The 72089-nt window shown below is 43.8% G+C and overlaps 2 protein-coding genes and 1 long non-coding RNA gene across 5 annotated transcripts in view; 1 reads left to right on the top strand and 2 right to left on the bottom strand.

Moving 5' to 3' along the window:
• LOC129832496 (E3 ubiquitin-protein ligase rififylin-like) overlaps nucleotides 1-10032 on the top strand; it is a 17544-nt gene extending 7512 nt beyond the window's left edge. For both annotated transcript variants that reach the window (XM_055896615.1, XM_055896614.1), the window contains 3 exons: nucleotides 4201-4414; nucleotides 6314-6337; nucleotides 6481-10032. In XM_055896615.1, the coding sequence (XP_055752590.1) occupies nucleotides 4201-4414; nucleotides 6314-6337; nucleotides 6481-6662 (420 nt within the window). In that variant the 3' untranslated portion in view covers nucleotides 6663-10032. The remainder of the gene's footprint in view (nucleotides 1-4200; nucleotides 4415-6313; nucleotides 6338-6480) is intronic.
• A 13856-nt stretch (nucleotides 10033-23888) lies between these two features.
• Nucleotides 23889-70205, bottom strand: LOC129832494 (sodium/potassium-transporting ATPase subunit beta-3-like). Of its 2 annotated transcripts, XM_055896612.1 has the most exons (7): nucleotides 69866-70205; nucleotides 37713-37841; nucleotides 28343-28441; nucleotides 27550-27737; nucleotides 26706-26756; nucleotides 24970-25056; nucleotides 23889-24695 (listed from the first exon to the last, which is right to left on the bottom strand). In XM_055896612.1, exons 1-7 carry the CDS (start codon nucleotides 69984-69986, stop codon nucleotides 24528-24530), a joined length of 843 nt encoding a protein of 280 aa, XP_055752587.1. In that variant the 5' UTR covers nucleotides 69987-70205; the 3' UTR covers nucleotides 23889-24527. The 2 variants fall into 2 exon arrangements, with proteins under 2 accessions (XP_055752587.1, XP_055752588.1); XM_055896613.1 differs by lacking the exons at nucleotides 37713-37841; nucleotides 69866-70205 and adding an exon at nucleotides 29493-29592.
• Nucleotides 62757-68038, bottom strand: LOC129832495 (uncharacterized). Its single transcript, XR_008755954.1, has 2 exons — nucleotides 64474-68038; nucleotides 62757-63638 (listed from the first exon to the last, which is right to left on the bottom strand). It is a non-coding gene; the product is annotated as an uncharacterized LOC129832495 (long non-coding RNA).
• Nucleotides 70206-72089: the final 1884 nt, after the last annotated feature.

The following is a 72089-nucleotide window of genomic DNA, read 5'->3' as shown; positions in this document are numbered from 1 at the left end:
AGCGCAGAGGGGTTTACACTTGGCTAGGAGGCTATCTCAACATTAACCATTCCTTGTAGAAGTGTTTGAACCTAAGACTGGTGGCCCCTTTATCTACAAATGTGGCTTTTCTGGCCAGAAATGTGATTTTCTGGTTGACCTAGTCCATTACTTTCTGCCCTATGCTTTCCTCTGTCAGGAATCTCGCCACTTCACAACCTAAGTATTTCACACTTCTTGGCTCCTACTCTGAGACGCTTCATGAATACAGGTCCTGAGCTCAGATGGGTCTCAGAACCTGCTTAGGTTGCTAGATCGTTTTTTTTGTTACGCGTGCCCTATACAGAATGAGAGCAAACGTTCTGTGGAACAGGCCTATGACATGTACCAGATTTGACCTCCATTGATGCTAGCGGTGTTTCCACCGTTAAGCTTTTAACTATGATGGCCATAACCTGCTTTGGCAGGAAGTTCTTAAGGCTAGCCTTCTCAGAAAAGGTAACGTTTTTTTTTACTACGACTTATGTTAAATATTAACTAAATTAAGCAAGTCGACTGTTTTAGTCTTTTTTGGTAAATCTGCACAACCTCTCTAGTTAATGGTGTGGACTGGAATTGGAGCTGTTTTTTGGGGTCATTGTAAATATCAGAAAGAGGAGTGTCGTATATATCTATTATTCTTCGCTTATGTACCAGTCTGCCATCTATTCATAGTTATTCTATCATTCTCGCCTGTTATGTTTGCGGTGATGGGGTTGGGGTTTTGAAAGGGTGTCAGAAGGCTGGGGGTTGGTTAGGTTTTGGTCAAATACGAGGTGGAGATAGACCAGGGATAATGTAGGAGGATTAGACACAATTTGACCTTTTAATTGATCGTTTTCATTTCAAATGTTGTTGGAATGTTACTGCATTGTTGATGTAAATGTTAGCCTATATGCTTACAATAACATGCAATACAAACATATTACAATTTATATTTTAAGGTATTAAGCTTTGGCACATGCCATCAGGCTATAGGATGATTCATTCAGTGTATAGGATGATTCATTCAGTGTTAAGATACAGCTGTGATGGAGTAAGGGTTCAATATGGGGTCAAGATGTGTGTTTTCACTGGCCACAGTGGCTGAAGGACAAGTGTAATTTTGAGACAACCTTTCACATCATTTTTTAATCTTGGCATGTTAGGGTTATCTAAACTCACCATATCTCTAGGCCTATATATGATATACAGTGCATTCGGGAAAGTATTCAAACCCCTTGACTTTTTTCACATTTTCCTACGTTACAGCCTTATTCTGAAATGTGTTCAATTTATATTTTTTCCTCATCAATCTACACACAATACCCCATAATGACAATGCGAAAACAGTTTTTTTATTTTTTATGTTTGCAAATATATTAAAAATAAAAAACAGAAATACCTTATTTACGAAAGTATTCAGGCCCTTTACTAAAAGACTCAAAACTGAGCTCAGGTCCATCCTGTTTCCATTGATCATCCTTGAGATGTTTCTACAACTTGATTGGAGTTCACCTGTGGTAAATTAAATTGATTGGACATGATTTTGGAAAGGCACACACCTGTCTATACAAGGTCCCAAAGTTGACAGTGCATGTCAGAGCGAAAACCAAGCCTTGAGGTTGAAGGAATTGTCCGTAGAGCTCCGAGACAGGATTGTGTCGAGGCCCAGATCTGGGGAAGGTACCAAAACATTTCTACACCATTGAACGTCCCCAAGAACACAGTGGCCATTCTTAAATGGAAGACATTTGGAACCACCAAGACCCTTCCTAGAGCTGGCCGCCCGGCCAAACTGAGCAATCGGGAGAAGGGCCTTGGTCAGGGAGGTGACCAAGAACCCGATGGTCACTGACAGACCTCCAGAGTTCCTTCCAGAAGGACAACCATCTCTGCAGAACTCCACCAATCATGCCTTTATGGTAGAGTGACCAGACGGAAGCCACTCTACAGTAAAAGGCACATGACAGCCTGCTTGGAGTTTGCCAAAAGGCACCTAAAGACTCTCAGACCATGAGAAACAAGATTCTCTGGTCTGATGAAAGCAAGATTGAACTCTTTGGCCTGAATGCCAAGCGTCACGTCTGGAGGAAACCTGGCACTACGGTGAAGCATGGTTGTGGCAGCATCATGCTGTGGGGATGTTTTTCAGCGGCAGGGACTGGGAGACTAGTCAGGATTGAGGGAAAGATGAACAGAGCAAAGTACAGAGAGATCCTTGATGAAAACCTGCTCCAGTGCGCTCAGAACCTCAGACTGGGGGCGAAGGTTCACCTTCCAACAGGACAATGACCCTAAGCACACAGCCAAGACAACGCAGGAGTGGCTTCGGGACAAGTCTCTAAATGTCCTTGAGTGGCCCAGCCAGAGCCAATAAGACTTGAGGCTGTAATTGCTGCCAAAGGTGCTTCAACAAAGTACTGAATAAAGGGTCTGAATACTTGGGATAATTTGCATTAGAATTTTTTTCATATATACATTTGCAAAAACTTCTTAAACCCTCTTTTTGCTTTGTCATCATGTGGTATTTGTGTGTAGATTGATGGGGGGGGGGGAATATTTTAATCCATTTTAGAACAAGGCTGTAACGAAATGTGGAAAAAGTCAAGAGGCTTTTTCCGAATGCTGAATGCACAGTATATCTATTTTTCAATGAGTGGTTGAAAAAAACAAATACAATCAATATAAAAAAAAAAGTATTCCTTTTGACTATCCAGGATAATAAAGGAAAAGGAGCATTCAGTATCTACATACTTGAGTTGATTTTTGAGTCAAACTGGCTCACTTTTTGGCGTAGAAGCCTACTCAATATATTTAGTTTAATCATACTGTAGGACATACGGCTAGTGACTGTTTTAGACCTTCCAGTGCCTTTGTGCTCAGACAGTCCCATTGTAAAGCAGTGTTTTGTTGTTTGACGGCTGGCTGCCAATGTCTGCATGGTGTGCCCCATTATTCACATGTCTGTCAGAATGTTCCCCTTGTAGCTGAGCAGTAATCTATTCTTATCCCCACTGATGGATATCAGCTTTGGCATGTAATGTGGTGTGTTGTCATTCCCTGCACTGGCCGTGAAAGCCCCATGTGACTGACACAGTTCCTCTTCATGCAGTTTGGGTTGGGATAGCTAAACAAGATAGTTAGTGTTGTCACACGATGACACAAGTTGTCGACCAAGGGATAGATCTCAAAGAACCATAATCAATCTTGTGGCGTAGGTTCTAGCCCCGTATTCATAGAGCGTCTCAGAGCAGGAGTGCTGATCTAGGATCAGTTTCACCCGTCAATGTAATCTTATTCATGAGGTTCTAAAAGGGTAAAACTGGGGCCTCCTGAGGTGCGCAGCGGTCTACGGCACTGCATCGCAGTGTTTGAGGCATCACTAGAGACCCACGTTCGATCCCGGACTGTCTCGCAGCCAGCCGCGTCCTGGAGAGACATGAGGCGGCGCACAATTGGCCCAGCGTTGTCCGGGGTTCGGTGAGGGTTTGGCGGGCCAGGATGTCCTTGTCCTATCGCGCTCTAGCGACTCTTGTTGTGTGCCCGGGCGCATGCACGCTGACACGGTCGCCTGTTTTACGGTGTTTCCTCCGACACATTGGTGCGGCTGGCTTCCGGGTTAAGAGAGCAGTTTGTCAAGAAGCAGTGCGGCTTGGCAGGGTCGTGTTTCAGAGGACGCACGGCTCTCGACCTTCGCCTCTCCCGAGTAAGTACTGGAGTTGCAGCGATGGGACAAGACTATAACTACCAATTTCGATATCACGAAAAAGGGGTAAAAGGCTAAACTGATACCAGATCAGCACTTTATGAATATGGGCCCTGTTGCCAGTTAGTGGATCCCTTTAATCAATCATTCAGACATGATGTCTGTCGATGTGATTGTTCACGATTTCTGTCTGACCTTAGAAAATCAGGAATAGCCTACCATTTGTGTCATTCCGTTCTGTAACCTTTTTCACCAGATTTTCTGTTATACCAATCATCAAGTCCTGGGTCCCGTTCAGGCGGGTGCAACGTACTGAACATTGCTGTTAAAATGTAATCGAGCTGACTTGATACCATACTCTTAGTATGATACCATACGTGTTAGTTATAGATCAACGCATGTCTGTGTTACAGGCCCTTAACACAATGTATCTGAATGTTCCACAACATGTTGCCCTATTGAACGCAACCTTGATTTGTTGTGCTGATGCTCAGTCCTCAGACACAGAGGAGGTGCTGGTGCCAGGCCGCAGGGCGTCGCTGTCCGACCTGGCCATGGCAGAGGACATCGAGGCCCTCAGTGTCCGGCAGCTCAAAGAGATCCTGGCCCGTAACTTTGTCAACTACAAGGGCTGCTGCGAAAAGTGGGAGCTAATGGAGAGGGTCACCCGCCTCTACCACGACCAGAAGGACCTCCAGAATCATCTGGGTAAAGGAGGTTTTACCTGCAATATTTGTGATAAATGGTTGTTTTCCGTACCCGGCATCATAGTTGAACTGGGAATCAAACAGGACGTAACTGGGAGGGACTTAGTACGAAACGGGGAGGAACATACCTGAATTTGTCCAATAAATAACTCCTGTTTTTGTTGAAGAAAAACAATTATGTTGGAAAACGGTTTGCTACGTGAACTAATTAAATACACCCCAGATAGTAACTTGTTCTGGATAAGTGTCTGCTAAATTACTCAAATGTAAAGGACTGTAAAATGAGACACCTATTTGGACTATTTTCACTTAGCTAGGTTGAAGCCAATTGAATCCTGTGAGATATTTTACACCTGTATGACCACCAACACTTGCCCAATCGATTAGTGAATAACACCTACTGTATGTCTGAACGGCCCATTGGGCAGGATCCTGTGTCTCTAGTGTGAGACAGCTTGATGTACAAGTAGACCCCCTGAACAGGAGGCTAGTACTTCTCCCAAATGCTGAGTGCCAAGCAGAGAGTCCCAATTTTATAGCCTATGACTCGGGCGGGGATTGAACCTTCCAATCTCAGGGCGGACACTCTAACCACAAGGCCACTGAGCTGGTCGTGAATTAGTGGATATGGTAGAGGTATACCTTCCAAGTCCGAGAACATCTTGGCCACTCAGATAAACCTGATAATTAAAGGAGAAGTTAGCTTTTTTTACAACCAAATCTCTATTTTTGATATACATGTTATAGAAGGGTCCAGACACTTTTTGCGATTTCACTTGTTTTTGAGGAAACTTACCCCAACCAGCGGTTCACTTCCTCACCCTCGTTGTGCATTACGAGGGGTTCTGAAAAACGTGAACAAATGCTCCAAGAACACCCAAATACGTCCTTTTAGAAACAGCAACGTGCTCAGTATAGTGATGCAGGTCATTAGATGTCCGTTTTGTGTGACTCGAGCTGTTTCCCCTCTCCATCTGTTCCATTTTCCGTGTAGCTTGCTGCTAGAATAGACAGAGGGAGTCGCAACAAAATGGAATATAGCATTGCAGATAAAGTTCGGAATGACACAATTTTATGTGTACAACATCTAAAGACTTGCATCACTATACTGAGAGATTTTCAGTTTCTAAAAGGATGTATTTGGGTGTTTTTGGAGCTTTTGTTTGTTTTCAGAGCCCCTGTACTGCACAACGAGGATGAAGAAGTGATTTGCTGGTTGGGGTAAGTATAAAAAATAAGTGTCTGGGCCCTTCTATAACTTGCCATTTACTTTAAAAATAGAGGTTGTCCTCTAAATTTTAACAATGTACTCAAACAAGTGAACAGGGTGAGACCCTATTACAATTCAATAAGGGAGGTCTGGTTTGAGGCTGGGTTTGGGGATGTCACATCAGTCCCCGCCACGGTGAATGAATGTCAAGTAACAGTTGCTGAATCCCAAACCAGTGCCTTCCCTTAGCCCTCGATTTGCTCGTTCACGCACGCCTCGGCGAAATTCACAGGTGTCCCAAAACTGAGGGAAAAATGAGGGGGTAGGGGCTAATTATATTACATATATAATTATTAGACCCTCCGATACCCACTTCAACCGAGGCAGCAACACTGCAGGCTCCATGGCGAAGTGATATCCCAACCCGCACCGCAATATCTTTGAGGTTTGCACGACTTCATAAAAAGTAATGGAAAGACGTCTAGTGATATGTCTGATTTCAAGGCTTGACACATGCAACAAATGAAATACCTCTCAAAATTAAATGTTTTACTGTTACTAAGGTTTACATCTAGTAAAACAACTGGTCATTTCTTAATTTTAATATCTTGTTTTATTTTTTTAAAAATTAAATGAATTGCGTCATTCAAGGACATTTTTAACATGCTTTTCTTCCTTTTTTCCCTCCAGTTTCAAGTACAAAAGACGGCACAGGTGAGGTTGCTTTTCTTCCCGTGCTTCATGCAATACAAAGCTCCCCAATGATCAGCTATAGGTATTATAGCTCTCTCTGGTTAAGCTAATATTTAATGAGATTTGTGTGTAATGGTGTTTTGTCCCTTGTTTCTTTCTCCCAGACCCCAGCGGTACCCCTGGCCAGGAGGAGAACCTGTGTAAGATCTGCATGGACTCTCCCATTGACTGTGTCCTGCTGGAGTGTGGCCACATGGTCACCTGCACCAAGTGTGGCAAGCGGATGAGCGAGTGCCCCGTCTGCAGGCAGTATGTGGTGCGGGCCGTTCACGTCTTTCGATCCTGAGACCCAAGCCTTGGGAATCCCCCCACCTCCTGTAAATAAATAAGGGGATAGCTACTTGTGGCCTTACAACCCATAGACTAGACGAGGGGTATTAAACTCTTACCCTACGGGGTCCGGAGCCAGCTGGTTTTCTGTTCTACCTGATACTTAATTGCACCTACCTGGTGTTCAAGGTCTAAATCAGTCTGAGATTTAGAGGGGAACAATAAATAAAAAAAGCAGTGGAACTGGCTTTGAGATCCAGAGTTGAGTTTAAGGGGACTAGACTAATCACCTCTCCCTCCAGATCTCCACTGCTCTGATGGTCCTTGAGACCCTGAGTACTGGTTCCTCCTGCTGGAGGGACGAACAGGTGAGGTGAACCTCATTATCCCTTTGATAAACCACACAAACCCAATGACTGGACATGGGCACTTCCTACTTTTATTGACCGGACTCCTATAGCTCATATCTCCAAGCTGATAAGGATATGTCTTATTATTAGAATAAGAGAGTGCCTGTATTAAACAGGCAATACCATATTTATTTTTTCATTTGGAGACCTGCATATAAACACAATTTCAAAGATTTTGCTGAGTTACAGTTCATAAAGAAATTGGTCAACTGAAATAAATTCATTGGGCCCTAAACTATAGATTTCAAATTACTGGAAAGGGGCACAGCCATGGGTTGGCATAGGCCCACCCGATGGGGAGCAAGGCCCAGCCAATCAGAATGAGTTTGTCCCCACAAAGGGCTTTATTACAGACAGAAATACTCCTCAAATGTTAATGGCCTTTTATTGTCCCCAGCACAAGGTGCACCTGTGTATTGATCATGCTGTATAATCAGCTTCTTGATGTGCCACACCTGTCAGGTGGATGGATTAGCTTGAAAAAGGCAAAAATGCTCACCATCAGGGATGTAAACAAATGTATGCACAAAATTTGAGAACATTTCTGGGATCTTTTAATCAGCTCATGAAACATGGGACCAACACGAAACATGTTGCGCTTATATTTTTGTTCAGTGTATATATAAGCCCCAAGTGCTCTTAATAATGGATCGGATTGATGTAACTGTTAGAGTTGAACCCCCGTAAAAGGGAAAGCATTTACATTAGTGGTTGAGTTGAGAACACATCCATAGCAGAAACCCCCTGTGGTGGTATAGTGTAAAAGCCATGGGAAAACCCGTGTAGAATGGCGCTGGCTGACTCACATTCTCTCAGCTTGCCGCTTGTGACTGGGGCCTCCATCTCAAAAGTGTGTTGCTGTGTGCCAGAAATTAAACGCATGCTTGTTTCGTAACCCATAGACCCGGCATACATTGTTTATCAATGAAGCAAAGCCGGCAGATGTTCACTCAATCCCTCTGCTGTGGAATCAGGTGGACATGCCGTTTTAGTGCTTACGTTTTAGCCTGGTCCCAGATCTGTTTGCGCTGTATAGCCAACTCCTATGGCTATTGTCACGTCAAAACCGAGAGTTCCCTGAGGGAGAGGCCCTTTTTCCACTGCAAACGGCACTATCTGCCATACTTTGTAGAAAGACACCATGGGTGCCGTACACCAACACACCACAAGGAGAGATGACCGCGAAGGTGACGAGGAACAGAGAGGTCCTGACCAGCACAACAAACCACAAAGGCAGAACTACTACCAGAGGCTTCCGACCAAGGGTTTTGCATGACATCGACCATAGGATATGGCTATACAGCACAAACCGATCTGGGCACCAGGCTACCTACATGCTGACAGTGGGAAAGAATATGTGGATCAGTGGTCCTTCACTATTCCAACTATATACAAGTGCTTTATCCTTCCAATACTCAACTGTTCATTGTATTGTGTCTTTCAGCATCAACATTGACCAAAGGCCCTTACACTTGCTATTGTATTTGGATTTTTTTTAAATAAACCAAAAACCAAAAGAATGTCAGAATAGCCTGGTGTATAGGTAGATCTAGTCGTGCATAAGCATATAATTCACTAGTTGTGCGTTATATGCGTTGTCATGACACGGATACATAAAAGATGAGTTGTCGAAAGCACAAGCAGATCTTTGGCATTGCCCAAGATGAAAGTTAAAACTCTTAAAGACATCTCATCCGTTTGGCTAGCCAAGTACCTTAACTCCACAATGAGACTAGCGTTTTTGAAATGAACCTCCGACTCTTTCGAGTCGCTATGAGGTCGATCGTTTTTAAAATCATTAAACCCTTGCCGTGTACCTATGTTTGTCCTCTGTTGCATGCCTTTCATTGTTTGCTGAATACTTTTTAATAAAACCAAATACAACAACTGACTGTTTCCTTTTTGAGATTCGATTGGCACATGCGGCATCACGCTGAGTTGCCATCTTAGAGCAACAGCCATGTGGAAACAGTCGGTGGTTGTATTTGATTAACGTTTTATAAAAAAAATGTGGGATTTACACAAAGGCATGTAACAACAGACAAACAGGTACATGGTAAGGGTTAAATCATTTTCAAAATGTAAGTATTGACTGCATAGTAGGAGGTTCATTTAAACGAGTCTGCGCTCAACTGGATGAAATCATTGTGGAGTTGAGGAACTTGGCAACCGTTTGGCATGAGTCTAAAGGCTCAACAATGGTGAAAGTATCTTGAACAATCCATTGCCCATTATCAGCTATAGGTATTATAAGTCTCCGATTAATGACAGGTAGTTGGGTGTTTTTGCATACTCCAGTGCTAGACCTCCAGTCCCTCCCATCCCGGCTGAACATAATGAAAGATTGTTTGACTCTTAATAAGTGGCCTTCAAAAACCAGCACCTTTACTCGTGACAGTGAGCACACAAATAATGCAGCGTTGTGAAATCGTGTGCTTGCTCGGTTAGATGGAAAATGTGTATTGTCAAGACGATAGAGCTGTGTACATTGCACTAAGCTACATTAAAGAAATGTAGCTTGGTATTGAATAAGTAAGGAGTCTGGAATTGAGATGGCTCCAATGTGTCCCAAATTGCACCCTATCCCCCATATAGTGCACTATATAGGGTATAGGGTGCCATTTGGGACAGCTACATTGTATGATGAAAGGAAGCGTACTTGACCTATTTTTCTTTCTGATAAATGAGGCGTTTTGATATATATTTACTTGACCATTGTTAGATTTTTAGGTTGCGATTAGATTTCTAGCGACTGCGAAATAAAGAATTTAGAAATACCATTGAAATTATGGCCCTTGAATTTACCAATGTGGCTGTTGTCTTTATTTTCCACCAGATCTCTTAACAGCATTTCTAGCCAAACAGTCTATTTTCTTAACTGCTTTGATACATTTCTGAAAGACTTAAGTATAAAAACTACCTCATACTTTTGTGTGCCTTTTTCTGACATTTTTTCTGATTAAAAACATTTCCACATTGTCTTCATCTGAAGTCTATTATTTATCCAGAGAGTTTCACAGTAGATTAATTTATGAATGGTGGTAACTGGTTCATCCAGTCTGATGGCTAGGGTGTGTGCATGTAAAGGGAACTTCTCAAATTCCCATAATGATCTTGACTATAATGTAATGCTCTTTGAGAGTGTGGAGCAGGTTACTGGATGCTCCATAAGCAGTCCATCAGGTATTTAAAATGGACTCATGTCTTTCCTTAAATTATTTAGTCCCAGTGTTTCACAGTTTGAACTATCTTTTTTTTCTGGGGATACATTCAAACTAATCTTAGAGATTTAGCGTTTTTATATTTGAATATGCAATAGATTATTACAGATCTCAAGTACGTCATGCACATTAGTATGGCCCTCAAGGACATGCCAGAGTAACCATACATCATTTGATGTACTTGTATTTTGTATGATTTGACAGACAGCGACTGGTTTCATTTTCACTCATTCAAACAGTATCTGCATTTTCAACACAAAATGTCACACTCAATTTGGTCTAAACGACTAATCATTTTGTGGACAGAGGGACAAATACTAAACTTTCAATCTGCAATGAATGCAAGGTTACAGTGAGCGAACCACATCCTGGCACATTGAGAGCATTTTAGACTGTAGACTGTAGTACCACTTTGTGGTATCAATGATTTACATTTTAGTCATTTGGCATCAGGCTTATCCAGCTTATCTTTACTAACAGTTAGTGCATTCATCTTAAGGTAGCTAGGTGAGACAACCACATATCACAATCATAGTAAGTAAAGCTTTTCCTCAGCAAAGTCAGTGCCGGTAAGACAAAACAGCGCAGGAAAGGCAAAGGTTTAAGTGTTTTTGTTGCTTTTTGTTTGTTTTTGGGGGGAGGGGAAGTGCTTTAGGATCCCCATTATTTTATTAGGATCCCCATTAGCTGATGCCAATGGCGACAGCTAGACTTACTAGTTACAGGTCTGTGAGAGCCAGAAATATTGCTTGTTTGTAGGTGACCAAATACTTATTTTCCACCATAATGTGCAAATAAATTCATTAAAAATCCTACAGTGTGATTTTCTGGATTTTCTTTTCTCATTTTGTCTGTCATAGTTGAAGTGTACCTATGATGAAAATTACAGGCCTCTCTCATCTTTTTAAGTGGGAGAACTTGCACAATTGGTGGCTGACCAATCACTTTTTTGCCCCACTGTATATTACAGACAAAAGACTTTACAACTCACATACATTTAAAAGCATTAACTTGCGTGCGTGTACATACATGTCAGTACATACACACAAAAAGTAGGTCACATGGGGGAGAGGCGTTGTGCCATGAGGTTTTGCTTTGTTTGTTTTTTTTAAACCAGGTTTGCTGTTCACTTGCGCTATATGAGATGGAAGGGACTTCCACATGGCTCTGTATGGTACGTTTCCTTGAATTTGTTCTGGACCTGGGGACTGTGAAAAGACCCCTGGTGGCATGTCTAGTGGGGTGAGTGTGTGTTTCAGTGCTGTGTGTAAGTTGACTATGCAAACCATTCTTTAATTTAACATTGTTTCTTATTAAAAGACGTGATACAGTCAGTCTTTCCTCAACTCTTCGCCAAGAGACTGGCATGCATAGTACCGATATTAGCCCTCTGGCTACAATGAAAAGAAAAACGTGCTACTCTGTTCTGGGCCAGCTGCAGCTTAACTAGGTCCTTCTTTGCAGCACTTCACCATATGAATGGACACTTATCCCAAGAAATGTAACATTTAAACTAGAGTCTGCAGGACTTGGAGTGGAGTGTGGTGTAAAAAAAAAAATATTTCTTTATCACAGATAGACCTCTCCCCATCTTCACAACCATTGAATCAAAATGTTTTGACCAGGTAACAACCAAGTAATTTAGTCTCCTCAACTTGCTCAACGGCCACACCATTCATTACCAGATTCAGCTGAGGTCTAGAACTTAGGGAATGACTTGTACCAAATACAATGCTCTTAGTTTTAGAGATGTCCAACACCAGTTTATTACTGGCCACCCATTCCAAAACAGACTGCAACTCTTTGTTAAGGGTTTCAATGATTTCACTAGCTGTGGTTGCTGATGCGTATAGGGTTTGGGGCATCAGCATGCATGGACACACAGGCTTTGTTTAATGCCAGTTGCAGGTCATTGGTAAAAATAGAAAAGAGTACAGGGCAAAGAGAACTGCATGGCGTTACATTAGAAAAGCTTCCATTAAGGAAAACCTTCTGTGTTCTATTAGATAGATAGCTCTGAATCAACGATATGGCAGAGGTTGAAAAGCCAGGACACATACATTTTTTCAACAACAGGTTATATGCTCACATTGTATATAGACCTATTTTTCTACTGTATTATTGACTGTATGTTTGTTTTACTCCATGTGTAACTCTGTGTTGTTGTATGTGTCGAACTGATTTGCTTTATCTTGGCCAGGTCGCAATTGTAAATGAGAACTTGTTCTCAATTTGCCTACCTGGTTATTAAATAAAGGTGGAATAAATAAAATAAATAAATAGTCAATAATATCAAAGGCTGCACTGAAATCAAATCAATCAATCAAATGTTTTTATAAAGCCCTTTTTACAAACAGCAAGCAATTGAGATGTAGAAGCACGGTGGCTAGGAAAAACTCCCTAGAAAGGCCGGAACCTAGGAAGAAACCAGGTTCTGAGGTGTGGCCAGTCATCTTCTGGCTGTGCCGGGTGGAGATTATAACAGTACGTGGCCAAGATGTTCAAACGTTCATAGATGACCAGCAGGGTCAGATAATAATAATCACAATGGCTGTAGAGGGTGCAACAGGTCAGCACCTCTGGAGTAAATGTCAGTTGGCTTTTCATAGCCAATCATTCAGCAGGTACGGTAGAGAGAGAATCCAAAACAGCAGGTCTGGGACAAGGTAGCACGTCCAGTGAACAGGTCAGGGTTCCATAGCCGCAGGCAGAACAGTTGAAACTGGACCAGCAGCACGACCAGGTGGACTGGGGACAGCAAGGAGTCACCAGGCCAGGTAGTCCTGAGGCATGGTCCTAGGGCTTATAGATAGATAGATAGATAGAATGATAGATAGATTGAGAGATAGATAGAGAGAGAGAGAGAGAGAGAGAGAGAGAGAGAGAGAGAGAGAGAGAGAGAGAGAGAGAGCTTAAATTCACACAGGATACGAGGAGAAATACTCCAGATATAACAGACTGACCTTTGCCCCCTAACACAAACTATTGCAGCATAAATAGTCAATATGTGGGGGCACCGGTTAATTGAGGTAATATGGACATGTAGGTAGAGTTATTAAAGTGACTATGCATAGATAATAACAGAGAGGAGCAGCGGAGTAAAAGACGGGGAGTCAATGCAAATCAAATCAAATTGTATTAGTCAGATGCGCCGATTACAACAAGTGTAGACCTTACAGTGAAATGCTTACTTCCAAGCCCCTAACCAACAATGCAGTTTAAAAAATATGAATAAGAAATAAAAGTAACAAGTATTTAAAGAGCAGCAGTAAAATAACAATAGTGAGACTATATACAGGGGGGTACCGGTACAGAATCAATGTGCGGGGGCACCGGTTAGTTAAGGTAAATGAGGTAATATGTACATGTAGGTAGAGTTATTAAAGTGACTATGCATAGATAATAACAGAGAGCAGCAGTGGTGTAAAAGGGGGGACAATGCAAATAGTCTGGGCAGCCATTTGATTAGATGTTTAGGAGTCTTATGGCTTGGGGGTAGAAACTGTTTAGAAACCTCTTGGACCTAGACTTGGCGCTCCGGTACCGCTCACCGTGCTGCAGCAGAAAGAACAGTCTAAGACTATGGTGTCTGGAGTCTGACAATTTTTAGGGCCTTCCTCTGACACCACCTGGTATAGAGGTCCTGGATGGCAGGAAGCTTGGCCCCAGTGATGCACTGGTAACAGCCTTATTTGAGGTTGATATCAAGAGAAACCTTTTAAGAGGTCCTTATCTGCTACGTGTGAACATTTAAAGCAGTAAGCGTAGAAGTAGGAGAGTCATGTGCGACCATCAGCAATGCCACCATGTTCTGTTGTTCTGAATAAGGGAAGTAATAAATAACCGAACATGAGAAAACAAATCATTTGCATTATACTGAAGAGACAGAAAAGGCATAGATGTGTAGAAATAGATGTGTGGCAGAGGTGTGTAAGAGACCGTCGTTAATGGCCGATCCCTGGCACTGACCCCACTCTCAGAGGGTGTCTCAGGGGGAGTTGTGATATTTATTTTATTTTTATTTAACTAGGCAAGTCAGTTAAGAACAAGTTCTTATTTACAATAACGGCCTACACCGGCCAAACCCGGACGACGCTGAGCCAATTGTGCGCCACCCTACGGGACTCCCAATCACAGTGGGTTGTGATGCAGCCTGGATACACAGGAAAGCACATTTCCGTTTCACACCTCTCACTCGTACAAGTTACGCCTCTTATACATGCAGTGAAATACAACAAATATAAGCAACCCCTATTTGACCTTTGAGATAACGCTGTATTCTGACCTTGACTTCATTCCCTCAGATTTCCACCACATTATACGCACGAGGAAACCATGAATGTCGAGCGAACCTGTCGGTTCCAAGTGGAAAAATATTTACTCTCTTTTTTTCGATAGAAATAAAACCATTCTCCATGCTCTCAAAATCCATTTTACCTCATTTCTACCAGCATGTTACATGTGCAATAAGAGGGGGAAAAGACACTAGACCACCTTTACTCCCCCCTTAGAGACGTGTACAAAGCTCTGCATCGCCTTCCATTTGGCAAATCTGGCCGTAATTCTATCTTCCTGATTCCTGCTTACGAGCAAAAGCTAAAGCATGAAGTACCAGTGAATCACTCAATACGGAAGTGGTCAGATGACGCACATGCTAAGCTACAGAAACGTTTTGCCAGCACAGACTGGAATATGTTCCGGGACTCAGCTGATGATATTGAGAAGTATAGACATCAGTCACCGACTTCATCAATAAGTGCATCGTTGATATTGTCCTCACAGTGACCGTACGTACATACCCCAACCAGAAGCCATGGATTACAGGCAACAGGCGCTGAGCCAAAGGGTTGAGCTGCCGCTTTCAAGGAACGGGACTCTAACCTGGACGCTTATAAGAAATCCTGTTATGCCCTCAGACGAACCATCAAACAGGCAAATTGGAAATACAGGACAAAGATTGGATACCACTAAACCGGCTCCGACGCTCGTTGGATGTGGCAGGGCTTGCAAGCTATTACGGATTACAAAGGGCAGCCCAGCTGGGAGCTGCCCAGTAACACAAGCTTACCAGGCGAGCTGAATTACTTCTATACGCGCTTCGAGGCAAGCAACATTGAAGCATGCATGAGAGCATCAGCTGTTCCGGACGACTGTGTGATCATGCTCGCCGTAGCCGATGTAAGTAAGACCTTTAAACAGGTCAACATTCACAAGGCCTCAGGGAATGCACTGACCAACTGGCAAGTGTCTTCACTGACATTTTCAACCTGTCCCTGGCCGAGTCTGTAATACCTAAATGTTTCAAGCAGACCACCATAGTCCCTGTGCCCAAGAACACCAAGGTAACCTGCCTAAATGACTACCGACCCGTAGCACTCACGTCTGTAGCCATGAAGTGCTTTGAAAGGCTGGTCATGGCTCACATCAACATCATCATCCCAGAAACCTTTGACCCACTCCAATTTGCAAACCACTCCAACAGATCCACAGATGACACAATCTTTACTGCAAGGAACACCTGAGAATGCTGTTCATTGACTACAGCTCAGTGTTCAACACCATATGGTCTTCAAAGCTCATTCCTAAGCTAAGGACCCTGGGACTAAACACCTCCCTCTGCAACTGGATCCTGGACTTCCTGATGGGCTGCCCCCAGGTGGTAAGGGTAGGCAACAGCACATCTGCCTCACTGATCCCCAACACGTGGGCCCCTCAGGGGTGCGTGCTTAGTCCCCTCCTGTACTCCCTGTTCACCCATGACTGCGTGGCCATGCACGACTCCAACACCATAATTAAGTTTGTGTCACGCCTGCTTGCGCTTCCCCTCTCTGGCGCTCAAGGGCGCCAGTCTGCCCATCATTACGCACACCTGTAACCATTATTACGCGCATCAGCACTCATTGGACTCACTCCTTCACTTTGTTTATTGCCCCTCTATATCTGTCTGTTCCTCAGTTGGTTCCCCGTGTCAGCATTATTGTCGTCATGTCGTTTTGTTCCCCCCGTCCAGACGCTGTTCTTGTTTTGTTTGATGTCCGTTTTCCATTAAATGTTCACTCCCTGTACTTGCTTCTCGTCTCCAGCGTTGGTCCTTACAGAATGCTGACACCACTATTTGAACCATCAGGAAGTTTTTGTTTTTGGTGGTGACGATGGGTCCGGGTGTCGCCACCGATGGAACCGGGGGTGCCTCAGACGGCTCGTCGGGCATCCACGCCTTAGCTGGCTCGAGAGGGTTCCTTGCCTCGGTTGGCTTGGTAGCTCCCATCCCACATCATGCCTGTATTTAGAATTCATGGCACACTCAACCAGCATGGCTACCACAGCATTCTGCAGTGATACGCCATCCCATCTGGTTTGCCCTTGGTGGGACTATCATTTGTTTTTCAACAGGACAATGACCCAAAACACACCTCCAGGCTGTGTAAGGGCTATTTTACCAAGAAAGAGAGTGATGGAGTGCTGCATCAGATGACCTGGCCTCCACAATCACCTGACCTCAACCCAATGGAAATGGTTTGGGATGAGTTGGACCGCAGAGTGAAGGAAAAGCAACCAACAAGTGTTCAGCATATGTGGGAACTCCTTTAAGACTGTTGGAAAAGCATTCCAGGTGACTACCTCATGAAGCTGGTTGAGAGAATGCCAAGTGTCTGCAAAGCTTTCATCAAGGCAAATGGTTGGCTACTTTGAAGAATCTAAAATCTAAAATATATTTTGAATTGTTTAACACTTTTTTGGTTATTACATGATTCCATATGTGTTATTTCATTATTTTGATGTCTTATTTTTATTGCTATTATAAAAATAGTTAAAATAAAGAAAAATCATTGAATGAGTAGGTGTGTCCTAAATTTTGACTGGTACTGTACATGTTGGTTGTTTTGCTCATGGACTCCCACGAGCCTCACAAGACCTGTCTGAAGGTTGCCAGGTACCAGTTTGAGTTGAAGTCAGAGTTTACATACCTTTAGGTTGGAGTCATTAAAACTCGCTTTTCAACCACTCCACAAATTTCTTGTTAACAAACTATAGTTTTGGCAAGTCGGTTAGGTCATCTACTTCGTGCATGACACAAGTCATTTTTCCAGCAATTGTTTACAGACAGATTATTTCACTTATACTGTATCACAATTCCAGTGGGTCAGAAGTTTACATACACTAAGTTGACTGCGCCTTTAACCAGCATGGAAAATTCCAGAAAATTATGTCATGGCTTTAGAAGCTTCTGATAGGCTAATTGACACAATTTGAGTCAATTGGAGGTGTACCTGTGGATGTATTTCAAGGCCTACCTTCAAACTCAGTGCCTCTTTGCTTGACATCATGGGAACATCAAAAGAAATCAGCCACGAAATTGTAGACCTCCACAAGTCTGCTTCATCCTTGGGAGCAATTTCCAAATGCCTGAAGGTGCCACGTTCATCTGTACAAACAATAATACGCAAGTGTAAACACTATGGGACCAGGCAGCCGTCATACCGCTCAGGAAGGAGACGTGCTCCGTCTCCTAGAGATGGATGTACTTTGGTGCGAAAAGTGCAAATCAATCCCAGAACAACAGCAAAGGACCTTGTGAAGATGCTGGAGGAAACAGGTACAAAAGTATCTTTATCCACAGTAAAACGAGTCCTATATCGACATAACCTGAAAGGCCGCTCAGCAAGGAAGAAGCCACTGCTCCAAAACCACCATAGAAATGCCAGACTACGGTTTGCAACTGCACATGGGAACAAAGATCGTACATTTTGGAGAAATGTCCTCTGGTCTGATGGAACAAAAATGGAATTGTTTGGCCATAATGACCATCGTTATGTTTGGAGGAAAAAGGGGGATGCTTGCAAGCTGAAGAACACCAACCCAACCGTGAGGCATGGGTGTGGCAGCATCATGTTGGGCAAAAATTAACCCAATTTATTGTGAGAAAATTGTTGAAGGCTACATGAAACGTTTGACCCTGTGACGGTTTTCTTCCAGGGGTGAAGGAGAGGACCAAAGTGCAGCGCGGCTAGTGTTCAACATGTTTAATACAAGAACAAGTGAAACACTACAAACAACATACAAAATAACAAATGTGCAAAACCGATACAGACCTATCTGGTACAGAACCACCCACCAAACCCAGATCAAGCAGCGGGTTAACGGACAGCAACGACAGCGCAAGAAGGAGGAATGGACATGGGAGGATGTTTTGGACGGTAAGGGTTGCTAGACATGGGAGGAGATCCTGGCTGGAAAGGATTGCCTCCCATGGGAACAGCTGGAGGCAGCTCGGAGAGCGGAGGAAACCGGAGAGAGGAACCGGCGTTATGAGGGGACGCGTCTAGCACGGAAGCCCGAAAAGCCCGTGAGTACTACCCAAAAATTTCTTGGGGGAGGCTAAGAGGTAGTGGGCCGAGGGCAGGTAGGAGACCTGCGCCCACTTCCCAGGCTAACCGTGGAGAGCGGGAGTACGGGCAGACACCGTGTTACGCAGTAGAGCGCACGGTGTCTCCTGTACGTGTTCATAGCCCGGTGCGGGTTATTCCACCTCCCCGCACTGGTAGGGCTAGATTGGGCATTGAGCCAAATGTCATGAAGCCGGCCCTACATATCTGGCCACCAGTACGTCTCCTCGGGCCGGCTTACATGGCACCAGCCTTACGCATGGTGTCCCCGGTTCGCCTACATAGCCCGGTGCGGGTTATTCCACCTCCCCGCACTGGTCGGGCGACGGGGAGCATTCAACCAGGTAAGGTTGGGCAGGCTCAGTGCTCAAGGGAGCCATTACGCCTGCACGGTCCGGTATATCCGGCGCCACCTTCCCGCCCCAGCTCAGTACCACCAGTGCCTACACCACGCACCAGGCTTCCAGTGCGTCTCCAGAGCCCTGTTCCTCCTCCACGCACTCTCCCTGTGGTGCGTGTCTCAAGCTCAGTGCCTCCAGTTTCGGCACCACGCATCAAGCCTCCTGTGCGTCTCCAGAGCCCTGTACGCACTGTTCCTTCTCCCCGCACTCGCCCTGAGGTGCGTGCCAACAGCCCGGTACCTCCAGTTCCGGTACCACGCACCAGGCCTATAGTGCGCATCGAGAGTGCAGTGTGCCCTGTTCCTGCTCCCCGTACTAGCTTTGAGGTGCGTGTCTCCAGTCCGGTACCACCAATTCCGGCACCACGCACCAGGCCTACTGTGCGCCTCAGCAGGTCAGAGTCGGCTGTCTGCCCAACGCCGCCTGCACTGCTCGTCTGCCCAGCACCGTCTGAGCCATCTGTCTGCCCAGCGCCGTCTGAGCCATCCGTCTGCCCAGCGCCGTCTGAGCCATCCGTCTGCCCAGCGCCGTCTGAGCCATCCGTCTGCCCAGCGCTGTCTGAGCCATCCGTCTGCCCAGAGCCGTCTGAGCCATCCGTCTGCCCAGCGCCGTCTGAGCCATCCGTCTGCCCAGCACCTTCTGAGCCATCCGTCTGCCACGAGCCATTAGAGCCGTCCGTCAGTCAGGAGCCGCTAGAGCCGTCCGTCAGTCAGGAGCTTCCAGAGCCGTCCGTCAGTCAGGAGCTGCCAGAGCCGCCAGCCAGTCAGGAGCTGCCAGAGCCGCCAGCCAGTCAGGAGCTGCCAGAGCCGCTTGCCAGTCAGGAGCTGCCAGAGCCGCCAGCCAGTCAGGAGCTGCCAGAGCCGCCAGCCAGTCAGGAGCTGCCAGAGCCGCCAGCCAGTCAGGAGCTGCCAGAACCGCCAGCCAGTCATAAGCTGCCCTCCAGTCATGAGCTGCCCTCCAGTCATGAGCTGCCCTCCAGTCATGAGCTGCCCTCCAGTCATGAGCTGCCCACCAGTCATGAGCTGCCCACCAGTCATGAGCTGCCCTACAGTCATGAGCTGCCCTACAGTCATGAGCTGCCCTACAGTCATGAGCTGCCCTACAGTCATGAGCTGCCCTACAGTCCGGAGCTGCCCTACAGTCCGGAGCTGCCCTACAGTCCGGAGCTGCCACTCAGTCCGGAGCTGCCACTCAGTCCGGAGCTGCCACTCAGTCCGGAGCTGCCACTCAGTCCGGAGCTGCCACTCAGTCCGGAGCTGCCACTCAGTCCGGAGCTACCTCTTTGTCCTTAGCTACCTCTTTGTCCTTAGCTACCTCTCTGTCCTTAACTACCTCTCTGTCCTGAGTTGTCTCCTCTATTGTGGAGGGGCCTTAGTGAGGGTTCCTGGACCATGGTCGGGGGCGAGGGTCGCCACTCAAAGGACGCTAAAGAGGGGGACAAAGACAGTGGTGGAGTGGTGTCCTCGCCCACCGCCGGAGCCGCCACTGCGGACAGATGCCCACCCAGACCCTCCCCTTGAGTTTTAGGGGTGCGCCCGGAGTTCGCACCTTGAGGGGGGGTTCTGTCACGTTCCTGACCTGTTTTCGGTTGTTTTGGTATGTGTTTAATTGGTCAGGGCGTGAATTTGGGTGGGTAGTCTATGTTATGTGTTTTCAATGTTGGGTTAATGGGTTGCCTGGTATGGCTCTCAATTAGAGGCAGGTGTTTGGCGTTTCCTCTAATTGAGAGTCATATTAAGGTAGGTTGTTTCACATTGTTTGTTGTGGGTGGTTGTCTTCCGTGTCTGTGTATGTTGCGCCACACTGTTTCGGTATGTTTGTTTGTTCGGTTTTTGTGTAGTCTGTTTTTTCCCTGTTCATGCGTTCTTCGTGTTACATGTAAGTTCTTACGTTCAGGTCAGTCTACGTTGTTTTGTTATTTTGTAAATCTTTCCAAGTGTTTGTTTTCGTGTTTCGTCGTTTGTCTATTAAATCATTATGTATTCACAACCCGCTGCACGTTGGTCAAATCCTTGCTACTCCTCTTCGGATGAGGAGAAGGAGGAAGCCCGTTACAGACCCAAGTTAAACAATTTAAAGGTAATGCTACTAAATACTACTTGAGTGTATGTAAACTTCTGACCCACTGGGAATGTGATGAAATAAATGAAAGCTGAAATAAATCATTCTCTCTACTGTTATTCTGACATTTCACATTCTTAAAATAAAGTGGTGATCCTAACAGACCTAAGACAGGGAATGTTTACTAGGATTAAATGTCAGGAATTGTGAAAAACGGAGTTTAAATGTATTTGGCTAAGGTGTGTCACGTTCCTGACCTGTTTTCCTTTGTTTTGTATTCATTTTAGTTGGTCAGGGCGTGAGTTGGGTGGGTTTGTCTATGTTTGTATTTCTATGTGGGGTTTTGTGTTCGGCCTGGTGTGATTCTCAATTAGAGACAGGTGTGTATTGTTTGTCTCTGATTGAGAGTCATACAAAGGCAGCCAGGGTTTCACTGGTGTTTTGTGGGTGTTTGTTTCCTGTGTCAGTGTTTGGACCACACAGGACTGTTTAAGGTTAGTCACGTTTGTTATTTTGTAGGTTTAAGTGTTTTCTTGTTGTTTCATTAAATCATGAACACTTACCTCTCCGCATCTTGGTCTGATCCATGCTCCTCCTCGTCTGAGGAGGAGAACTACATTGACTGCCCTAACAGAAACACCCACCACAACAGGACCAAGCGGATTGAGGAAGGAAGGCAAGAACAACAGCAATGGGGAAAAGAGGAATGGACTTGGGAGGAGCATGGATCAGACCAAGATGCGGAGAGGTAAGTGTTCATGATTTAATGAAACAACAAGAAAACACTTAAACCTACAAAATAACAAACGTGACTAACCTTAAACAGTCCTGTGTGGTCCAAACACTGACACAGGAAACAAACACCCACAAAACACCAGTGAAACCCTGGCTGCCTTTGTATGACTCTCAATCAGAGACAATCAATACACACCTGTCTCTAATTGAGAATCACACCAGGCCGAACACAAAACCCCACATAGAAATACAAACATAGACAAACCCACCCAACTCACGCCCTGACCAACTAAAATGAATACAAAACAAAGGAAAACAGGTCAGGAACGTGACAAAGGTGTATGTAAACTTCCGACTTCAACTGTATGTGTTGACTGAATATAAGCAAGTTATGTCTGCTAAATAATCAAGTTGATGGCGCAGTCATATAGCCTCGGCACCTACATAAAACTGAGTGACTCACTCATTCATGGCTTTGGATCAAAATAAATAAGTACCAACATTCTTTCTGATAGTCATTTATAAATAAATGTTTTGGTTATCCTGACCTGGACACCATGTACAGTATTATAATAGGTCATTATGGGCTATTAGCAGGACAATATACCTTTACCAACACCTCTCTGTATTTTGATACTTTGTGCAAGGCAATTGATCAGAATTAAAGAAATTGTGGCTGTGGCCTCCCGAGTTGCAACAGATGCTGGTTCGATACCTGCCACCGGGAGACCCATGAGGCAGCTTTTGGTTTCTCTCCCTCTAAAAACAGAAATAAATAATTATAAATAACAAACTGGCTTTATTTACAAATTTGTGAGAATTTTCCTCGCTCACTCTAGGTTAAATTAAAACGAAATCATCTCCAAAATATTGTTATTTTTTAATCAAAGACATTATTATTAATTAATTTAGAAATATATAAAAGCCCCTTTAGATATTCTCACATATCAGATTTGCCCTAACGAAAAATGTCCCTTAGATTAATTTAGAATCCTCCAATCCTCTTATGCTCTTAGTACTGTAGCCCACTCCCGAAACGCCACATTGTACAGCGTCATATTTTCCGCTCCATCCTTACGGAAACCCTGAGGGTTTCGCTTTTTGTTTTTCTTGGAATAGAAACCCCATAACATTAATCAAATTAATTAAGCTATATTTCTTAAAATCAATCCCATATACTATATTCTTATAAAAAGGTTTAAATTCTCTAGTGATGCCAATATTGAAGACTATCAAATGCCCTCTGGTGGTCAACCTAGCTCTAACTAGCATTAATGGTAAAAATGGCTGACAATTAAATAACGTGCCATAGAATTCTGCAGCAGCCCGCAAGGTGTGTTGCAGTATGATGCACCTTTTAAAGGAGGAACCACTGTAGTTCGTCTGAGGGCATAACGGGATTTCTTATAAGCGTCCGGATTAGTGTCCCGCTCCTTGAAAGCGGCAGCTCTAGCCTTTAGCTCGATGCGGATCCATGGCTTCTGGTTGGGATATGTACGTACGGTCAACTGTGGAGACAACGTCGTCAATGCACTTATTGATGAAGCCGACGATTGAGGTTGTATACTCCTTAATGCCATTGGATGAATCACGGAACATATTAAAGTCCGTGCTAGCAAAACAGTCCTGTAGCGTAGCATCCATCATCTGACCCATTCCGTATAGAGCGAGTTACTGGTACTTCCTGCTTTAGTTTTTGCTTGTAAGCAGGAATCAGTAGGATATAATTATGGTCATGTTTTAATGGGTCAATAGACCCTCATCAGGGTTATTTCCACAGGACCACCATGTGAGGGCAGCATGTCAACACGATACTACAGAGCTTTCAACTCCACAGTCAAATGCTAGGCTCGGATTTATAGTTGCATTGTTGACAAGGGCTGACATCCGCAGCGTGTACCTTTGTGTGACCTCTACGAATGTCAGGGTAATTGCCATTAAAAGGCGTATTGCCAAAAGTGCAGTACATTTGTCATTTCATTTATCCCAACCGTGGCACTAAAAGTAAATGGACACAAACTGAGATATATCTTTAAAATCATCTTTATTTAAAATTTGTTCTCGCACCGACTATAAGGCATCTGTACAAAGCACAGTTCCCATAGGGGTGTAAAAATCTCTTCCCTTAGATGTTGGCCAGGTAGGTTGAATTATAAGCAGATATATTTCGGGGGCATTTTTGCATCCTTCATGTATTCTCTTAATCAATAATCTTAAATTACAGCTATTCATCTAGTTCTTAGTTTGATTTCTTACAGCGTTCAGACACAGTGAGCTAAAGACAAAAACAGTGTTCATAGCCATCAAGTATGTACATACAGATACAACACATCACACACAGCAGACTGCACAGCACTACGGGACACCACATCGACTCAATGCTCCAAATACAGCTATATACAGGTCCATACTATGGCACGATGTCGCTACATCACCACTAACTTTAATGGAGGTGGGGGTGAGAGGTGTGTGTATTTGTTTCAGGGGGGGGGGGGGGGGGGGGGCTCATGTTAGTTTATAAGGAGCACACAACCCTGCTACTGTAGCTTCCCCTGATCCACCGGACGGAGGGAGGGAAGTGGAGGGAGGAAGAGGTGGAGGTGGGTGAGGGCATTGCTTATACTCAAAGAGAGGCATTGTGCAACGCTGGTGGTTCTCCTGAACCACTACTTGACCACTTTGACCCTGAACGTGACGCGCCCAAGGAACTTGTCACGGTCGTCACTGTTCCGCAGGTCGGAGCCCTCGATCTTACACTCCACGGTCAGCTCGTTGTTGTAGTCCTCCTTGGTCAGCAGAAGTTTGACCGCGACCAGGGGCTGAACGTAGGTTGACTGGCAAACACACAGGGAGAGATGGAGGTGGACCACTGTTTATTCATATATGCGCACATCCACACACATAACAGTCATTGTCATGACAATACACTGGCATTAATGTCGTCTCAGGTGAGTATAATCCACTCCCATACAGTTCCTAGCATTCTCTTCTCGCCAGACTGCCTTGACAATGGTAACATTAACTGCTTGTAATTAAATTAAATTATTCTGCATTCAATCTCATGAACAGTTTCCTTCTCAATATAAATATGTAGCGTAATGTACTTACATGTACATTTTTCCCGTAATAAGGGAAGTACATCTTATCGAACCTCCCCTCGGATGGGAAGTACTGCATCTGCAGGGGGCTTTCTCTCTGTGGGAGTAAGAGGAAGAGGAGGATGGGGAGGAAGGAGGGGGTTGAGGAAGAGGAGGAGGAGGAAGAGGTGTGAGATCACAGAACTATACATATGAATGCACTTGGAACAAATGACTCAGAACAACAGACTAACTCTGAAAACAACGACATACAACAACCCTGTAGTGTACACACACACACACAGTAGCTTTACACATGTGCACACGGCATGGACCACACAACATAGTGTAAACCACCACACACTCTCACAGTACACAACAGTTACCACACATGCGCACGCACGCATAATATAGCTACCAACCACTCACACATACCCGTACAAACACACGCACGCACACACATACAATCTGCCACCAGATGGTTCTCTATGGTTATCAGAATGGTCTACGGTGGAGAGGAGAAATTCAAATTAATTCAGAGAGAACGAGAGGGGAACAGATGGGAGTTAAAACACCAGTGAAGTATTTCAAAGAGCCTCCATTTTTTGCTGAAAAGCAGAGTACAGCATCAGTGTTTCTCTGTACACCTTTAAACATTTGCAAACAGGTCACAAAGTTCAGAGTTGACAGTCTTGGCGAGGGAGGGATGAAACCCAGATCCCGCGCACAGAGAGAGAAGTTGTTCGAATGTCAGAGCCTGGGCCTGCCGAGTGGCGCAGTGGTCTAAGGCACTGCATCACAGTGCTAGCTGTGCCACTAGAGATCCTGGTTCGAGTTTAGGCTCTGTCGCAGCTGGCCGCGGCCGGGACACCCATGAGGCTGCGCACAATTGGCCCAGCATCGTCCTGGTTAGGGGAGGGTTTGGCCGGTAGGGATGTCCTCCAACACATTGGTGTGGCTGGCTTCCGGGTTAAGTGGGCATTGTGTCAGGAAGCAGTGCGTCTAGGCTGGGTCGTGTTTCGGAGTACGCACGGCTCTCGACCTTTGTCCTCTCCTGAGTCCGTACGGGAGTTGCAGCGATGAGACAAGACTGTAACTACCAAATGGATACCACGAAATTGTGGAGGAAAAAGGGGTAAAAGTCATGTCAGAGGCAGACAAACACCAGGGAAACTTTGTTAGTGGGAGCCATGGTGCAGGGGAGCATGGTTCTAAAATCAATGGAATTAACCTTTTCAGCTTACCATTCAGATATATACACCAACTGCAGTTATATACAGTCAGTGACACGAATTACTAAGAAGATCAACGCTTTAATATTGACTATTCCTCAGTCTATATTGTCTCGGAGGGGATTAGGTACTGGATATAGGGGTTAGAGTAGAAAGCTCTAAAACATGAGTGCCATGGATGCTGTTTAAAGCAGCAGAGGTCAAAGCGCCACATGACAGAGTTGGACAGAAGCAGCGCAGAAAGGTAATGGAGAAAGGCTAGCGCTAGGACCATGGGGAAACATAGGGGGCTATGACCCAATTTCTTACCCACCAGTGTACTGCTGGCCCTACAGGCAGCGTGGAGAGAAATCAAATACAGACACGTGTGTGAAAACACAGACTGAAACGTACATAATGTACATAATGCACACACACACACACACACACACACACACACAAAAAAAACAGACACAAAACCTGTCTCTAATAGTCCTAGCACACAGAGACACAACCTGGAACACACACACACACAATTAACTGTTTGTTTGCTTACCTTAGCTGTGCAGTTAATGTAGGGGTCCCCGCGCGGTTTCAGTCCAATGATCTGCAGGAGTGAGAAGAATACATTCAAATACTATTATAGCAACCTTTCTTCACATGCGTTTCATACCCATTCCACAAGCTTGTTCGTATGTTAAAAAAAAAAATGATCGAGACACCAGATTTCAGAATGGTCTCAAAAATGGAAGCACCGATTTCGAGATCAAATATGTTAAGAAGCCGCTCAGTTAGTGACACAATGAGGTCATTCGATTTGAGCCGGCCAGTCAGTAGATGGGGGGGGCACACGTGTGCTGCCTGCTTACTGAAGGGCCAGGGATTTCGACTGTCATAAACATAGTGTTCTCAGAGATGCCTCAGAATCTTCTTCGTTGCCCCTGATTGGATTCCTTAAGTTGGATTGAACTGAATACCGAATCAGGCTACACGGAGGCCAATCAATTCACTCTGACCTCTATCCCTGCAAACAGACGCTGACACAGAATGCCCTGTCGGCACAGAGGATATTCCAAATAGTGAATTAAGAAACAAGTGCAGTGGAAAGGACAGAGAATATGCACTTTTCAATATGAATTTGAACAAACTCTACTTCTGCATGAAGACGGAGAGAGGATACACTGAAAAGCTGTCCAGAGGCAATGGATGGAAGATAGGGAGGTATTCGTGTAATTATTCGCTTGTGTGATGAGTGACCTTTCCTGAGACCTGTGTTTACCTCCCAGAGCTAATGGCGTTAAGGCTTAAGCTCCAGTCTATAGGCTTTAGCTCAGTGGGCTAGTGCCGTCTGATGCATTTTCAGAAGAGCAGAACCGACAACCTCCAGACGGGACACTCACCCTGTTCATCTTGACGAGGACGCAGGGTTTGCCCTCGGCGTAGCCAAAGGTGGTGTCAGACAGGCCGGAGCACTGCCGGAGCAGACTGCGCTTGAACTGGCACACCTTCTTCTCCTCCTGGTCATCCTGCTCATAGTACTCTCCCACCATACACAGCTCGTTCTTCTCCTGCACAGTGTCGTTGTATTCTGAGGGGTCCCAACATAGGGCACAGACTCAAGTTCCACTGTATTTGACAGCCTGCTATTTACCTGGTGCAGACAGTATTCACCTAAATATTACGTTATGTCAAAATTGTAGCTAATAATTATTTCACAGCAACGTATTCATTACTTGTTTGTTTGTTTGTTTGGGATACATATGACATAATCAGTTAGCCAGTTTTGTATGTAAAACGTAGTTAGTATGCATACACCAGTGGAGGCTGCTGAGGGTAGGACGGCTCATAATAATGGTTGGAACGGAGCGAATGGAATGGCATCAAGCCACGTGTCATTCCACTCCAGGCATTACCACGAGCCCATCCTCCCCAATTGAGGGGCCACCAAACTCCTGTGGCATACGCATATTCCAGTGCCACTGCCAAGGATTACAATGCACTTTCAAGTCAGGTAGAATACTCCTTAGTCATGTACACAAAGTGTAATCAACTCTAACTACTTAATCTCTAATTTCCTTTACCGTGGTGGCCCAACACTAATACTGTATTTGTCCATTGGAGTATTTGTCCATTGCAAATGTACACATTTTCGAAAAAAATGTATGGGACTGAAAGAGGGATTCTATCACTCACGCTGAAGGAAGTTCTCCAGATGCTGGACATACTGGCCGTACTGCTTAGGGTCGGTGTGGTTGAAGACGATGTCCAAGGACCGGGGCCTGATCACCAAACCTGAGGACAGGTAGGGGCGAAACATGTCACGTCAACCGTCTGCATCTACTAATGTTATGGAGATGGTCCAGGCAACCTCGCTCACGTGACGGGTATCCTTGCATGAGACCTGAAGATTTGTGTTAGATCCCCGAGCGAATGCCTGGGCTTTAGCTCAGCAGGCTAAATCAATTCTGGGGGCACGCAAATGACCCCAATTCAAATCCAGCTTGTCACATTAATTAATGCTCTTCATATAGCAAATGACAGATATAATATTATTTTTTATCAAAATCTTATACTTACAATAAGCCACATGTGTTGCTTATTATATTCTTATGCTGCCTGACATTGTTCGAAAGGTTTGCGGGGAGAGTTGTTCAAAAAGAAAGTTCAATTAGCTAAGTTTTCAAAACCGCCAATGTTATTAACATTCGCCAGGTGAAAACCTGCTGGCAAAGAGGGTCAGCAGGTGACTGACCGTCAAGACAGGGGTTGCACTACTTTATGACCAGAGGCCTATGGGCCCTGGTCAAAAGTATTGCACTATGTCTGCAAACGGCGAGGCAGAGGAGGCCATATTATCAGGACGCTGTGATGGAATTTCACTCGTGGCTGATACGGACAAGTACGTCTTAGTTGTGACCTCAAGGTGTCAACACCCAGGACCCATTAGAAGACGTGGGGTGCCAGACGACATAATGGAAGGACTCCAAAAGAGGGGACAAAGGGAGGGGAGTGAGAGAAGAGGATAAAGGATGAGAGGAGACTGTGGGTGGAATAAATTGTCAAGAGAGGAGTGTGTGTGTGTGTGTGTGTGTGTGTGTGTGTGTGTGTGTGTGTGTGTGTGTGTGTGTGTGTGTGTGTGTGTGTAAGAGAGAGAGAAGCTTGGACATATTCATATTTTATGTGTGTGTGTGAAGAGAGAGAGAGAGAAAGAAAGGAAGATTGAGAGAGAGAGAGATAGCAAAAAAGCATGAGAGAGAGAAAGAGTAAGTGAATGGTTGAATTTCAATATGAGCACTATTCTGTTTCGGTTGAGTTTCTGTTTTGCTGCAGCGTAATAAGTCACCTGGACTGGCCACTCGGTCGCGGTACTTTGCAACGGCAATATCATGGGTTTGATTCCTGCTGGGGCCACCCTTACAAAAATGCATGACTGTGAGTCTCTTTGGAGAAAAGCATCTGCTAAATGGCATACATTATTATTATTATAATATACAGTGTTAGGACTTGTAGGCCTAAAGGAGGGGTTAGTTTCATGATGGCCTCTCTGTCAGAGCCATGGAGATGGAGAGAGGCTGTGGGGACAGAACAGATGGGTTCTATACTGGCAGACCAGCGGGAGGATACCTGCACAGCCTGGGAAACAGACTCTCTAGCTCCTACACACATGCACACACACAACTCTGCTCCATAATTCACAGGATCATATTTCGAACTGTTCTCTTTTTTTGTTACACTGGCACAGTATTTTAATTTCTAAAATGCCAACAGCAGTCAGTCAGTGTTTGATTGACTGCTGGCTCCTAACCAATTGTGCCACTGTTTGTGTTTTTTTGGCGTTATCTATAACTTATTTTGTACATCATGTTTCTGCCACCGTCTCTTATGACAAAAAAGAGCTGGATATCAGGACAGCGATTACTCACCTCGTACTGGACAAAGATTTTTCTTTAACGAGTCAGACGCGAAGGATTTACTTCAGACACCCGACAAGGCCCAAATCCCCGTCATTTGCATGAGAAAGAGATGTAGATATCGGGGACATAGGTCGGGGTGCCTTGTAAGGATCCGACGGCGAGTGGGTAATCTGCCTCTACCATCAGTCCTATTAGCCATTGTACAATCATTGGATAACAGAATAGACGAGCTACAATTTAGAATATCCTACCAATGGGACATTAAAAACTGTAATATCTTATGTTTCACCAAGTCGTGGCTGAACAACGACATGGATAACATACAGCAGGTGGGGTTTATGCTGTATCTGCAAGATAGAACAGCTGCCTCCGGTAAGACTAGGGGTGGCGGTCTGTGGAAATTTGTAAACAACAGCTGGTGCACGAATTCTACTATTAAGGAAGTCAAGAGGTTTTGCTCGCCTGAGGTAGATTATCTCATGATAAGCTGTAGACCACACTATTTACCAAGAGATTTTTAATCTATATTTTTAGTAGCGGTCTATTTACCAGCAAAAATCGATGCTGGCATTAAGACTGCACTCAATGAGTTCTATAAGGCCATAAGCAAACAGGAAAATGCTCATCCAGAGGCAGCGCTCCTAGTGGCCGGGGACTTTAATGCAGGGAAACTTAAATCTGTTTTACATCATTTCGACCAGCATGTTAAATGTGCAACCAGAGGGAGAAAAAAAAAACTTGACACCACCTTTACTCCACACTCAGAGACGCTCTCCTTCGCCCTCCATTTGGCAAATCTGACCATAATTATATCCTCCTGATTCCTGCTTACAAGCAAAAACTAAAGCAGGAAGCACCAGCGACTCTGTCAATACAAAAGTGGTCAGATAACGCAGATGCTAAGCTACAGGACTGTTTTGCTAGCACAGACTGGAATATGTTCCGGGATTCTTCTGATGACATTGAGTACACCACATCAGTCACTGGCTTCATCAATAAGTGTATCAATGACATCGTACCCACAGTGACCGTACGTACATACCGCAAGCAGAAGTCATGGATTACAGGCAACATCCGCAATGAGCTAAAGGGTAGAGCTGCCGCTTAAAAGACGCTTTTAAGAAAACCCGCTATGCCCTCCGATGAACCATCAAACAGGCAACGCGTCAATACAGGACTAAGATTAAATCTTACTACACCGGCTCCAACGCTCGATGGATGTGGCAGGGTTTGCAAACTATTACAGACTACAAAGGGAAGCACAGCCGAGAGCTGCCCAGTGACAATAGCCTACCAGACGAGCTAAATTACATCTATGCTCGCTTCGAGTCAAGTAACACTGAAACATGCATGAGAGCATCAGCTGTTCTGGACGACTGTGTGATCACACTCTCCATGTGAGTAAGATCACGCCGATGTGAGTAAGACCTTTAAACAGTTCATCATTCACAAGGCCACATGACAAGATGGATTACCAGGACGTGTACTCTGAGCATGCACTGACCAACTGGCAAGTGTCTTCACTGACATTTTCAACCTATCCCTGACTGATTCTGTAATACCAACATGTTTCAGGCAGACCACCATAGTCCCTGTGCCCAAGAACACTAAGGTAACCTGTGTAAATGACTACCGACCTGTAGCACTCACGTCTGTAGCCATGAAGTGCTTTGAAAGGCTGGTCATGGCTCACATCAATACCATTATCCCAGAAACCCTAGACTCACCCCAATTTGCATACCGCCCCAACAGATCCACAGATGATGCATTCTCTATTGCACTCTACACTGCCCTTTCCCAACTGGACAAAAGGAACACCTACGTGAGAATGCTATTCATTGACTGCAAGTCGACGTTCAACACCATAGTGCCCTCAAAGCTCATCACTAAGCTAAGGACCCTGGGACTAAACACCTCCCTCTGCAACTGGATAAAACACATCTGTATACCTGTTATCCGGTTTGGGGCGAGCGGTCGCATTTGCATTCGCTCTGCATTCGCTCTGCAGGTAGTATAACTTTTATAACTTTTCATTACATTTCATTATAGTACAACGATTTAATTTGTCCAACCTTAGCAATTTCTTCTTAACTAGCTACATAGCCGTCTGTGTATCAAAGATAACTGCGTAATTATCGTATTTCGTCGTCTCGTTGTCCACTGCTATCTGCCCAGCAGCTAGCTAACGTCCACCGTCTACCGAATAGTAGTATAACTTTTCATTACATTTCATTATAGTACAACGGTCTGATTTTCATTTTCATTACAGTACAACGGTTTGATTTGTTTGATCTTAGCTAGCTACATAGCCGTCTTTTATCAAACATAATTGCGTCGTTATTGAGGTTCGCTAGCGAGCTATTTTCGTTCGAAATTAACGCAACGTAGCCATCACTGCTAGCTAGCCAGCTTGCCACCGAAGAGCATTGTAGAAACGATTACAATACAACGGAACGACTTGTTTTGTGTAGTGTTAGCTAGCTACATAGTTTTCTTTGCTAGCTTTGTATCTAAGATAATTGTGTAACTTTGAGTAATTATCGGTTAGCTAGCCAGCTAGTTTCGCCTGCCGCGCTGCTGTCCTCCTACCTAGCCAACACTGCTAGCTAACACTGCTAGCTAGCCAACTTCTACCGAATAGCAGCACTGTAGAAACTTACATTACAACGGAACGACTTGATTAGCGTAGTGTTAGCTAGTTGTCTTTGCTGTCCTTGTATCCATGATAATTGTGTAGTTTAGAGAAATTTAGAGAAACTGTCGAGGTCACCTAGCCAGCTTCACTTTCAACAACGCAGCTACTGCTAGCCAGGCTACTTCACCAGCCAGCAGTACTATATCATTTTAGTCAATAAGATTTGTAATTTTATTGATTTTTTGCTACGTAAGCTTAACTTTCTGAACATTCGAGACGTGTAGCCCACTTGTCATTCTAATCTCCTTTGCTTTAGCGTAGCCTCTTCTGTAGCCTGTCAAATATGTGTCTGTCTATCCCTGTTCTCTCCTCTCTGCACAGACCATACAAACGCCTCACACCGCGTGGCCGCGCCCACCCTAACCTGGTGGTCCCAGCCCGCACGACCCACGTGGAGTTCCAGGTCTCCGGTAGCCTCTGGAACTGCCGATCCGCGGCCAACAAGGCAGAGCTCATCTCAGCCTATGCCTCCCTCCAGTCCCTCGACTTCTTGGCACTGACGGAAACATGGCTCACCACAGATAACACTGCTACTCCTACTGCTCTCTCTTCGTCTGCCCACGTGTTCTCGCACACCCCGAGAGCTTCTGGTCAGCGGGGTGGTGGCACCGGGATCCTCATCTCTCCCAAGTGGTCATTCTCTCTTTCTCCCCTTACCCATCTGTCTATCGCCTCCTTTGAATTCCATGCTGTCACAGTTACCAGCCCTTTCAAGCTTAACATCCTTATCATTTATCGCCCTCCAGGTTCCCTTGGAGAGTTCATCAATGAGCTTGATGCCTTGATAAGCTCCTTTCCTGAGGACGGCTCACCTCTCACAGTTCTGGGTGACTTTAACCTCCCCATGTCTACCTTTGACTCATTCCTCTCTGCCTCCTTCTTTCCACTCCTCTCCTCTTTTGACCTCACCCTCTCACCTTCCCCCCCTACTCACAAGGCAGGCAATACGCTTGACCTCATCTTTACTAGATGCTGTTCTTCCACTAACCTCATTGCAACTCCCCTCCAAGTCTCCGACCACTACCTTGTATCCTTTTCCCTCTCGCTCTCGTCCAACACTTCCCACACTGCCCCTACTCGGATGGTATCGCGCCGTCCCAACCTTCGCTCTCTCTCCCCCGCTACTCTCTCCTCTTCCATCCTATCATCTCTTCCCTCTGCCCAAACCTTCTCCAACCTATCTCCTGATTCTGCCTCCTCAACCCTCCTCTCCTCCCTTTCTGCATCCTTTGACTCTCTATGTCCCCTATCCTCCAGGCCGGCTCGGTCCTCCCCTCCCGCTCCGTGGCTCGACGACTCATTGCGAGCTCACAGAACAGGGCTCCGGGCAGCCGAGCGGAAATGGAGGAAAACTCGCCTCCCTGCGGACCTGGCATCCTTTCACTCCCTCCTCTCTACATTTTCCTCTTCTGTCTCTGCTGCTAAAGCCACTTTCTACCACTCTAAATTCCAAGCATCTGCCTCTAACCCTAGGAAGCTCTTTGCCACCTTCTCCTCCCTCCTGAATCCTCCTCCCCCTCCCCCCCCCTCCTCCCTCTCTGCAGACGACTTCGTCAACCATTTTGAAAAGAAGGTCGACGACATCCGATCCTCGTTTGCTAAGTCAAACGACACCGCTGGTTCTGCTCACACTGCCCTACCCTGTGCTTTGACCTCTTTCTCTCCCCTCTCTCCAGATGAAATCTCGCGTCTTGTGACGGCCGGCCGCCCAACAACCTGCCCGCTTGACCCTATCCCCTCCTCTCTTCTCCAGACCATTTCCGGAGACCTTCTCCCTTACCTCACCTCGCTCATCAACTCATCCCTGACCGCTGGCTACGTCCCTTCCGTCTTCAAGAGAGCGAGAGTTGCACCCCTTCTGAAAAAACCTACACTCGATCCCTCCGATGTCAACAACTACAGACCAGTATCCCTTCTTTCTTTTCTCTCCAAAACTCTTGAACGTGCCGTCCTTGGCCAGCTCTCCTGCTATCTCTCTCAGAATGACCTTCTTGATCCAAATCAGTCAGGTTTCAAGACTAGTCACTCAACTGAGACTGCTCTTCTCTGTATCACGGAGGCGCTCCGCACTGCTAAAGCTAACTCTCTTTCCTCTGCTCTCATCCTTCTAGACCTATCGGCTGCCTTCGATACTGTGAACCATCAGATCCTCCTCTCCACCCTCTCCGAGTTGGGCATCTCCGGCGCGGCCCACGCTTGGATTGCGTCCTACCTGACAGGTCGCTCCTACCAGGTGGCGTGGCGAGAATCTGTCTCCTCACCACGCGCTCTCACCACTGGTGTCCCCCAGGGCTCTGTTCTAGGCCCTCTCCTATTCTCGCTATACACCAAGTCACTTGGCTCTGTCATAACCTCACATGGTCTCTCCTATCATTGCTATGCAGACGACACACAACTAATCTTCTCCTTTCCCCCTTCAGATGACCAGGTGGCGAATCGCATCTCTGCATGTCTGGCAGACATATCAGTGTGGATGACGGATCACCACCTCAAGCTGAACCTCGGCAAGACGGAGCTGCTCTTCCTCCCGGGGAAGGACTGCCCGTTCCATGATCTCGCCATCACGGTTGACAACTCCATTGTGTCCTCCTCCCAGAGCGCTAAGAACCTTGGCGTGATCCTGGACAACACCCTGTCGTTCTCAACTAACATCAAGGCGGTGGCCCGTTCCTGTAGGTTCATGCTCTACAACATCCGCAGAGTACGACCCTGCCTCACACAGGAAGCGGCGCAGGTCCTAATCCAGGCACTTGTCATCTCCCGTCTGGATTACTGCAACTCGCTGTTGGCTGGGCTCCCTGCCTGTGCCATCAAACCCCTACAACTCATCCAGAACGCCGCAGCCCGTCTGGTGTTCAACCTTCCCAAGTTCTCTCACGTCACCCCGCTCCTCCGCTCTCTCCACTGGCTTCCAGTTGAAGCTCGCATCCGCTACAAGACCATGGTGCTTGCCTACGGAGCTGTGAGGGGAACGGCACCTCAGTACCTTCAGGCTCTGATCAGGCCCTACACCCAAACAAGGGCACTGCGTTCATCCACCTCTGGCCTGCTCGCCTCCCTACCACTGAGGAAGTACAGTTCCCGCTCAGCCCAATCAAAACTGTTCGCTGCTCTGGCACCCCAATGGTGGAACAAACTCCCTCACGACGCCAGGACAGCGGAGTCAATCACCACCTTCCGGAGACACCTGAAACCCCACCTCTTCAAGGAATACCTAGGATAGGATAAAGCAATCCTTCTGCCCCCCCCCCCCCCCCTTAAAAGATGTAGATGCACTATTGTAAAGTGGCTGTTCCACTGGATGTCATTAGGTGAATGCACCAATTTGTAAGTCGCTCTGGATAAGAGCGTCTGCTAAATGACTTAAATGTAAATGTAAATGTAAATTTGCCACGCTGATCCTCAACACTGTGACCCCTCAGGGGTGCGTGCTCAGTCCCCTCCTGTACTCCCTGTTCACCCATGACTGCATTGACAGGCACGACTCCAACACCATCATTAAGTTTGCTGACGACAATACAGTGGTAAGCCTGATCACCGCTAACGATGAGACAGCCTATAGGGAGGAGGTCAGAGACCTGACAGTGTGGTGCCAGGACAACAACCTCCCCCTCAAAGTGAGCAAGACAAAGGAGATGATTGTAGACTACAGGAAAAGGAGAACCGAGCATGCCCCCATTCTCATCGACGGGCTGTAGTGGAGCAGGTTGAGAGCTTCAAGTTCCTTGGTGTCCACATCACCAACAAACTAACATGGTCCAAGCACACTAAGACAGTCGTGAAGAGGGCACGACAAATCCTATTCCCCCTCGGGAGACTGAAAAGTTTTGGCATGGGTCCTCAGATCCTCAAAAAGTTATACAGCTGCACCATCGAGAGCATCTTGACTGGTTGCATCACTGCCTGGTATGTCAACTGCTCTGCCTCCAACCGCAAGGCACTACAGAGGGTAGTGCGTACAGCCCAGTACATCACTGCAGCCAAGCTTGCTGCCATCCAGGACCTCTATACAAGGTGGTGTCAGAGGAAGGCCCAAAAAATGGTCAAAGACTCCAGCCACCCTAGTCATAGACTGTTCTCTCTGCTACCGCACGGCAAGCGGTACCGGAGCGCCAAGTCTAGGTCCAAAATGCTTCTTAACTGCTTCTACCCCCAAGCCATAAGACTCCTGAACAGCTAATCAAACGGCTACCCAGACTATTTGCATTGTCCAACCCCCTCTTTCATGCTGCTGCTACTTTCTATTATCTATGCATAGGCACTTTAACTCTACCTACATGTACATATTACCTCAATTACCTTGACTATCCTGTGCCCCCGCACATTGACTCTGTACTGGTACCCCCTGTATATAGCCTCTCTACTGTTATTTTACTGCTGCTCTTTAATCATTTGTTATTTTTATTATATTTTTTACTCATCTATTTTTTACTTAACACTTATTTTTCTTAAAACTGCATTGTTGGTTAAGTACTTGTAAGTAAGCATTTCACTGTAAGGTCTACACCTGTTGTATTTGGCACATGTGACACATACAATTGGATTTGGTTTGTCAAGCCAGTAAGGGCTTCAGTGGGACACGGCAGCAGAGTCCGAGACACTGTGTATGCCAGGCGCAAGCAGAGACAGCTCTGGTGTTAGTGAGTGAGCATGCTCCCATTCTGCAGGAGCCTTGTCTATGTGTCCACAGCAGTCCAGATGCAGCGAGAAAGGAAAGCGACGCAGTCCCGTGAGAGATAATGACATGTTAGAGAAAGAGTGGACATGTTCATATTTTATGTGTGTGTGTGAAGAGAGAGAGAGAGAGAGAGAGAGAGAGAAAAAGGAAGATTGAGAGAGAGAGAGAAAGCAAAAGAGCACGAGAGAGAGAAAGAGTAAGTGAATGGTTGAATTTCAATATGAGCACTATTCTGTTTAGGTTGAGTGTCTGTTTTGCTGCAGCGTAATAAGTCACCTGGACTGGCCACTCGGTCGCGGTACTTAGGAATGTTGTCATCCAGTGTCTGCAGCATGACCCACATGGTGAGCGTGAACATCCCTGCCAGGAACCCATAGAAGACCAGGTAGAAAAGCAATATCAGGGCTGAGGAGAGAGAGAAAGAGAGAAAGAGAAAACAATGACTCTGTTAATCACACAATCTTGGCACAACAGATCAAAATTATTCTTCCCATCAGTGTAAGTCATGTGACTTGATTTTTTGTCCCCATAATTATGTTGCAAGTTCAACAGTGTGTGTGTGTGTGTGTACATGTAACAATTGTCTACTTCTTCCTCCTCCTCAGACGAGGAGAGGAGAGGAGAGAGGGATCGGAAGACCAATGTGCAGCAAGGCATATAGACATAATGAATTTATTAGACACGAACTATACTTGAAATATTACAAAATAACAAACAAAGTAGACTGACCTGAACATGCAAACTACATATAACGACGCACGCAATGAACAGGAAAAACGAACGAGACAGTATCGTGTGGTGCAATAAACACAGACACAGCGACAATCACCCACAAACAAACAGTGAGAACAACCTACCTTAATATGACTCTCAATCAGAGGAAATGCCAAACACCTGCCTCTAATTGAGAGCCATACCAGGCAACCCTTTAACCCAACATAGAAACACAACACATAGAAATGCCCACCCAGCTCACGTCCTGACCAACAAAACAACAGATACACACAAGAACTAGGGTCAGAACGTGACAGTACATGTTTTACTTTACTTGTGAGTACCAGAAGTCCTCACAAGAAGAGTAAACCAACAAAAATACAAAGTGAGGACACATTTCCAGTCCTCACTTGTCAAAAGGATATTTTAGGCTTAGGGGTTAGGTTTAGGGTTATGGTTAGAATTAGGGTTACGTTTAACATTTTACTGCAGTGGGCTAAATCCCGGTGTTTCTTGGTAGTCTTTAATACATCTTCTTTGAAACAAAAGTATACACCTCACACACATGGTTATGGGCTTAAAACAAAGAAGAAGACACCTGTACCATGTCAGATATAGAGATTAAATGTATGACATTTTGAGTTTGCATCCAAATATTACACATTGCAGAAGACTGAAATATAACAGAACCGTTTGACATAGAAACACCAGACTTTCGGCAGGTTTTTGTAAATAATTATGAAAAATATTGATAACACACCACCCATGAGGCCACTAGAGGGTGATTTGGTCATTTGACTGCAGGAAAGGGTTGTAACTACGGTTAGGGGTTAAGGTTAGGGTTAGGATTTTGAATGGGAATCAATTGTTGGACCCCAAAATGTCCTCACAAGTATGAAAAGACATAGCTGTGTGAGTGTGAGTGTGTGTTTATATAGAGAGCAAGAGAGACAGAAAAAGATTTACTCTTTGTGACAAAGCACCTCACCACTTTCAATCTCATTGTAAATCAATTAATTCTCCTATGAATCTCTGTCAAATGTCCATTTTGGCCATATCAAACTGGGGGCTCTACTAAATCCGTATCGCGGAAGTTCAACGTTACAGCATGATTGAAAAAGACTGCGTTCACCGTATACCCTGCATAAGTCGGCTCAAATCGGAAATCACCTTTACATTTCTATTCGACAATCTTTAACGCTTCAGTGATACAGATTGAATAGAGCCCTAAGCCCTACTGATGCTACTCTCTCCACAGACACTCTCCAGGCTGAAATAAACTAAATAACTACTGAGCCAATCCGAGCCAAAATGTACTGCACAAGCCTGGTTAAGCATCCACCATAGTTCATGAAACCATGCTGGAGAGGACAATGTGAAAGAAAATATCAGGGCCAGCACAGTATGTGTGTGTGTGTGTGTGTGTGTGTGTGTGTGTGTGTGTGTGTGTGTGTGTGTGTGTGTGTGTGTGTGTGTGTGTGTGTGTGTGTGTGTGTGTGTGTGTGTGTGTGTGTGTGTGTGTGTGTGTGTGTGTGTGTGTGTGTGTGTGTGTGTGTGTGTGTGTGTGTGTGTGTGTGTGTGTGTGTGTGTGTGTGTGTGTGTGTGAGTGAGTGAGAGAGCTTGACCACTGTGACTGACCCCAATTTTTTTATTTATTGGCTATGACTATGTACAGATTCAGTGAGCAGAGCCTTGCTATTTAGAGAGGTCGCCATAGCCCGTCTTCTCTTGAGAGCCAGGTCTGCCTACGTGCCCACTGCCCACAAAATGATGTGGAAACTGAGCTACACTTCCTAACCTCCTACCAAATGTACGACCACACGAGAGACATATATTTCCCACAGATCACATAGACCCACAAAGAACTAGAAAACAAATCAAACATTGATAAACTCCCATCCCGAAATTTCGCAGTGTGCAATCACATCAGCAAGATATGTGGCTTGTTGCCATGAGAAAAGGGCAACCAGTGGAGCACAAACAACATTGTAAATACAACCTATATTCATCTGTTCAGGTATTTTCCCTTTCATACTGCAACTTTTTGCACATTGTTACAACAGCGTACATAGCCAATAGTATAACATTTGAAATGTCTACATTCTTTTAAAACTTTTGTTGAGTCTAATGTTGACTTATTGTTTATTTTCCTTGTTTATTTCCCTTTTGGTTATTGTCTATACCATTTGCCTTGGCAACGTAAACATATATGTTTCCCATGCCAACAAAGCCCTTTGGATTGAATTGAATTGAGAAAAAAAGAAAAAGAGAGAGAGAGAGATCAGCTAAGGACGTGTGACATCATGACAGTGACAGAAAAGACAGTTGTCCTTTTAAAAAACTCCAGCACACAGGTATTCTTATAAGTCCCACAAGACAAACCAATGTCGATTTCAAGTTAAACCAGTGTTTCAGTCAACAAACCTGTTTTAAGATCCATTACATTTATTCTTGAGCATACATACATACATACATACATACATACATACAAGAACCTGTATTATTAAAAAAATTGTGACATTGACGATCAGAGTCGTTAAAAAAAGCCTATACAGATCTGAGAGCAGGCTGGGATATAGTGTAGATGACAGGACGGCGACATTACATTTGAGTAATTTAGCAGGCGCTCTTACCCAGAGCGACTTAGTGCATTAATCTTAAAATAGCTAGGTGGGACGACCACATATCACAGGCATAGTAAGTGCACTTTTCCTCAATAAAGTAGCTATCAGCAAAAACAAGTGCAATTGTGTTGGTTCAGTATTTCAGGTGAGTATTTAAGATGCTCTTTGAAAGAGGTAGGGTTTCAGGTGAGTATTTAAGATGCTTTTTGAAGAGGTAGGGTTTCAGGTGAGTATTTAAGAAGCTCTTTGAAGAGGTAGGGTTTCAGGTGAGTATTTAAGAGGCTCTTTGAAAGAGGTAGGGTTTCAGGTGAGTATTTAAGATGCTCTTTGAAAGAGGTAGGATTTCAGGTGAGTATTTAAGAGGCTCTTTGAAGAGGTAGGGATTCAGGTGAGTATTTAAGAGGCTCTTTGAAAGAGATAGGGTTTCAGGTGAGTATTTAAGATGCTCTTTGAAAGAGGTAGGGTTTCAGGTGAGTATTTAAGATGCTCTTTGAAAGAGGTAGGGTTTCAGGTGAGTATTTAAGATGCTCTTTGAAAGAGGTAGGGTTTCAGGTGAGTATTTAAGAGGCTCTTTGAAGAGGTGGGGTTTCAGGTGAGTATTTAAGATACTCTTTGAAAGAGGTAGGGTTTCAGGTGAGTATTTAAGAGGCTCTTTGAAAGAGGTAGGGTTTCAGGTGAGTATTTAAGATGCTCTTTAAAAGAGGTAGGGCTTCAGGTGAGTATTTAAGAGGCTCTTTGAAGAGGTAGGGTTTCAGGTGAGTATTTAAGATACTCTTTGAAGAGGTAGGGTTTCAGGTGAGTATTTATGATGCTCTTTGAAAGAGGTAGGGTTTCAGGTGAGTATTTATGATGCTCTTTGAAAGAGGTAGGGTTTCAGGTGAGTATTTAAGATGCTCTTTGAAGAGGTAAGGATTCAGGTGAGTATTTATGATGCTCTTTGAAAGAGGTAGGGTTTCAGGTGAGTATTTAAGAGGCTCTTTGAAAGAGGTAGGGTTTCAGGTGAGTATTTAAGAGGCTCTTTGAAAGAGATAGGGTTTCAGGTGAGTATTTAAGATGCTCTTTGAAAGAGGTAGGGTTTCAGGTGAGTATTTAAGATGCTCTTTGAAAGAGGTAGGGTTTCAGGTGAGTATTTAAGAGGCTCTTTGAAAGAGGTAGGGTTTCAGGTGAGTATTTAAGATGCTCTTTGAAAGAGGTAGGGTTTCAGGTGAGTATTTAAGAGGCTCTTTGAAAGAGGTAGGGTTTCAGGTGAGTATTTAAGAGGCTCTTTGAAAGAAGTAGGGTTTCAGGTGAGTATTTAAGAGGCTCTTTGAAAGAGGTAGGGTTTCAGGTGAGTATTTAAGATGCTCTTTGAAATAGGTAGGGTTTCAGGTGAGAATTTAAGATGCTCTTTGAAAGAAGTAGGGTTTCAGGTGAGTATTTAAGAGGCTCTTTGAAAGAAGTAGGGATTCAGGTGAGTATTTAAGATGCTCTTTGAAAGCGGTAGGGTTTCAGGTGAGAATTTAAGATGCTCTTTGAAAGAGGTAGGGCTTCAGGTGAGAATTTAAGATGCTCTTTGAAAGAGGTAGGGTTTCAGGTGAGTATTTAAGATGCTCTTTGAAAGAGGTAGGGTTTCAGGTGAGAATTTAAGATGCTCTTTGAAAGAAGTAGGGTTTCAGGTGAGTATTTAAGAGGCTCTTTGAAGAGGTAGGGTTTCAGGTGAGTATTTAAGAGGCTCTTTGAAAGAAGTAGGGTTTCAGGTGAGTATTTAAGAGGCTCTTTGAAGACGTAGGGATTCAGGTGAGTATTTAAGAGGCTCTTTGAAAGAGGTGGGGTTTCAGGTGCTTTCAGAAGATGGGAAGGGACTCCGCTGTCCTGGCTTCAGGGGGATTTCCCTGGTGTCTAATGGATGAAGAACAGAGAGCTTGCTTAAAAGATACATTATATATAGACGCTGTATATACTATATCTCTATGGTGGAGAGTCACTATTACACCACGCATGGTACCTCGACAGAAACACTGAGGTTCAGGGAAGAGCCCACTCACAGCTATTTTTCCGTGCTTCAACATCTGCATTGCTTGCTGTGTGGCGTTTCAGGCTGGGTTTTCCGTACAGCACTTTGTGACATCCGCTGATGTAAAAAGGGCTGTATAAATACATTCGATTGATTGATAGTACAGGGCAATAAAGTTACAGAGCAAGAAAGAGGGAGGGGAATACAAAGAAAGAGGAGAGAGAGAGATACAAAATGAAGGAAACAGTTGAAAATAGGGGGGGTGAGAAAGGCAGGAAGTGGTTGAATGAGCTACAGAAAGATCTTCATGGAGAGACGTAGCCTAGATAGACCAACAAAAAAAAACACATGTAAACACAGACGAAGAGCTATCGCATAAAGAGAAGACAGGATGCAGGGAAAACAATATACGGATGGAGAGAGATGGTATGCGAGAGAAACAAAAATTGAGCCAGAGAGAGCTTCTGTTTAATTATAGATGCATTGCTTATTTCCTGAAGCCTCTGAGGTAAGCTGTGCGTCTATAAATAGAGCGTGGGGGAGGACAGATAAGTGATGGCACAGCACTGGCCTGAGGAAGAGAAGAGCTGGGTAGGGAGTGTCAGATTGATCAGAGCTACACACACACACACACAGATACACTCATGCACACACGCATTTGGATATGTACAGACACATACACACACGCACGCACGCAGACACACACACACACACACACACTCCCATCCATCATCTATCACAGCGTTAGTGCAAGACTGACACACGCATGCATGCACATCTTTAGATGGCAGGCTCATGTAAGATCAATGTAGAATCCACCCCGGTTAAATCAGATAGACCTGTCTTTTTTATGTCTTAACAAAATGCTGGAAATCCATTCGACCACTTGTGAATCTATAACTGAAATTAGGATTGACACTCCGACACATCCTCTTGGAGCACAGTCGGGATGTAGCCAGTCACACCACACCCCCAAAAAAACAGCCAGCATTAGAAAGCCATTTCCATCGGACAATCATTGGTCATTAGGACTGAGAAGCAGTACTGGGATGCCAAGTGCTTTCATCTCCTCAGAATAGCTGAGTGTGACCTTTCAGGAAGCCTGGGCTATGTCCCAAATGGAACCCTATTCCCTATATAGTGCACCCTTTTTTCCCTTTTTTTTTACCAGAGCCTGAACCCTGATCAAAAGTAGCGTACTATATATATATATAGGGAATAGGGAGCCTTTTGGGACGCAACCCCTGCTCTTTGGAGTCAGGGAGGGAGAGGCTGAGCTGGCGTGGCCTAGCGTCTGCTCTGCAGTTGTTAAAGCATTGATCCTGGCCTCGACTCAATCAACCATCAGCCTGCAGTGGAAGAGATGGAGGAGGCAAGGAGCAGAGGGCGAAGGGAGGTTCATATTCATTAGGAGTTCTGGTGGATAACCTGAACCGTTATCTTAACCAATCACCAGCACGCCTCAACCTAACCTTACCCGAACCACTTACTAGCTTTCCTCATGGGAGTATGTTGCTCTCATGGTTAGGGCCCAGGAGTGTTTTCTGACCAGCTATGTGTGCGCTTGCCTCATTTTGTAATGAGTTGAGACCCACGCTTTAAATCTACTTGATTTAACCAACTGGAGCTTTGAGTTTTTCCCAGTCAGGCCACGCGATCAGGAAAAACACCCATGCCCTACTCATGGTCTTTTAAAGACAAGAAGCTCCAGCACACTGCGATGGGAAGGTATCCCTTTTAGCTACTCAAATACCACAACTCTGACCCACACACTCCTCCTACACTCACTGCCATCCACATTAATTGAACACTGCAAGAGCAGCACTTGTCTCCTACACTCTTTCTGGTCGGTACTCCCACTACCCTCATCGAACCCGCATACCGCACAGTACACTCCCTGCATCTAAATCATATCTCCTTTCTCCCCAAGTGTGCATTGTGCACTCCTCATAAAAGCATTGAATCGGTGTAATCATGGGCTGGACAGTTTCCACCACGTTTCTTATACCAGGTCCATTCTTTTTAAATCAATGAGGGGAAGTGAACAAGTGCACACTTTGGGAGAAAGGGCTCCCTGGATTAAATACAGGTTCAACAAAACCTCCCTTCATGTAATACCATGACCTCAAAGTATGCTCTCCATCTATTCCCTCTGTCCCTGTCTCAAAGATCTCCAAATCCTCTCCACTACACTCACACACACTTATTCACCTTTCGGTGAACTGCATCACTCTCAATTAACTTCCTCCACTCCAGGTCCCCCTACTCTGTCACCTGTCCCTGACCGGTTGTTTTCAACTCTCTAGAGACAGCAGGAGCAGTAGAGATACTCTGAATGATCGGCTATGAAAAGCCAACTGACATTTACTCCTGAGGTGCTGACCTGTTGCACCCTCGACAACCACTGTGATTATTATAATTTGACCCTGCTGGTCATCTATGAACATTTGAACATCTTGGCCATGTGCTGTTATAATCTCCACCCGGCACAGCCAGAAGAGGACTGGCCACCCCTCATAGCCTGGTTCCTCTCTAGGTTTCTTCCTAGGTTTTGGCCTTTCTAGGGAGTTTTTCCTAGCCCCCGTGCTTCTACACCTGCATTGCTTGCTGTTTGTGGTTTTAGGCTGGGTTTCTGTACAGCACTTTGTGACATCAGCTGATGTATTTATAAAGCCCTTCTTACATTTGATTGAATTTGACATAATCCTGCTCCCTTCACCTTGACAGCCTCTCCTCACCCCCCAACTCTCTTACACAGGCTTCTTCGTCCCGAACCCATTAACACCATCTGACATTGGGAGCACTAATATGCATTCAAAGAGGTTAATCACTGCCATTTACGGTTGAATGACGGGAACCCGGTTACCGAGATTTACCGGCCAAAACCATTCCATTTTCCCGGGATAAATAACTGCGAGAAACCAATAAGTTAAAATCAGGCTTCTCTACCGCCTCGGCATGATGAATCAACGCTCAGCGTAGGGACAGACCATCTCAGGATGGAGCTCAGTTCACAATGCATGAAGACCTATCATCTCATCATAGTAACTTTTTTTCTTGTGACAGGTGGGCCTACATTTGCTGCAGCATGGCCTATGCTACAGTAATATAAAGACCGAATGTGTGCCTAATGTACCCATCTCCATCTGACTTTTGGGGGTCACTTTGTTTTAAAACGGCCTATCACTTGAATATCGTTGCTTTAAATCAGTGCACGCGCGAGCACTCTCTCGCAGTCTTTCTCTCCCTCCATCAACTCATCCAAAATATTTCATCCTGTTCTAGATTCATATACAGCCCTATCTATAGATGTCCTAGTCTACCTCTTTCAGGTAATACATTCAATGTAGTATTAGCCTTATATTTAGCTAATTAATGATGGGTTATGCATAATAAGCGTATAACTTATGGCCTCTGTCTCTAAGCACAATACATAAGCACCTGTGCTCCGCTGGCCACTCTTTAAAATATGCTCCTTAGCTCTTGGAGTCCCATGCAGGAAAAGCTAGACTAAAATTATATATATATTTCTTTGCATTTCTTATACTATTCTAAGAGGGACGCAAGCTCTTTTTTGCTGAATGTTAAATACAGCAGCAAATAGAACTCTTGGGTAGTTTGAAAGAAGAGCGAACGTGCAATGGCGGTAGGCTATAGCAGTTATTTATTCAGACCCATAAATCTTCTTAAGTCTAGGTGTCTCGCTAGCGGGACACCTGTCGACAACATCCAGTGAAATTGGAGGGCGCGCAATTCAAATAAATACTCTTAATATTAAACATTTATGAACATACAAGTATCTTATATCGTTTAAAAGCTTAAATTATTTTTTATCTAACTGCAGTGTCTGATTTACAATAGGATTTACAGCGAAAGTATCCCATGCGATTGTTTGAGGACGGCGCCCCACATCAACATATTTTTCAATCAGCACAGGCTTCATAAAATCACAAATAACGATTAAATAAATGACTTACTTTTGAAAATATTCCTCTGTTTGCAATCCCAAGGGTCCCAGCTACAACATGAATGGTCGTTTTGTTAGATAAAATCCATTATATCCCATTATATCCCAAAACGTCTGTTTAGTTGTCACCATCGATTTCAGTAATCCACTCGTTCAACATGCAGACAAAGGCATCCAAAAAGCTACCGCTACACTATGTTTTATATTGTATCCTAGAATGTAAATAAACTATAATATTTCATAGGGAAAGAAGTATGTTCAATAGAAAAGGAAAATTAGTAAGCGCGCGTCCTCTTCGTCGCGCGCCAACAGACTGATATTGTACCAGGACTCTTTGTACAAAAACTCAAAATTATTGCTCGTTTTTGAAGAAACAATCCTGAAACAATGAACAAATACTTTTGACATCTAGTGGAAGCCATAGGAAATGCAATCTGGGAGCTGGAATTACATATAACCCATAGCTTTCCATTATAAAACATTTCCGGTAGTTTTTTTCTTTGTATTTTCGGCTGCCATATCAATTGTGTTAATGTTTCATACATTATTTTAACATTTCTACAAACTATTATATGTATATCCTGGCTTCTGGGCCAGCGTAACAGGCAGTTTACTTTGGGCATGTCAGTCAGGCGGAAATTCAGGAAAATAGACCCTAGCCTGAAGAAGATGTATACTTACAACCATTCCATCTTCGTGGAGAGAAGTGAAAGCCTTCTGCATCTAATTCTAGTCCTATAATACTTAAGGATGTCATTAGAATGATGAAGATAAGGACAACACAATATATTTCATTTAAAACGGAAGGAATGAAGCAACGATAGAGAGAGGGAAAGAGGTAGGCTAATAACATTAGCGGAAATATTATGAAAGGTACTGTATATGGATGTCATAAGGTGAATGCACCAATTTGTAAGTCGCTCTGGATAAGAGCGTCTGCTAAATGACTTAAATGTAAATGTAAAATGTATATATGTGTCAGCCTACTAATTATACAAATCGGCCCAATTATATTTAATATTGAAATCAAATTCTCTAGCCTTAAATTGTAAATTTGCAGGCCGCATGTGCTGCACCAGAATCGCATGTTCTCTTCTGCTTCATCATGGTTTGAATGATGTGTGTAATTCTAGTTCATATAATACAGTATAATACAATACAGTAATACAATTCACACTCAAAAAGAGCCTACTGGAGCTAGTTTCATTTACTTACCCAAGAGAGCATATATTAGCTTTTATGTTTTTCTGTCATGCGTAATGTGCAGTAGCCTCATATATGTATTGGATAATGGCACAATCATTTGGGCTTTTTTGGGCATTAAATGTCACTAATGTAGGGCCCATAAAATGTAGTCAATATATGGCTCAGGCTCAGGTAGCATCAGATTAGAATTTTCATGCTAATCAAAACTCTCATTAAATCCAGGCATATTTATATAATTTATAATGCTTTTGAATGACACTTCAGGTTTTGGTGCAAAATACTGGCTATTCTACATTGTAGAATAATAGTGAAGACATCAAAACTATGAAATAACACATATGGAATCATGTAGTAACCAAAAAGGTATTGAAACAAATCAAAAAATATTTGAAATTTGAGATTTCTTCAAAGTAGCCACCCTTTGCATTGTTGACAGCTTTGCAAACTCTTGGCATTCTCTCAACCAACTTCATGAGGTAGTCACCTGGAATGCATCTCAATTAACAGGTATGCCTTGTTAAAAGTTAATTTGTGGAATTTCTTTCCTTCTTAATGCGTTTGAGCCAATCAGTTGTGTTGTGAAAAGGTAGGGTGGTATACAGAAGATAGCCCTATTCGGTAAAAGACCAAGTCCATATTATGGCATGAACAGCTCAAATAAGCAAAGAGAAATGACAGTCCATCATTACTTTAAGACATGAAGGTCAGTCAATCCAGAAAATGTCAAGAACTTTGAAAGTCTCTTAAAGTGTAATCGCTAAAACAATCAAGCACTATGATGAAACTGGTCATGAGGGCCACAGGAAAGGAAGACCCAGAGTTACGTCTGCTGCATAGGATAAGTTCATTAGAGTTACCAGCCTCAGAAATTGCAGCACAGATAAATGCTTCAGAGTTCAAGTAACAGACACATCTCAACATCAACTGTTCAGCCTTCATGGTCGAATTGCTGCAAAGAACACTACTGAAGGACACCAATAATATTAAGAGACTTGCTTGGGCCAAGAAACCCGAGCAATGGACATTAGACCAGTCAAAATCTATCCTTTGGTCTGATGAGTCAAAATTTGAGATTTTTGGTTCCAACTGCCGTGTCTTTGTGAGACGTAGAGAAGGTGAACAGATAATCTCTGCATGTGTGGTTTCCACCGTGAAGCATGGAGGAGGTGGTGTGATGGTGCTTTGCTGGTGACACTGTCTGTGATTTATTTAGAATTCAATGCACACTTAACCAGCATGGCTACCACAGCATTCTTCAGCGATACGCCATCCCATCTGGTTTGCACTTAGTGGCACTATTTGTTTTTCAACAGGACAATGACCCAACACACCTCCAGGTTGTGTAAGGGCTATTTGACCAAGAAGGAGAGTGATGGAGTGTTGCATCAGATGACCTGTCCTCCACAATCACCCGACCTTAACCCAATTTAGATGGTTTGGGATCAGTTGGACTGCAGAGTGAAGGAAATGCAGCGAACAAGTGCTCAGCATATATGGGAACTCCAATCAAGACTGTTGGGAAAGCATTCCAGGTGAAGCTGGTTGAGAGAATGCCAAGAGTGTGCAAAGCTGTCATCAAGGCAAAGGGTGGCTACTTTGAAGAATATAAAATATATTTTGATTTGCTAAACACTTTTTGGTTACTACATGATTCCATATGTGTTATTTCATAGTTTTGATGTCTTCAATATTATTTGACAATGTAGAAAATAGTAATAATCAACAAAAACCCTTGAATGAGTAGGTGTGTCCAAACTTTTGACTGGTACTGTACTTTTTGTATTTAGTCAGACATTGATGGACCATAGAGACTCCAGATGGGCTATCTGTAATTTGTCTGATATTTCATACATGTAAAAAATTGAAATTAGTGCATTTTTTTTAACGTGTTAATTAAACTTTGTCTGGGCCAATTCACCTCATCTTTTCAACTGCTCACGTTCTTTACTTGGTTGGCTGTAACTGAACCTTGTCAACCACATTCTTTGTGTGGCTGTGACCCTCTTCAGTGATGTGCCTTGGGGGTTATTAATACCCAAGGGAGAGGGTCAGAGGGGCTGGGGACTAGGGGTGTGGTGGGTGTCCCAGGGAAAGTGAAGACTAGGGGTGGGGTGTGTGTGTGTGTCAGGAAGAGTGAGCATCAGAGGAGTGTTTGTATGTGTGTGTGAGGACTACGGGTGCGTTGTTTCAATGTATCCCTGGGGTAGTGGGGACCAGGGCTGTGGAGGTGTACATTACAGAGCCCAAGGAATGCCAAGAACACGTGGTGGGCAATCAGACAGCTCTTTGGGAACATTTTATATCTTCTGTAAATTGACAGCATGAGACCACAGGCCTTGGCGCTGTCCATACTTTTTCCCATGCACCCATGTCAACATACACACACACGTGGAGGAACACAAATATGCAAATACACACACCAGCCTGGTTCATGCATCATGGGCCTGGTATGAACATGGAAATAAATGACCTGTGACTCAAACCAGCCATTTCCTTTTAACCTGAAATCTAATCCCAGTCCAGGACAGAGTCACACTTGCCGACCACCACGGACGGACAAGCTCACTCGCCCAGCCTGTCTCATTACACTACGATCAGAGCCGGCTGCAAACAATGATCAGTTAGGGGGAAATCAGACTTAACATTTTCATGCTATATTTATAATTATATAAAATATATGCAACACATTTTCCACTCAACCAACAAGTAACGCATACCTACATACCCGATTTCTGACTTTGAGAGTTTATCATCCTAGTTTGCGTTTTCAATACCTCAATCACGTATGTCAATCTTGACAAACACATCTCTCCCTACTCAGTAATCGAAGGCTTGGTTGAACAATCTCCTAATGTCGTTAAACGTTTGTGTTTTGTAACAGATGTCTATTTGCATTAATCAAATGGCCGTTTGGATGCTGGAATTACATCGGAGTGGATGAACATGCACCGGTAGCCTAAAGCAGACTTTTGAAGTAGTCTAATCAGAATAAAACATTGTGTCTAGTTGTGTTAATGCCACACCTTAAACGGCAATCCATTTTAAAAGTTAAATGACAAATATTTTGGAACATAGGCCTATGTGACGACTTGGGAGAATGATGATGGGCAACAGACAGTGCATCAGTATCAGAAGTTTAAAAAAAATTACAGTCAGACTCGTGCAACTGTGCCTTTCTATATTATGTTGCGTGGACCCATAACTGATCCAAATGGAATGAAACGTTTAAATAACAGGGTTTTGAAGCCATTATTCAAATTATATTTTCACTGCAGTTTACAGGCCAAAGTAGAGTTGTACTCACTTAAAAACAATAATGCAGTTATTGGATTGCGGTGGGCGGCAGGTAGCCTAGTAGTTAGAGTGTTGGTTTAGGGCGTTGGGCCAGTAACCGAAACGTGGCAATAAACTACAATGACCATAATGCATTGCTCACCCGCTTTGGTGTGTCAGGTAGCCTAGTGGTTAGAGCATTGGGCCATGGATCGAATCCCCCACTGACAAGGTAAAAATCTGTTGTTCTTCCCCTGAGCAAGGCAGTTAACCCACTGTTCCCTGGGTGCTGAAGACGTGGATGTTGATTAAGGCAGCCCCCTGCACCTGATTCAGAGGGGTTGGGTTAAATGCGGAAGACACATTTCAGTTGAATGCGTTCAATTGTACAACTGACTAGGTATCTCCCCTTTCCCTTAGGCTAGTCTACAGTATGTAGGACAATTGTATTGTCCCTAAGCAAGATCAATAGGGGAGCTTTTTGAGCTGTGTGTATACACTGCTGTTTCATGTGCAATGACACAGCTGGCCTCTCCGCTGCCTATCAGCTACTGTACTCCTCTATCTTGTGGATTTATATAGAACATTGGTGAATATTTGAATGATTTTATGAGTGGTATGATCGCCAGATCATTTATTGTAAATCTGGACAAACGATCCAAATACCATTATTGCAGGGTTTCCATTAGGGAAATGTGGAGTCGGAGCAGCGGCATTTTAATTTAGAACACACGGTGCTCAGAATGACAGAAATCACATTTATATTATGGTAATTCGGCTCAACAGAAAATGCAAATCGGGGATGCAACTGCGTGCATCCTTTTTACCGAACTCCAATGCGCATTTGAAGATGTTCAGAATAACTGTTCACATGTAGTTTTCCCTCAGCCAACAAGACGAGTAGTGAACAGCAAAATCACTAGTCTATATCAAGTGTCAAACTCATTCCCGCGGAGGGCCAAGTGTCTGCGGGTTCTCTCTCCACCCTTGTACTTGATTGATGAATTAAGGTAACTAATTAGTAAGGAACTCCCCTCACCTGATTGTCTAGGTCTTAATTTAAAGTAAAAACCAAAAACACGCAGACACTCGGCCCTTCGTGGAATGAGTTTGACACCCCTGGTCTATCAATCTGATATTCCACATGGTAGACAAATTGACCTATTTTAGTGGTCAGCTTGTCATTCTGTGCAAAAAAAGACAATTCATACTACCAGTAGGCCTAGGCTACATATACATTTTTTTTTTAAAGCAATGAGGCTTATGAAAAAGATCAGAACGTTTAGCTTAAAATGTTGATTAACTACTATTTATTCACATAAGCGCAGCAATGCACACAAGGCACGTACGCTAACCCCATTCGGTACAAATGTGCGCAACCGCGACATTCAAACGAGGCTGCATAGAAAACTAATAGGACTGTAGCAACTGTGTTGACATCAAAATTTGGGGTGTGAACTGCGTTTCTAGTCATGCGTTGATTGACATGATAATGGCTCTATAGTATTGGAGAAAAGTTGAAAAAACGGACCCCTCTGACGCTGTATGACATCGTGACATGTTATGGCGTAACGTACAGCACGCATAAAGCAACTAATTCTGTCTTACAGGTGTAGCACTTCTCTCACCGTTTAAAATAAAGAAAGGGACAGGGTAAGAGGGGATACCTGGTCATTTTTTGCATCATCACTGCAAGCTATCATGACTCTCAAAAGCCGCTGTTTACTTCTGAAGATCACTTTAGCACCGCCCTAAAATCCCGATTCATATTATACCCGATGACATATTATATAAACTCTTTATAGTGTTTTATTTACATTTTAGAGGCGATAAGGTGATAAATTGGAGCGATTGAGTGAAAAAAGCCATTTCCACACATGACATCTCTCTTTCTCACAATCACGCAATAGGTTTCGCTTCCCCACCTGCCATTTTTAAAAAGACCTGACGGAGCTCATTGCCTTCTTGTTCTTCTTTGTTGGAAAGGGGAGAAACTGTGCTTTACAATGGTATTGATATTACAGTTGATCTGGAAGTATTACGTTTTTTGGGCTCTAAAATAAGGTAAATTGTACGGACCAGCGCGATATACAAAATTGAGTTAGGCTATGAGCGAATGTTTGTTCCATAATGCAATTAGCGGGAAAACACCATTGTCAAAAGCTCACCTAACAGCAAGCATTTTCATGAGACATAGATGAAAATATAAATTCAACATTTTGAAAGAGGGGATGCAACAACTAAGATGGGTTGCTAATATGACTAGATTGTGCCTTTTCGCTACTGGACAATGAAAGAAAGCTGGATATTTGAAAACCAATAGAACATGAGTGGAATACGCTACTGGTTTCAATGGCATATGGAAGTCTTTATAAAAATAATTGCCTCCACGTTTGGTCATATTTTGGCTAGCCTACTTTGAAGCAGGGTAAACATGCCTCATAATATGTAGTAAAACATTCATGTTTCAAACAATTACACTGAACAAAAATATAAACGCAACTTGTAAAAGTGTTGGTCCCGTGTTTAATGAGCTGAAATAAAAAAATAAAAAAAAATAATACATAAAAATCGCAGAAATGTTCCATATGCCCAAAAAGCTTATTTCTCAAAAATGTTGTGCATTTATTTACATCCCTGTTAGTGAGCATTTCTCCTTTGCCAAGATAATCCATCCACCTGACAAGTGTGACATATCAAGAAGCTGTTAATGCAGCTTGATTATTACACAGGTGCACCTTGAGCTGGGGACAATAAAAGGCCACTTTAAAATGTGCCGTTTTGTCACACAACACAATGCTACAGATGTCTCAAGTGTTAAGTCGGCGTAAAATAGGCAAGCTGACTGCAGGAATATCCACCATAGCTGTTGCCAGATAATTTAATATTAATTTCTCTACCATAAGCTGCTTCCAATGTTGTTTTAGAGCATTTTGCATTAAGTCCAACCGGCCTCACAACCGCAGGCCACGTGTAACCCTTTTGTGGGGAAAAACTAATTCTGATTGGCTGGGCCTGGCTGCCAAGTGGGTGGGCCTATACCAAGTGGGTGGGCCAGCCTTATTCTAATATGTATTACATTGATGAGGGGAAAAAACTATCTACACACAATACCTCATAATGACAAAGCAAAAACAGGTAAACAAAAAAAAAACATTTACATAAGTACTCAGACCCTTTACCCAGTACTTTGTTTCAGCACCTTTGGCAGCAATTACAGCCTTGCATCTTCTTGGGTATGACACTACAAGCTTGGCACACCTGTATTTGGGAGTTTCTCCCATTCTTCCCTGCAGATCCTCTCAAACTCTGTCAGGTTGGATGGGGAGCGTTGCTGCACAGCTATTTTCAAGTCTCTCCAGAGATGCTCGATCAGGTTCAAGTCTGTGCTCTGGCTGGGCCACTCAAGGACATTCAGAGACTTGTCCCAAAGCCACTCCTGCGTTGTCTTGGCTGTGTGCTTAGGGTCGTGTTCCTGAGTGCTCGGGAGCAGGTTTTCATCAAGGATCGCTCTGTACTTTGCTCCATTCATCTTTCCCTCGATCCAGACTAGTCTCCCAGACCCTGCCGCTGAAAAACGGTGCCAGGTTTCCTCCAGACGTGACGCTTGGTTTCAGGGCAAAGACTTCAATGTTGGTTTCATCAGACCAGAGAATCTTGTTCCTCATTGAGAGTTTTTAGGTGCCTTTTGGCAAACTCCAAGCGGGCTGTCATGTGCCTTTTACTGAGGAGTGGCTTTCGTCTGGCAGCTCTACCATAAAGGTCTGATTGGTTGAGTTCTGCAGTGATGGTTGTCCTTCTGGAAGGTTCTCCTATCTCCACATAGGAACTCTGTTAGAGTGACCATCAGGTTCTTGGTGACCTCCCTGACCAAGGCCCTTCTCTCCTGATTACTCAGTTTGGAAGAGTCTTGGTGGTTCCAAACTTCTTCCATTTAAGAATGATGGAGGCCACTGTGTTTTTGGGGACCCACAATGCTGCAGAAATGTTTTGGTACCTTTCGACAGATCTGTGCCTCGACACAATCCTGTCTCGGAGCTCTATGGACAATTCCTTTGACCTCATGGCTTGGTTTTTTCTCTGACATGCACTCAACTGTGGGACCTTATATAGACAGGTGTGTGCTTTTGGAAATCATGTCCTATCTATTGAATTTACCACAGGTGGACTCCAATCAAGTTGTAGAAACATCAAGGATGATCAATGGAAACAGGATGTACCTGAACTCAATTTCGAGTCTCATAGCAAAGGGTCTGAATAATTATGTAAATACGTTTTTATTTGAATTTTTTATAAATGTGCAAACATTTATATTATTGAACATATATATTATTGAAACAATGTTGTGGTTGTTTGTGAGAATGCCAACAGGTGTGGTTCCCGGTGGGGGAAAGATACTATTGGGGAAAGGTTCCCGTGGGTGTTGCCATGGAAGCCAAGAAGGGAGTGAGGTGTGTGTATGTGCTCAAACACACATGCATGTGGGGGTCTGGTGGACTGGTGGAGTTTTGTCACACATGCAGCTAACACAGATATATGGAAATGTCTGCACTACCCAAAATGACAACAAACTAATTGCAGCATTACCGCAAAAATGGAAGAGGCAAGTGGAGGGGGAAAAGGTAAGGAACTTAGTTTAACTTGCATTAAAAACCAAAACTGGTTCAAGAAAATTGTGATAAATATAATGATATACCGGTTTCATTAAAGGACCCAAAAAATGGACAGCTGTGCCATATCAATTGCAAAATAGTTGAGAAGAGATTTTCGATGTACTGATTCCATGGCACATGGTTCATGAATTGACATGCAAAACAATGCAGGTTTCAAAACTTTGAATTGTATAAGAAACTTTGCATTTATTATACAAAATTCTTGCAAACAATGGAATGTTATATATATGGGGGATACAGCCTTCCCAGCTCTGCAGATTTTGCTGCGAGGAGGCAGAGTCATTAGATCATTTATTTTGGTACTGTCCATATGTAGCTCGTTTTTGGTCACAGGTCCAAGAATGGCTGAAGAATTGCAACATTTACCTAGAGCTAAAGCTGCAGATAGTATTACTGCATGATTTGAAGTCATAGTCAAATCGATCAATAATATAATAATTATTTTAGCAAAAATGTTTATCTTTAAATTTACAATCTGTACAAACAGATGAGAATAGAAAGGTTCAGAACTTTTGTCAAGCATCACAGCACAGTTGAAAAATATATGTCAAATAGAAATCCAATATGGATGGTGTTAAGAGATAGATGGGAGGGGTTGAATGGAGATGGTGGGACTAATAACAACAAGATAACAAACGTAAAACAAAAAGGGGTCTGTAAAATGTATATAGTATGTATAAGCTGGAAGTAGAAGCCTAAGTGTTTTTGTTTATTAGTTTACTCATATTAGGGGAGGGGTGGCAGGGTTTGTGGGGAGTAATAAAGGAAAATATATTTTTTAAAGATATATATGGATATAGATATATAATATATATAACATTTTTATCTTTAATTTACAATCTGTAGAAACTATGAGAATGGAAAGGTTCAGAACCTTGAAAATCACAAGATAACAAATGTATTGCACATTGGCTGTGCTGCTCATGCATTGAAAATGCTCCTCAAGGACATCATATACATATATACAGTACCTTGCAAAAGTAATCATCCCCTTGGCGTTTGTCCTATTTTGTTGCATTACAACCTGTAATTTAAAATTAATTTTATTTGGATTTCATGTAATGGACATACACAAAAAAGTCCAAATTGGTCAAGTGAAATGAAAAAAGTAACTAATAAAAAAAACGAAATAAAAAAATGGAAAAGTGGTGCGTGCATTAGTATTTGCTATGAACTCCCTAAATAACATCTGGTGCAAACAATTATCTTCAAAAGTCACATAATTAGTTAAATAAAGTCCACCTGTGTGCAATCTAAGCGTCACATGATCTGTCACATGATGTCAGTATATATACACTGCTCAAAAAAATAAAGGGAACACTTAAACAACACAATGTAACTCCAAGTCAATCACACTTCTGTGAAATCAAACTGTCCACTTAGGAAGCAACACTGATTGACAATACATTTAACATGCTGTTGTGCAAATGGAATAGACAAAAGGTGGAAATTATAGGCAATTAGTAAGACACCCCCAAAAAAGGAATGGTTCTGCAGGTGGTGACCACAGACCACTTCTCAGTTCCTATGCTTCCTGGCTGATGTTTTGGTCATTTTTGAATGCTGGCGGTGCTTTCACTCTAGTGGTAGCATGAGACGGAGTCTACAACCCACACAAGTAGCTCAGGTAGTGCAGTTCATCCAGGATGGCACATCAATGCAAGCTGTGGCAAAATGGTTTGCTGTGTCTGTCAGCGTAGTGTCCAGAGCATGGAGGAGCTACCAGGAGACAGGCCAGTACATCAGGAGACGTGGAGGAGGCCGTAGGAGGGCAACAACCCAGCAGCAGGACCGCTACCTCCGCCTTTGTGCAAGGAGGTGCACTGCCAGAGCCCTGCAAAATGACCTCCAGCAGGCCACAAATGTGCATGTGTCTGCTCAAACGGTCAGAAACAGACTCCATGAGGGTGGTATGAGGGCCCGACGTCCACAGGTGGGGGTTGTGCTTACAGCCCAACACCGTGCAGGACGTTTGGCATTTGCCAGAGAACACCAATATTGGCAAATTCGCCACTGGCGCCCTGTGCTCTTCACAGATGAAAGCAGGTTCACACTGAGCACATGTGACAGACGTGACAGAGTCTGGAGACTCCGTGGAGAACGTTCTGCTGCCTGCAACATCCTCCAGCATGACCGGTTTGGCGGTGGGTCAGTCATGGTGTGGGGTGGCATTTCTTTGTGGGGCCGCACAGCCCTCCATGTGCTCGCCAGAGGTAGCCTGACTGCCATTAGGTACCGAGATGAGATCCTCAGACCCCTTGTGAGACCATATGCTGACACATGCACATTTGTGGCCTGCTGGAGGTCATTTTGCAGGGCTCTGGCAGTGCACCTCCTTGCACAAAGGCGGAGGTAGCGGTCCTGCTGCTGGGTTGTTGCCCTCCTACGGCCTCCTCCACGTCTCCTGATGTACTGGCCTGTCTCCTGGTAGCGCCTCCATGCTCTGGACACTACGCTGACAGACACAGCAAACCTTCTTGCCACAGCTCGCATTGATGTGCCATCCTGGATGAGCTGCACTACCTGAGCCACTTGTGTGGGTTGTAGACTCCGTCTCATGCTACCACTAGAGTGAGAGCACCGCCAGCATTCAAAAGTGACCAAAACATCAGCCAGGAAGCATAGGAACTGAGAAGTGGTCTGTGGTCACCACCTGCAGAACCATTCCTTTTTTGGGGGTGTCTTACTAATTGCCTATAATTTCCTTCTTTTGTCTATTCCATTTGCACAACAGCATGTGAAATTTATTGTCAATCAGTGTTGCTTCCTAAGTGGACAGTTTGATTTCACAGAAGTGTGATTGACTTGGAGTTACATTGTGTTGTTTAAGTGTTCCCTTTATTTTTTTGAGCAGTGTATATACAAACACACCTGTTCTGAAAGGCCCCAGTGTCTGCAACACCACTAAGCAAGGGGCACCACCAAGCAAACGGTACCATGAAGACCAATGAGCTCTCCAAACAGGTAAGGGACAAAGTTGTGGAGAAGTACACATCAGGCTTGGATTATAAAAAAAATATCCGAAACTTTGAACATCCCACAGAGCACCAATAAATCCATTATTAAGAAATGGAAAGAATTTGGCGCCACAACAAACCTGCCAAGAGAGGACCGCCCACCAAAACACAGACCAGGAAAGGAGGGCATTAATCAGAAGCTACAAAAGAGACCAAAGATAACCCTGAAGGAGCTGGAAACCTCCACAGCAGAGATTTTAGTATCTGTCCATAGGACCACTTTAAGCCATACACTCTACAGGGCTGGGCTTTATGGAAGAGTGGCCAAAAAAAAGCCATTGCTGAAAGAAAAAAAGCAAACACGTTTGGTGTTTGCCAAAATGCATGTGGGAGACTCCCCAAACTTATGGAAGAAGTTACTCTGGTCAGATGAGACTAAAATGTAGCTTTTTGGCCATCAAGGAAAACGCTCTGTCTGGCGCAAACCCAACACCTTTCATCACCCCGAGAACACCATCCCCACAGTGAATCATGGTGGTGGCAGCGTCATGCTGTGGGGATATTTTTCATTGGCAGGGACTGGGAAACTGGTCAGAATTAAAGGAATGATGGATGGAGCAAAATACCGGGAAATTCTTGAGGGACACCTGTTTCAGTCTTCCAGAGATTTGAGACTGGGACGGAGGTTCACCTTCCAGCAAGACAATGACCCTAAGCATACTGCTAAAGCAACAGTCAAGTGGCTTAAGGGGAAACATCTAAATGTCTTGGAATGGCATAGTCAAAGCCCAGACATAAATCCATTTGAGAACATGTGGTAGGACTTAAAGATTGCTGTACACAAGCGGAACCCATCCAACTTGAAGGAGCTGGAGCAGTTTTGCCTTGAACGGGCAAAAATCCCAGTGGCTAGATGTGCCAATCTTATAGAGACATGCCCCAAGAGACTTGCAGCTGTAATTGCTGCAAAAGGTGGCTCTACAAAGTATTGACTGGGGGGAGGGGGGTTTTGAATAGTTATGTACGCTCAAGTTATTTGTTGTTTGTTTCACAATAAAAAATATTTTGCATCTTCAAAGTGGTAGGCATGTTGAGTAAATCAAATGATACAAACCCCCCAAAAATCTATTTTAATTCCAGGTTGTAAGGCAACAAAATTGGAAAAATGCCAAGGGGGGTGAATACTTTCGCAAGCCACTGTATAGTTGCACATTTCGGGGAATATTCAGAGGTGGAAACTTTCTGTGGGAATTAACGGAACTATATGCAAATTAATATTAATACCATTTAAATGTAGATGTTTTTTTGCATTGGATATATTTACCATATCATATGGAGACAGAAACATAAACCTTTTACCTTATCATAAGTAGACATAATTGCAAATTATTAAATCCTTCCAATAGAAAAAAATGTAGTTACAAATAACTTTAATACAATGAGTTGACTCTTCACATGGGATTATTTCACTGAACAACAAAAGGGAAAATTGATCCATCGTATCTCCCAAAAACGTTTTCAACATACATCTGTAAAATGATAGTCTAGAAACTGAAGCTTTGGTTGTCTTCCTCTCAGGATTCCATGTCTTCTCCCTAGACCTTCTGAATGTCACCTTCTTGAACATCAGACTCTGAGGCCTCATCTTCACTGTCACTTTCCAACCTTGTTGAGGATGGCTTGTTGTCAGGCTCAAAAAGCTTAAAATTTTCCCGGATGGCAACAATTTTTCAACCCTTGTATTGGTCAGCCTGTTGCGTGCTTTGGTGTGTGTGTTCCCAAACAAGGACCAGTTGCGCTCTGAGGTGGCTGATGTTGGTGGGATTTGGAGGATGATGGAGGCAACAGGGGAAAGAACCTCAGATCCACAAAGTCCCTTCCACCAGGTGGCTGATGAGATATGTTGACACAACTGCCATATTGCATCTCCATCTCAAAGCCCTTGCTTGGAAGTGTACTTCGCCAGACTGCCAGGAACCTTGCCCTCATCCAGGCCAAGGTGGTGAGACATGGTAGTGATGACACCATAGGCCTTGTTGATCTCTGCACCAGACAGGATGCTCTTGACAGCATACTTGGGGTCCAACATGTACACTGTGGCATGTATGGGCTTCAGGCAGAAGTCTTCATGCTTTTTGATATATTTCAGAACTGCAGTTTCCCCTGCTTGGAGCAACAGTGAAGTGGGCAGGGCAGTACGGATTTCTTCTCTTACATCTGCAAGCAGAGTCTGAACATCAGACAGGATGGCATTGTCTCCCTCCATGCACTGGCTACTGCTATAGGTTTTTAGGAGTTTCAGGCTGCTCTAATAGAGCTTATTAGAAAATGGAAGAAGTTCAAGATGACGGTCAATCACCCTCGGTCTGGGGCTCCATGCAAGATCTCACCTCGTGGGGCATCAATGATCATGAGGAAGGTGAGGGATCAGCCCAGAACTACACGGCAGGACCTGGTCAATGACCTGAAGAGAGCTGGGACCACAGTCTCAAAGAAAACCACTAGTAACACACTACGCCGTCATGGATTAAAATCCTGCAGCGCACGCAAGGTCCCCCTGCTCAAGCCAGCACATGTCCAGGCCCGTCTGAAGTTTGTCAATGACCATCTGGATGATCCAGAGGAGGAATGGGAGAAGGTCATGTGGTCTGATGAGAGAAAATAGAGCTTTTTGGTCTAAACCCCACTCGCCGTGTTTGGAGGAAGAAGAAGGATGAGTACAACCCCAAGAACACCATCCCAACCGTGAAGCATGGAGGTGGAAACATCATTCTTTGGGGATGCTTTTCTGCAAAAGGGACAGGACGACTGCACCGTATTGAGGGGAGGATGGATGGGGCCATGTATCGCGAGATCTTGGCCAACAACCTCCTTCCCTCAGTAAGAGCATTGAAGATGGGTCGTGGCTGGGTCTTCCAGCATGACAACAACCCGAAACACACAACCAGGGCAACTAAGGAGTGGCTCCGTAAGAAGCATCTCAAGGTCCTGGAGTGGCCTAGTCAGTCTCCAGACCTGAACCCAATAGAAAATCTTTGGAGGGAGTTGAAAGTCTGTGTTGCCCAGCAACAGCCCCAAAACATCACTGCTCTAGAGGATATCTGCATGGAGGAATGGGCCAAAATACCAGCAACAGTGTGTGAAAACCTTGTGAAGACTTACAGAAAACTTTTGACCTCTGTCATTGCCAACAAAGGGTATATAACAAAGTATTGAGATAAACTTTTGTTGGGATTGGAATTGATACAGACAATTACATTGATGGAAGCTAAACTCTGCAATAATAAAGCTGATCTACCCCCTAAAAAATGTTTTCAAAATTAAAAATACGTAACTTTAACTGTGTTCATCATCAAACTCAAATTTGGGATTGCATTCTATTTAAAGTTCAGGAGTTCAGTTTAACCACTCACTCCGCCATCTTGTCCCCCACCCTCAATAACCAAAGCTTGATGACTATTTGAATCAGCTGTGTAGGCCTAGGGCAAAAACCAAAATGTTCACCTCTTGGAGTCTCCAGGACCAAATTTGGGAACCCCTGGCATAAGACCATGTAGAACAGGGGTCTCCAACCTTTTTCCTAGAGAGTTACCCTCCTGTAGGTTTTAGCTTCAACCCCAGTTTTAACAAACCTGGTTCAGTTTATCAACCAGCTAATTACCAGAATCATGTGTTCAAGATTAGGGTGGGAGTAAAAACCTACAGGACGGTAGCTCTCCAGTAACAGGGTTGTAGAGCCCTGATATGGAACGACCATAAAATAAATATGGACAATTTCTATCAATGTTCAACATTTGTCAGCCCATTTGTCAGCCTTCAGATATTTATATAAACTGTACATGGCTCTGTAGCATCAAACAGATCCTAGACATTCAGATTGACAAATAAACAAACATTCTTTGGATGTCTAAAATATAGGAATGTACACTCTTTAATGCTAACTCAAAACAACTGTGTATTCAACAACAATGTTACATGGTAAAAGTAACACTTTTTTTAAATTAACAGTGTAGTACAGTTCAGTGTGTCCGAGTGCATCTCAGGTGTAGAGACACACAAGTGCAGAGAACTGTAGCTACAGATTGTTACACTAGATAATGTGATTTACCCACAGATTTCTGCAGACATCTTGGTGATGATAAGTCTTCTTTCATTGATCATAACAGGTGGGTGTCCACCCCAAAGTGCTGCAAGTCATGTGACAGAGACCTGTCTCGATCAATGAGTGAGAAGACATGATGGCAGCGCAAATATTGTTGAATTACTTTATGGAGCAAAGAAGTATTTTCATAACAGAGCATTTTCTAAATTCAACCTGACCCAATGCAACCGGACAATGGCATTTTGTGAAACTCCTTTATCCCCCAAATCGAGGATGAAGACGGAATTGCTAAGGTTGTCCGAAAATTCTCTGCCACACCAAACAGTACCTATCCTGTAACTCCCAGTAATAGATTCCAAAAATCTTTGGTTAAATCACATTATTTAACAATCTGTAGCTGACAGAACTGGTGATCAGCAGATGGGAGAGGTGGTCAGGATAAAATTTCCATTCCAAAGAAACATACAGTAAGTTCAGGGAATACTTGTAAAGATGTGGGAGAAGCATCATGATCAAACTGCCATTCAGCTCCTCATGAGTCATCTGCTTGAAATTTAGCATAATGTCTAATCCCCGAGAGGGATACAGTTCACGGGATACAGTTCTGCTACAATGACACATGCAGGCAAAGGAATTCTGTTTCTATATCTAGAATCCACTCCAGGAAGATGCCCAGGCACCATACGGTATTGTCTGCAAGACAAAAAACAAACAAAATTATACTCCATTGTACAGTTTGAACAACAGTTGAACATGTGCACAGGCACAGAGATTACATTTGCAACAATATCTTGCCGAATAGAAATAATTAGGGCATAACCCTCAACCTTTGCACAGGGACGAGGCCGTACAAATGAGCCTAGTTAGGTAGGCAGACAGTATCTACCTACAGTCATGTCTATCAGGCATGCTTAGGCAAATATGTTCATAGTGAAACCAGATTCAGTTTTACAACAGTAAGTTATTGTTTTCTCCTCACTGTTTGCTAGTAAACTTAGCTAGCTAGCTGGACATGCAATACTTGTTATTTACATCTGTTGGGAATGCTATCTTGCGTCATGCCTATAATTCTGTGATTTTAATGCATCCCATTGTCATAATCACAACCAATGACAACCCTCGTCAATTACGTTACATAGGTAGCTAGTAAATTAGTTACAGATAGCTGATGCCACACATTTGCTAAAAAGTTACAATTGTGAGGCGTGTCGCATAACAAGTTGGCTAGCTAGTTAGCCTGACATCTGCTAACTCCAGTCATGTGCTTATGCTTGTTGGTGAACCTAGCTTTAAAGTGGCTGGCCATATTTATGACTAAAAAGAGAAGAGATTTTACAATCGGGATACAACATAACTATTTTTAGTCTTAGATATGGCTACCGGTAGATGTTTGGCTAGCTTGCTGCATAGCTAATTATTTGGTTTCTCCCCACTGTAACGCAGTAGTAGGTTAGCCAGCAATATGCAATAAGGGTTTCAGTAGATAAACTAAAAGTTAGCTAGGTGGCTTGCAGGAAAAATAACTTACTTAGCTAAGTACCGCATTTGTCATCTGCCCTCTAGGTGCTGGCATCGGCTTTAGCTGAGCTTCTAATATTAGCTCAATCCAACTCTTTGATTCGAATCCTCTTCGCCATCTTCCGATTGAAACATGTGGGCTTGAACGTCACCATGTAGCTAATAGATAGCTCCATCGTCGAAATTCATGTTGATGAGAGGAATCACTTGAAGCCATTGTGTCTTGGTGAGCTCATTCAGTTTTTGCCCAAAGGATTGTTGTTCGTGTCCGCCTCCATTTAAATGAAACCCGCCTTGGGGGAGTGACGGGGGCTGGAGCACAAAGCACTGCACAACACAAGTTGTAGTCTTGCAGAGACCGGAAAAAGAATGGTCTGCTTGTATATTTAGCAATGAATCCGCCAATAGGAACATTGCTGAAAGAAGTCCAATGGCTCTATTGAACAAGGACAACCATATCTACACCCACAACAATGATCAGTATAACATAGAGCCTTTGCGAAATGCCACGAAGCAGGACTACATGTGTTTTTAGATCTTAACCCCCGCCCCATCAATACACTGGAAGCCGCCATAGGGTGCATCATTCAGCGTGCGAAGCCCTGACCTGCCTTGCTACACGTTAATTGCGTGTGAAACACATCTCACTGTCCTAGAAATGCTTCAGACATGATGAAACCAAGCCCAGATTTTCCCAGGGTGAAATTCCTCAAAGAGGTATATTGGTATAAAAAAAAGTGATGAGAATGAACTATTAGCACTAAATGGGTCTTATTCCTTTAGATTCTGATAAACTCTACTGTAGAAGCATGTGTCATTGTTTTTACCAGTCATGACGCACACATTCACTAGGCACATGTAGTAACAGAGAGTGTCTGCATCATTGGCCTTTTGCTTTGGCTGGGCCTTTAACTCTATCTCTGCCGGCCTCAGCTGTGTGTGAGTGAGTGTTGGTGTCATTGCACATTCAAATGTTTAGCTATTTTCAGCCTGATTAATGAGCATTGACTATCAAGGTCTTCAGGAACAAAGTTGCGAAAACTTCTGCACGGTTCCTCTCCATCCATTTGTCATGTTCAAATAAAAATCATTTTTATCTGTCACATGTTTTGTAAACAACAGGTGTAGACAAACAGTGAAATGCTTGCTTACAAGTCCTTTTCCAACAATGCAGAGTATATTTTTGAAGGGAAATAGTGACCAAAAATAATTACAGTGATTAACCAGTGTGTTCGACTGGGAACGCACAGGTTGAATCAACGTTTTTTTCCACGTAATTTCAATGAAATTACATTGAACCAATATGAAATAGATGTTGAATTGGCGTCTGTGCACAGTGGGATTGCTATATACAGGGAGTAACAGTGGAATGTGCAAGGGGTACGAGGTAATTGAGGTAGTTACAGTTGAAGTCGGAAGTTTGCATACACCTTAGCCAAATACATTTAAACTCTGTTTTTCACAATTCCTGACATTTAATCCTAGTAAAAATGCCCCGTCTTAGGTCAGTTAGATCACTACTTTATTTTAAGAATGTGAAATGTCAGAATAATAGTAGAGAGAATGATTTATTTCAGCTTTTATTTATTTCATCACAATCCCAGTGGGTCAGAAGTTTACATACACTCAATTAGTATTTGGTAGCATTGCCTTTAAATTGTTTAACTTGGGTCAAACATTTTGGGTAGCCTTCCACATGCTTCACACAATAAGTTGGGTGAATTTTGGTCCATTCCTCCTGACAGAGCTGGTGTAACTGAGTCAGGTTTGTAGGCCTCCTTGTTCGCACATGCTTTTTCAGTTCTGCCCACAAATGTTCTATGGGATTGAGGTCAGGGCTTTGTGAAGGCCACTGCAATACCTTGACTTTGTTGTCCTTAAGCCATTTTGCCACAACTTTGGAAGTACGCTTGGGGTCATTGTCCATTTGGAAGACCCATTTGCGACCAAGCTTTAACTTCCTTGAGATGTTGCTTCAACTTCCTTGAGATGTTGCTTCATTATATCTACATAATTTTCCTGTCTCATGATGCCATCTATTTTGTGAAGCACATCTGTCCCTCCTGCAGCAAAGCACCCCCACAACATGACGCCACCCCCGTGCTTCACGGTTGGGATGGTGTTATTCGGCTTGCAAGCCTCCCCCTTTCTCCTCCAAACATAACGATGATCATTATGGCCAAACAGTTCTATTTTTGTTTCATCAGACCAGAGGACATTTCTCCAAAAAGTACAATCTTTGTCCCCATGTGCAGTTGCAAACCGTAGTCTGGTTTTTGTAATGGTGGTTTTGGAGTAGTGGCTTCTTCCTTGCTGAGCGGCCTTTCAGGGTATGTCGATGTAGGACTCGTTTTACTGTGGATATAGATAATTTTGTACCGGTTTCCTCCAGCATCTTCACAGGGTCCTTTGCTGTTGTTCTGGGATTGATTTGCACTTTTTGCACCAAAGTACATTCATCTCTAGGAGACAGAACGCGTTTCCTTCTTGAGCGGTATGATGGCTGCGGGGTCCCATGGTGTTTATACTTGCGTACTATTTTTTGTACAGATGAACGTGGTACCTTCAGGCGTTTGGAAATTGCTCCCAAGGTTGAACCAGACTTGTGGGGGTCTACAATTTATTTTCTGAGGTCTTGGCTGGTTTCTTTTGATTGTCCCATGGTGTCAAGCAAAGAGGCACTGAGTTTGAAGGTAGGCCTTGAAATACATCCACAGGTACACCTCCAATTGACTCAAATAATGTAAATTAGCCTATCAGATGCTTCTAAAGTCATGACATCATTTTCTGGATTTTTCCAAGCTGTTTGAAGGCACAGTCAACTTACGGTAGTGTATGTAAACTTCTGGCCCACTGTAATTGTGATACAGTGAGTTAATAGTGAAATAATCTGTCTAAACAATTGTTGAAAAAAATTACTTGTGTCATGCACAAAGTAGATGTCCTAACTGACTTGCCAAAACTATAGTTTGTTAACAATAAATTTGTGAGATGGTTGCAAAACGAGTTTTAATGACTCCAACCTAAGTGTATGTAAACTTCCGACTTCAACTGTATGTACATATAGGTAGAGTGACTAGGCAACAGGATAGATACGACATTAGCAACAGCATTTGTGGTGTGTGGTGTCAGTATGCATGCGTGTGCATATGTAGCGTATGTGTGTGTGCGTATGTCTGTGTGTGCTGGAGTGTCAGTGTAACTATGTGTGAGTGGGTGGGTAGAGTCCAGTGTGTGTGCATAGTCAGTGCAAGAGACTGAGCGCAAAAAAAAAAGGACCATACAGGCAGTCTGGGTAGCCATTTGATTAGCTATATAGCAGCCTTGTTTAGCAGTCTTATGGCTTGGGTGTAGAAGCAGTTCAGGGTCCTGTTGGTTCCAGACTGATGCACTGATTCCGATTGCCGTGTGGTGGCAGAGAGTACAGTCTACGGCTTGGATGGCTGGAGTATTTGACCATTTTTGGGGACTTCCTCTGTTATAGAAGTCCTGGATGTCAGGTGTTGACTGAAGCCTAGTGTCATTGCTCCTGTTCCTAATTGCCAGACACCTGTTAGAAGACCATGGGAGTTGCCCATCTCTACCCCCCCCCCCCCCCCCCCCCCACAACATCAGTAAGCCTACCATTATTCCATGTCTGTAGCCTACTGGAGCATAAACCATATTCAAGCCCATGTGTTGAGAGGGAATCAACGAAGCACAATGCTGCAAGTTAACTTGCACTATTACAATCACGCAAGACGCCCACCAACACATGCACACACACAATTTTCTGCTCTAAAACCGAGCTATGGCAGGCCTGCATTTCAGGGCCCAACATTTCAAATCTAAAACTGATTTATGCTCCCTGCAACACAAGACCGGCGGAGAGAGAGAGAAAAATCAAATCAAATTTTTCATTGACAATAGGCTTGCTGTGCAATGTGAGAGAGAACTGATTTGACCTTGATAGAGAGCGAGAGACAGCGACAGAGAAAGAGGTTGATAGTAACATCATTGTTCTAAAGACAGTTAGAACATGACAGCAGAATTTATGATCTGGGCTAGGACTGTCAATTAATGAGCCTGTATTGCCATAACAGAACACAAACACACACTGGTAGGCCTACACTATTCCCACAGACAGTAGCTTGGCAACTATGGGAGGAGTTCTAGGCCTATAGAAAATTGGGTTAGAAATAGTTTTTTCAACATGTATCAACTAGTATAAACCTATTGTATACATTTATTGTAGGCCCTATGCAAATTTGACCAACCAATTTCCCTATCCCGTTTTAAGTCATTGGAATTTGAGGAGAATGGGATGTAGAACTCTATGAAAGATGATAATAATGTTACATTTAAATGTAATGTCTTATAGAGTGACGGACGGCATACGAGTAACGGCCGAGAAATAGCGTCACTGTATTGCGGAAACAAAGTATCACTGTAACTGTAATCTATCGACATTTTTGGCAACATAATTTCAAATAAACCTAATCGCGTGCTTGCATGAATATGGATTTTAAAAATGACATTAATAAAATAAGGGCGATATGACAGGGGAAACTCTGTATGCATGCCCCATAACCCTCGCCAGCCTCGTGCAAGACTGCTTCTCGAGACGATACAACGTGCTTTATAGGTTATTCTAAGAACAGTTTAATTGCACTGGTTAGAGGGACGAAATTGGGGAAATGTTGGTAAAGCCGATTATTATTAGCATAAATCTAGCATACTGTAATCCCAGTTTGTTAATCCCATTGCAATTAATTTCGATACATTAGCCTTAAAGCAGCCTCGATTCGGCCTGTTGGACTCCGTCATGATTTTCTTAATGACAAATCGGTTTAAAATGTTAATTTCCCCCGCTACACTAGTGACCTAATAGCTAATAACTCGCAATCCCCTGAAAAAAAAGCCTATTTCGAGGAATCTGTGAAAATATTGAGAGAGAAATTATGAATGTCCATGGTTTACAATTTTAATTCCAATTGCCTATTTTAATTGCGGGGACATATGTCAACAATCTATTCTAGGCTATAACCATCGCAGTTGATTAAAATAAATTCAGTAGATCATTGACCGTAAGTATATAATGTTATAAATGGGGGGGGAAAGGTGCCAACAGAGGGGAAGAACACATCCGATACCGTTTGATCAGCTTTGATTGGCTGTTGACATTATTGGGGTGCAAATCATGATGAACAAACGTTTCCGTTATGTAGGCCCAGTCTAAAAAACACAAGGCTATTGAATCATTAAAATGTACGTGAAAATTTGGACCCCAGGCTGCATTCATATTGGTAACTGATTGAAGCCGATCAACGAGACTTTGTACTATGACTCTGAATTGTCACATCAATATATCATTGTTTTAATATGCAAACCCGATCTGATCGTGTCCCAAACCGGTTTCTTACCCCAGCTTTTAGCGGTTCGGCCAATAAACTCTCCTGTTCGTGGGTTGTAGATAGAATCTTTCCAGGAGGACGTCTGCGGCTTGTCTCCGTCAGCGGCGGGTGTCTCCTCCTTGGTCGACATGGTTGGCTTTGGGTTGTTCAAAATGATGACCGTAGATGGTAAGAATGTTATAATGCCCAAAAGGTCTATAAACGATGGATTGCCTGCTTTATAAAATAAAAAAATGGAGTGTTATTTCCGAGCCAATACAGCCTAGTCTCTTCAAGTTACCCTCTCCACACGGCTACAGTACCGCAGCAACTGAGCTGGAGGAAATTTCGCATTTGAAGCATCTCAGCGCATGCGCATTTTCAGCATTCAGGCTCCAGAAGAGGCATTCAAAACTCAGAGGAATGTTTTTTTGATTTGTTATTCATCATCTTAAAAGGTTCTATTGTATTTAAGTGGGCTAGATTGATTTCGACCAGGGACGGGCAACTTTGATGGTGGTGGGGGACACACAAAAAACGCAACTCATCACGGGTTGCCGCAGTGGCGCGTTTGTCTGCACCTCAATACCTCCCAACCTTAACAGCAAAACATTTTAGCAGCCCCCCTTGTGAAATCTAAGAAAAAAAAAATAATCATGTTTTAAATGTAATTTTCTGCAATTCTGCAAATTTTGCCATGGGGCAGAATAGCAGTTGTACAGCTAATTTCCTGCAATTCTACACATTTTGCCATAGGGTGGAGGCAAATGTTTGCAGTTTTTAATATGTGCCCCCCACTCGGTCAGTAATTCGACCATACTTACAAGTTTAGATAGTTGGCCGCTACTTATTTACCGATCTCATATTTTTTTTGCTGACATAGGCTAATTGAGTGACTGCTGATGTACCACCACATTTCGAAATTGCACCTTGTGTATTTGGTTATTCTAACTCTCAATAGTAAGTGGAGACCCCAACTGAAAGAGTTCCAAATAGTACATTTTTCTGTAAAATTGGTCCACTGGCCTAAAAAAGGGGGGTTTATATTGATTTATATATAACTTTCTAGTGAGGATCGAGAAGGCTGTAGGCATATGACCAATGATTAACCAAGTGTTTTGTGATCAATAGCCCTCTATTTGATAAATATTCAGTGATGGCAGTGCCACATTCATATCATAATCTAATGATGCTGGTTCTTCATTTTGTCAGTGTTTGTTATGTTCCCGTTAGAGCCGGCATGGAGCTTAGAAACTCTAGGCTGGTGGTCCGAATGCAAAAATCTCATGGAGCCGGCTTGCAGGCGTTGCATCTCCTGCCATTTTGCCCTTGAGCAAGGCCCTTAACCCACCAACTGCTCCAGGGACGATGCACTGTGGCTGATCCTGTACTTCCAAACCCTCAGCGTGCGTGTGTGTGTGTGACTCGGGTGTGTTGGGCTGATCTTTTTTTTTTTTCGTTCTCTCCCAAAAAATGCTGGTATCAGAATCTCAGGTGCCTTTTGTGCCCTTGACAAAAGCACTTTACAACTAACCTGCTCCAGGGAACTACACTGCAGCTGATGCGTGCCTGCTTCCAGCCTCGTCTGTGTGCGGTGTCCAGAGGTCAGGAATGAAATAACTGACGCCAAAATACATTTCAGTTTCAATGGATAATAAAAGGTTGTATTGTATAGTTTTGAACTAGCACACAAGCTAGGGTAAAGTAGAGCGTTTCAATATTACAAGGCAGTTCAATCAATGAAACTGCTCTGGATTAGGAACGGATTTACACAATGTGGGTATTCTGGGACTCCGAGAGAGAAGTCTCTGATGAGCAGTAGCGGTGTATATTACAACCGACAGTATGTGATCAAATCAAATTGTATTAGTCACATGCGCCGAATACAACAGAAATACAACATTTCACCTTACAGTGAAATGCTAATATACGACTTAAAAACAACAACAAAAAAACGGCTAAGAATAAGAAATAAAAGTAACAAGTAATTAAAGAGCAGCAGTAAAATAACAATAGCAAGACTATATATACAGGGGGGTACCGGTACAGAGTCAATGTGCAGGTGCACCGGTTGGTTGAGGTAATATGTACATGTGGGTAGAATTATTAAAGTGAATGCATAGATGATAACAACAGAGATTAGCAGCGGTGTAAAAGAGGGGGGGGGGGGGGGGCAATGCTAATAGTCTGGGTAGCCATTTGATTAGGTGTTCAGGAGTCTTATGGCTTGGGGGTAGAAGCTGTTTAGAAGTCT

Source organism: Salvelinus fontinalis, chromosome 33 (genome assembly GCF_029448725.1).
Source record: "Salvelinus fontinalis isolate EN_2023a chromosome 33, ASM2944872v1, whole genome shotgun sequence".
Classification (NCBI taxonomy): Eukaryota; Metazoa; Chordata; class Actinopteri; order Salmoniformes; family Salmonidae; genus Salvelinus; species Salvelinus fontinalis.
Note: the sequence above shows the minus strand (reverse complement) of the source record. Positions and strands in the feature narration are given on the sequence as shown.

Excerpts from the sequence above, each read along its gene's own strand:
- LOC129832494 (XM_055896612.1), bottom strand. The coding sequence starts at position 69,986 with ATGTCGACCAAGGAGGAGACACCCGCCGCTGACGGAGACAAGCCGCAG. Across the intron at positions 27,738-28,342 it reads TCTGGAGAACTTCCTTCAGC|AATACAACGACACTGTGCAG; the intron begins GTGAGTGATAGA and ends GGGACCCCTCAG. Across the intron at positions 26,757-27,549 it reads TCCTCGTCAAGATGAACAGG|ATCATTGGACTGAAACCGCG; the intron begins GTGAGTGTCCCG and ends TCACTCCTGCAG.